General features: G+C 42.5%; 1 protein-coding gene across 3 annotated transcripts; it reads right to left on the bottom strand.

Annotated features, from left to right (window-relative positions):
• Positions 1-22,775: 22,775 nt before the first annotated feature.
• Positions 22,776-41,899, bottom strand: LOC147894056 (protein-tyrosine sulfotransferase-like). Of its 3 annotated transcripts, none has more exons than XM_087384718.1 (11): positions 41,740-41,899; positions 41,475-41,649; positions 41,330-41,401; positions 40,945-41,215; positions 40,548-40,691; positions 39,975-40,079; positions 37,656-37,818; positions 24,049-24,110; positions 23,847-23,954; positions 23,566-23,748; positions 22,776-23,377 (listed from the first exon to the last, which is right to left on the bottom strand). In XM_087384718.1, the coding sequence occupies exons 1-11, from the start codon at positions 41,789-41,791 to the stop codon at positions 23,168-23,170; spliced, it is 1,545 nt and encodes a 514-aa protein (XP_087240844.1). In that variant the 5' UTR covers positions 41,792-41,899; the 3' UTR covers positions 22,776-23,167. The 3 variants fall into 3 exon arrangements, with proteins under 3 accessions (XP_087240844.1, XP_087240845.1, XP_087240846.1); XM_087384719.1 differs by having other exon boundaries at positions 22,776-23,292; XM_087384720.1 differs by having other exon boundaries at positions 23,235-23,386.
• Between the last annotated feature and the right edge of the window lie 30,190 nt (positions 41,900-72,089).

Below are 72,089 nucleotides of genomic sequence, written 5' to 3'. Positions count from 1 at the left end.
AATATGAAGCAATAGTACATTTGTTACAAAAGTTATATACAATTTAGCAAGTGAAATAAGTGTTAATAGCCAATTATGGTGATAGATTCTAAACTCTTGCAAATCAAAATACAAAGGATTCTTGCTTGTGAGTTGGTTTGTTCTTGGGTTGATCGATGATCTATAGGGCAGGCAATCCCCTCCTCTTTGATAGGGCCCACAAGCTTTCTTACTAGAAATAGTGATCAAGGAGGAGCCATTGGTGGAGCTCCCCCAAATAGAAGAGCGATAGTAGGAATTCCCTTGATTATTATCCAAGAGCACCAAATATTGAGAGACCACGCTCAACATCACGCATAGCACTAACACATATAGAGTGCTATAAAGAAAAGGGTTAGATGCCCTGACCCTAACCCTAACCCTAACCCTAAATGGGTTTGTATATATTCTACATTTTCAAACTAAATCTATTGTATAGCTAGTCATTTGTGGTGTGCTCTCTAGCTGTGCCCTCTCTTCTCATCCCCACTCTTCTCCTCTCCCCTCTTTATATTTTATCATGGTATAAGAGCTCCCTTGCCTTCCGTTGAGGCATTGCGATTCGAGAGCACATGTTGATGCCTTTACATTGGTCAAGAGTTTGATTAAACTCCATGTTTTCTTTTCAAGGTTGTAGATGTTATATTTGTTATGTGTCTTTGTTGTTTTGTAGGTCTATGGTTGTACTTTCTTGTATATTATTGATTTTCTCTACCTTTCACTTGGGGATGGCACTTGATGTTTGTACCAATTCATTAGGTGTTTATTCTTAATACATTATATTTGCTTTGTTGTACCCTTGCGCTTGCACTTATCTTAATTCTTTTTGCAGTCTTCATGCAATTTTAGCCTTCCACAAGTCACGTCACTCTTGGAGATCTATTGCTTTTGGGTCAGCATTATTTGCTCCTTCCTGTTTCAAGCTATCACTTAAGGACGGTCTTTTATAGTTTTTACAAGCTTATTACTTGCAAGTTTTCTTGCAATGCAATTCATAAATATTAGATTTAGGCCCTTGGAATGTCCTTGTAAGCCTAGTGTGACTAGTTCTAGTTTACTTGGGACAGTTAGGTGATTTCATCAATGTATGACCCTTAGGAGTTCTAGTTGTACCCTAGACCTATCCTACCCTAGTCCTATTCTAGGGTTAGCCATTATGACTTTTTAGTTTGTTGTATTCTATAATAGATGTTTGGGTTGGAAGAGTTGATCACAAATCTTACTAGGAGGCACCCCTTAATGATTAGAATTCGTCTAATACAACACTTTCATGATGTCACAGTCAACGTTATAGCTCTCATAAGCCATTCAACATCTTATTCCTTAAATAAAGCCTAACACTACTCAACACAATGAATGCACACTACTCAACAAAGAATGCAATACTTGGCCACCTTAGGGGGATTCAATATGGAATTCATTGAAGAATGATGGCTTGGAGCATTTCTGAGAATATGAAGCAATAGTACATTTGTTACAAAAGTTATATACAATTTAGCAGGTGAAATAAATGTCAATAGCCAATTATGGTGATAGATTCTAAACTCTTGCAAATCAAACTACAAAGGATTCTTGCTTGTGAGTTGGTTTGTTCTTGGGTTGATCGATGATCTATAGGGCCGGCAGTTCCCTCCTCTTTGATAGGGCCCACAAGCTTTCTTGCTAGAAATAGTGATCAAGGAGGAGCCATTGGAGCTCCCCCAAATAGAAGAGCGATAGTAGGAAGTTCCTTGATTGTTATCCAAGAGCACCAACTGTTGAGAGACCACGCTCAACATCATGCATAGCACTAATACATATAGAGTGCTATAAAAGGGTTAGATGCCCTAACCCTGAATGGGTTTGTATATATTCTACATTTTCAAACTAAATCTATTGTACAGCTAGTCATTTGTGGTGTGCTCTCTAGCTGTGCCCTCTCTCCTCATCTCCACTCTTCTCCTCTCCCCTCTTCATATTTTGTCATGGTATCAGAGCTCCCTTGCCTTCCGTTGAGGCATTGCGATTTGAGAGCGTGAGAGAGTGTGAGAGATCGATTAAGAGTTCTCAAGTGATTGTGAGTGCTTTTTCATTCTCTTTCCTTGAGAGCAAATTCCATCCATTTGAGAGAAATTTCAGTCCATCTTCCTTAAGAGATTTCTCTTCCATCCATTTGAGAGAAATTTCCGTCCATCATCTCTTTGTGAGAGAGAGTTCTTTGATTGAAAGAGAGAGAGAGTGATCTTGTTCAAGAGTTTGTGAAAAAGATAGGGAGAGATCTTCATTGAAAGAGATGCATTCAGTGAGAGAGAGAGAGTGTTCATTTCGAGAGAAAGGTGAGAGAATTTCACGAGTTCTCTGTAAGGTTTAGTTCTCAATTTCTGAGGTTCAGTTGATGAGTGTGAGTGAGCATTTTCGTTCCTTTCGGGTTATGATAGTTTCTGTTTTGTAAAAGAGATGAAGAGATGTTGACAACAAGCAGTTCGACAATAGCAGCACAAAGCCACTCCACCACCTTAGCCGTTGCTGCTTCGACAGCAGCTCCGCCATTGCCATAGCTGCCTCTATAGCACCCAAATCTCCTTCACGAGCTCATGCTGCAGCAACCGACTCCAACCCCTGGCAGCCCGTATGCTCCATCTAACCGAGCTCCTGAACAGTGGCCGCCATCGCAGCTCTAAACGAGTCTCCACAGGCCATCAACACAATTGGCCACCAAGCCATCTCCGATTGCACAACGACCAGCAGCTTCTAAACGGTCTCTCAACACCCGCACTAGCACCAAGCTTCAGCAGCACCAGCGCCAACTAGACGACTCCTACGAGCAACGCCATCCATAGCCAGACGAAGGACGCTTAGCCGCCACGCTTGCAAACACAAGAGACCTTTCCAACAAAGCGGCCTCTTCAACGCCAAAACCTCAGCGAAATCCATCAACGGGTGACCTCCACCGTCTCTGCTCTAGCACTCCAGCGCTCCAGCGACCTCAACACCCGCGACGCCCATCAATGCCTCCTTCAACCAAGGCGGCGTCGACAGTCGCTTGTGATAAGTGCAACCACGTCCCCATGTGCACAACACTAAGGAACACCGATCACCGATTAGATCACCGATTAGCAGTGAATACACTCCACTAGTGAACCTGATTGGTTCCTAGATTGTAGCCACTGATTGTGGGCAGATGAAGCTCCATAAGAGCAGTGTACTCGTTCTCTGTTTATGCAATATACTCCAGTCTTGCATTGCTTTCAAGTTCAGCATTCTGCATTGTGCCCTTTGCATCAACATTGGTATCAGAGCAGCCCCGCATCCTGCTCTTACGCTGCTAGCATGCCAACTGCCACGCCGTCTTCAACATTACGCTTGGTCCCAATTTTTGATGGAACGGGATTTGAAGCGTGGAAGTGGATGATGACTCTCCACCTCAAAGGAGAAGGTTACTATATGATTGTCAGTGGGACTGAAAAGAAAAAATGCTCAGTTTTACTATGCTGCAGAATGCCCTTGGTTCCAGGCTCAAGCACGTACACACATTGAGGATGGACCTGATCCCGTCACGTATGAAGCAGCCATCAATGGTTCCGATGCTGCTCACTGGAAACATGCCATGGCAGAGGAATATGACTCTTTAATCCACAATACTACATGGACTCTCACGACTCTCCCAGCTGGACGTACGGCTATCCCTTGCAAGTGGACCTTTAAGCAAAAATATCATGCCGATGGCTCCCTGTCTAAGTACAAAGCGCACCTTGTTGCTAAAGGCTTCTCTCAGGTGGCTGGCTTGGATTATTTTGAGACATTATCTCCTGTCATCAAACTCACTACCATTCATGTTTTACTGGCTTATGCTGCTTAGGAAGATCTTGACATCCATCAAATGGATGTCAAAACTGCTTTTCTCCATGGTGATATATCTGAAGAAATTTATATGCTCCAACCCCCCGGGCTATATTGATTCACAACACCCTTCTTATGTTTGTCGACTTCATAAGTCCCTTTATGGACTTAAACAAGCTTCTTGCTCATGGTTTGAAAAGATCAATTCACTTCTCCTTCAGCTTCATTTCCTTCCCTCTACTACCGATTCCAACCTCTACACTCTTCAGAATTCTCATGCCTTGGCCCTACTGGCTCTTTATGTTGATGACATACTCTTATTTACTGATACTCCATTTGCTATGGCTCACACCAAAGAACAAATGCACTCTCATTTCGACATGGTTGACCTTGGCGAAGTAGGCTACTGTTTGGGTATGGAGATCTCACGCAATTGTGCTGCTGGTACTATTCAACTATTTCAAAGGAAATACATTCGCAACCTCCTTTCCCGTTTCACCATGCAAAATTGTCATTCTGTAGCTACTCCAATGGATCCTGGTGCTATCTCTCTCCTCAATGATTTCTCCACTGGTTCTCCTAATCCCTCTTTTCCTTATCGCAGCCTCATTGGCAGTCTCCTTTATACTATGGTTTGCTGTAGGCCTGATATTTCCTTTCCAGTTATCCTTCTCTCTCAGTGTAGTTCTTGCCCCACTCCAACCCATTGGAAACTTCTCAAGCGGATTCTTCGGTATCTCCAAGGTACCTCTGATTTTGATCTTTGTTTTCAGCGCAATTCTACATCCGGATTACATCTACAGTCATATTCTGATGCCACTTGGGGATCCGATCGTTGCATTGATCGGTCTGTCACTGGCTGCTGTTTTCTGCTCAATGGAACCGCCATAAGTTGGGTCAGCAAGCCTCAAAAGGTTGCTGCTTTATCCTCCACTGAGGGTGAGTACATTGCTGCCTCTACTGCTTCTCGAGAAATTGTCTGGCTCCGTCAGACTTCTACACAATCTTGGACAATTGCCTTCCACTCCCACTCAACTCTGGTGTGACAATCAAAGCACCATTGCCTTGACCAAAAATCCCGTTCTCCATGCTCGAACTAAACATTTTTCTCTTTATTATCATTACATTTGGGAGCTTGTCCAAGGGGGTATCCTTCATGTTTAGTACCTCTCAACTGACGACATGATTGCAGATCTCCTGACCAAGCCTCTCCCTCGACCCCAATTTCAAACCCTACGCTCTCAGCTCGGTGTACACTCTTGTTCAGAACAAGGTGTCACATAAACGAATCACTGGATAACGTGTTTGAGGGAGGGATGATAACTGCAACCACATCCCCATGTGCACAGCACTAAGGAACACACCGATTAGATTACCGATTAGCAGTGAATACACTCCACTAGTGAACCTGATCGGTTCCTAGATTGTAGGCACTGATTGTGGGCAGATGAAGCTCTATAAGAGCAGTGTACTCGTTCTCTGTTTATGCATTACACTCTAGTCTTGCATTGCTTTCAAGTTCAGCATTCTGCATTGTGTCCTTTGCATCAACAGCTTGCATGGCGTAGAGTGGCGGTTGCATGCGGGCAATCAGCATGCTAGAATCCTCTCTCAAGCGTACTGCCTCTGATGTATCTCGCCATCGCACTCTTGAATTGCGAGACTAGTTATGTACTGAATGCCCCTCCACTTGACTACTACTACATCATCAAGAGCAAGAACATGGAACTCCGCGCTCTTATTCTTGACATGGACGATGTGTTGGTTCATCCACACAATCATAAAAAAGAGTTGTTTTGGTCACGATGGCATGTTTAGATGTGGCAGGTATGAGAATTCAGCACAAGACCTAATCTCGATATCACATTTCTTGTTCCAGAGGATGCAGAGCATTTTTTGCATTGGGCAACTCGATGGTTTGATGTGTATATATGGATCTCATAGCGTATGCATAACCTAAGAAGGCGTTTTGAACTATGCTTTCCTAGCTTAGAGTCTCTTATCTGAGCGTCGATGGATCATGCATATTGTGACTTGGTGCATTTGACCCTTTTGGATGGGAAGCCTATGTTTTTCAAGAACCTATGGTATTTTTGGGAGAAATATCCTTTCTATGATGAGTCATGTACCGTACTTATTAATGAGATCTTTTACAAGTGTATAAGAAATCTGTCTGGGACATTCAACATACTTCCAAAGATGACAATAGTCCCTGCATACATGCACAACAAGTTTTTGATTAGACACTTGGCACCATGGTTATGGCAGTGGTTACTGTCACATGATCGGCTGCACTTTGCTTTTGGAGACCATTTTGGGACTTGGTCAAAGCAAGAAAGCTTGCAAGTCATAGAAAGTTTTGTTATATATCTAGGATGGGTGCCAGTCGAGATGGCTGATCTTGAGAGGCCTCGGACATATGTCAGACCCCAAAACCTCAGCATGAAATAGTACCTTGGCACTAAATGTATTGTCATGTATGAATTATAACCAACTAATGTTATCTATGTAGTTTATGAATCAAGCTAGGTTTATTTTAGTTTTTGGAAGGCCTGCAAAATGTATTGTAACCACATTAAGTAATATTATCATCGACCTTAGACCTTCATGCATTAATGATTGTCCTTTGACCAAAGATTTGAATGTCATGATCACGTTTGCATGAATTCACTAGAGCATAATGTTTGTAATACAATAGGATGAATATAGCCTAAAATGTGAATGTCAAAAGAAGACTAATGGCTGAATTTTATAGTGGGGTTGTTCAACCTTCATAGATTTCAATTTTGTTTACATAGGTTGAGCATAGATTCCACCCCTTGATTCCAAATTTTTTCATTTATGAAATATAGTAGTGTGCATAGGGTGTTCTTGAAAAGAATGCTATCAAGATCTCATAATAAAACACCACTCAGATCTCATAATCAAAGTGTTATCAACCTTAACAAAGATCATGTTCAACATAATAGAATAGGACATCTTGATATCCATTATGACTATGTTTGACATGAAGTCCAAGTAGTCACAAAGCACTTCCAAGAGTCTCCTAACAGTTAGAAATCACAACCAAGCATGGTCGTAATAGTCACAAAGCACTAATTAAGCACTCAGAGTAGTCACAAAGCACTCACATAGCTTTCACTATTATGAGACTACTTGGTATTCACAAAGCATTACCAAGCGTAGTCATAAAGCAATCACATAATGGTCACAAAAGCTCTACCAATAACAATCACAAAACACTCACATAACTGTCACAAAGCACTTCCAAGAAGTCTCATAAAGTTCACAAAGCACTACCAAGAAATGTCATAACATTCACAAAGCACTGATCAAGCACTCATAGAGTAGTCACAAGGTGGCACTCACAGGGCACTCGCATGCTTTCAATATTATGAGACTACTTGGTTTTCACAAAGCACTACCAAGCAGTCACAAAGCACTCACATAATTGTCACAAAGCTCTACCAAAAGTAGTCATATAACATGGAGTATTGCAACTTTAAAGGTCATCTTAGAAAACTTGGAAGTATAGCATATTGGTTGATTATAATTAGAAGTTAAGTCTTTGAGTTTTTCCTCTACATGTTTATTAGCACTACCTCCTTAGGGAATTGATGTAGTGGAGTTGGATTCTCCTTTTGTGAATTTCCATGTATACTTTTTTTTAAATAAGGTTACTTGGATAAAAGGTTATGTCATGCTAAATTCAATCACACTCTATGAGGTACTCTGGATCTATAATCTATGTGTGCTTCCCAATATACCAAGAGGCAATGCCCACCGTAATTGTGCATTCTTGTTTGACATCATCCTCACTATCGGGTTGGCCATTGACTTGATTTGAGGCATCCACATGCTATTGTTCATGTTGCATTTGTTGATTATTTCATGGCTATTCTGAACTGTGATCCACTGTCGATGGGAGCAACATATCAAACACATCATGTGAATTGTTTTTCAAACTCAATCATGGACTAAATCCACAGCCCTGCCAACCACTTCTCTCTCTAACTCTTGGTGAAGTAACAAGTGCTGGGGTTGCTGACATGCCCGATCGTGGAGTCTGTGCACGTTCCAACTCACCATGGTCCAACTCATGGGGAGGATGGGGGGGTGGAAAACAAGGCTCTCCTATGCGAAGGAGCCTACACTACAACCATTGACTTCTGTGACTTCACCGGTGGTTTGGAGGGGGAGTCCAAATCCACTTGGCACCGAACTAGTGGCATAACTGGCTCAATGCCTACCTTGATGGCCCACTGCATCAAGAAGGAGAACTCGAATCCATGCACTGCTGTAATGTCCAGTATGATGCCTGCTTAAGCTGAACCTCAGGACCTACGCGAAGCACACAAATAGCTGCTCCCAAGTCCCATCTATCTGTAGAAAAACCCAACTGAAAAGTCACAGTCTTCCCATGGGAGACCCACAGCTCCCTCCCTTCCAAGCCTAGCCACTCCTCCATCATGCTGAACATCTGCTGCCCCATCATCAGATCAGATAGTGTGGGGGTCCATTGCTCCTCCCCACTAGCTGAGAAGTGAAATCCCTAGAAGGGACGAGTGCAAGAGCCATACACTCCTATGGAACCCGCTTTTCGAGGCTGTAAAATCAGGACTGACACCTACAGAGCAAGTGGGTATCTGTTCAAAATCTCTAGGTAGTTCCACGGTCCTATCCTCCAAAACTCTCTACGTAGAGGATGACCAGGGTGGCACTTAGGACATGGAAGATGAGAAAAGGGCCCCGATGACCCTGATTGTGAGGAAGCAAGCTAGGGCTGGGCTGTGTCAAAGAGTACTCAAGCACCCCCTTGCTCATAGGCCAATACGAGGAAGGGTGGGAGGCAGGAGGGGGGCAGGAGGCTGCTGTAAGGGGGCAGGGGGCGAGAAGGAGAGTTGACGGGTGGGAGGTGATAGTAATAGCAGTTGGGGGGAGGGGGGTGGGATCAAGGGGGGGTGACCTCGAGAGGAGGGGCCGGGGAGTTGGAGGGACCTCCGTAATCGACTTTGCTGGGGCTCTAGACTCCTGTTGAACGAGAACCTGGGTACTTTGCTCTGTTGTCACCGGCGGGTCCAAGGGGAGATTGAAAAAGGTCCCCTCCTCCATCTGTGTCCGGTTTGGGGACTTTGTTGGCACCTTCCCCTTCCCCTTCCTTGTGTCTTGGGAAGAAGAAGTTTGCACCACCTTGTGCTCTTTGAGTCTGACTCTCCTTCTTTTGTTTTTTCGAGCTGATTTGGAGGGCTTCTTTTTCTCCACCTTGGTCCAAGTCCCTTGGGAGGGCTCGATCCAAGGTGTTTTTTTTTTTTTGGGCCGAAAAAACAGTGCTGATTATATTACTTTGAAAAAACAAGATACATGAGGTCAGTTTTGCAACTGACGGGCTACATTCACAAATCGGATGCAACCCTAAATGGAAACAAAAAGCTCTCTCTCACGGAGGGATCAGGCGGGTGTGAATAAACAGCCAGAGAGGTGGTGAATAGCGCCACTGAAGGCCCTGAGAAGTATGCTCGAAGAAGAGGCCTTGCGTATCCCAATCTCGGAGGAAACGTCTCCGCTTCTCCCGGCCAGCCCGGGAGTCTCCGTGAATCTGGTCCCACTGGCCTCTGAGTGTGTGGATGATCTCACTCCAGATGTCGGCCATGATCTGGGCAGTCGAAAGAGAGGTACCACCGAGGATCTGCGCGCAGTGCGAGGTCCAAATGTGCCAGCCAGTGATGCTGCTAATAATCTCCCAGACTGGCTACCTCTCCTGAGATCCTGTGTCCGCCTCTGCCAGGTGCGGCGGGATGCCCTCCACAGCGGCCCCCAAGTCCCCTATGTGATAAGGAATATGGGGTCTTGCCGGCCTGCCTCGAACAACTGATGAAAGCCAGGTGTGGTGCTGCACCAGCAGAACGCGCCCCAGGTGATCAAATCTAGCTCTGGTGCTGTGCATGTAAGGATCCCGAAGGTCCACCTCCACACTTCCTGGGCACGAGTGCAGCTCCACAGGCAGTGTTTTGGTGACTCCTCGTCCTCATGACAAATCTGACAAAGTCCATCCTGACCAATCTGCCACAACTAGCTCCCCACTGGAAGACCCTTGTGGGCGAGTAGCCAAAGGAAGTAGGAAATCTTCCGTGGCCGCCAACTCTCCCACAAGGCCTTCCAGAAGGCCTGCAAAAATAGCCTGGAGATACCCTGAGCATACCAACTGGGCCGCTGGGTGGGCGGGTGGCTCTGCATCCTCCCGAGAACTCTCCTGCCCAATGTCGTGCTGTAAGCGAAGAAAGGGATCGGCCCCTGGCCTGCCATAACCTCTGGCCATCTCCACTCACCTGGGTCCCAATCAAGCTCTGATAGGGCCCGCCCCTCCCAAAGCCAAAGTCGCCATAACTGCAGCTGATCCTGCTCTATACTAGGATCGATCCGCCAAACCTTCCCCACGAGGCCTACGACCCGAACCCTCTGCCACAAGAGAAGGGGGTCGATGAGCACACCCTCTCTCCTGAGTCGGCCGTCCCTCAAAATCGCGAAGAAGGAAACAGAGGTGTCGTCCATCCGGCCTGCAACCACCAGTGGGATGCCACGGGGGGTGAACTGTCCAAGCCAACGGTCATCACCAGGCATGAGGATCTGAATCTCGGGTGGAACCAACCAACCGGCAAGAATCGCTCCGTCTATCTCTGTGCATCTCGCCTGAGCTCCACGGACACCTCCTGCTGCGGTTGCTAGAGCAATGGTCTCCAAGTGTCTATAAGTGTCCCTCCAAACTCGAAGGGACCGGGCTGGCCCCCGCATCCAACCGTCCCACAGGATATGTGATCTCTCCCCCAGCTGAAGGCCCAAGGTATCTCTGACCTGATCGTTCTAGATGAGCGGCTGGCGGTCTCCTCTTGACTGCTAGAAGGGGACTGGAGGAGACTAAGACTGAGACTGAGTCGCCTCCAAACCGTGAGAAGGCTAGGAATGAGCGGGGAGCGGGGGTGAGTAAGCGGTGCAGAGGTGAAGATCCACCAAAGGGAGGGTAGCCACTCCACCTCGGTGTGGGACGCAAGAACTGATCCCCTGCTGAAGTAACATCTTCCACGTTTGCCCCCCCGGGGTCAAATCGCGGATGACTAACTTGCCCAGCAGGGCCTGACTCTAAAGCTCAGGATCAATGACCCCCAAGCCACCCTCAGCCTGCGGAAGAATGACTGTCTGCTAGGCTACCCTGGCTCTGGTATCTCTGAGACCATCCCCCCCAGACCATAAGAAATTCCGAACCATCCTCCTGAGCTATGCCACGCTGGATCTCGAGAAGCACCAACAAGAGGCCACATACTAGGCCGTGGCCAGGAGAACCTGGTTGACTACAAGAGCACGACCTGCAAGAGAAAGCTTAGCAGTGCTCTAGAAAGCTAGCTTTCGTCGAATGGAATCTAGCACCGGGAGAAACTGCTGAGCTGGCGTGATGTCCAGGCTGACCTGAAAGCCGAGATATCTGGCTGTCTGCCCCCGCGGGATCCATCTGAAACCCAAAAACCTCCCCCACTGTGAGCGTGCCCCAGGGTTTGTGAGAAAACCAACTGATTTGTTCCAGTTCATTTTCGCACCGGCTGTCGAGCAGAAGACCTCTAAGGCTAGCCTCACCCTCTCCAGCATCATCTCATCATCCTGAACGTACAACACTGTGTCATCTGCATACTCCGAGTCCAGGAGCTCCGTGTCCTCCCTGATGGGAAGGCGAACACCCCGGATCCCGGTCGACCTCGCCCGAAGGTAGTATGTCATCACCTCGGCGAAGAAGAGAAACAGGTAAGGAGCGAGGGGGCAACCCTGACGCATTGATCTCTCCAATCGAAATCGCTCTCCCATCCTGCCACCGATGATGACCCTGCTGGAAGCTGTCCTGTATAACGTTGAGATACCCTGAATCCATCCTACTGGGAATCCCAGTCTCTCCAAAGTACCCTCCAGGAAGGACCAGTCCACTCGATCATAGGCCTTCTCAAAGTCGAGAAGTAGAATGGCTAAGTGCGACCCACTGTGCTAAGCCCACTCCGTCGCCTCTGAGAAGGTAAAGACATTATCCAAGATACTGCGATCCTGGACAAAGCCTGTCTGAGTGTCATGAATGAGGTCAGGAAGTAGTGGCCGAACTGTGGCGCTGATCATCTTGGCAAGGATTTTGTAGGCAGTGGTGAGAAGAGTGATCGGGCACCACTGACGGATCTCCTGTCGGTCTCCTCCCTTCGAGATGAGGCAAATCAATCCAGAAGAGAGGCTCTCTGGCATATGTCCGCTGCTGAAAATCCTCTAGAGGGCTGCTAGGAGGGGCTGATGGATCTGATCCCAGAAAGAGGTGAAGAAAGCACGAGAGAGCCCATCCTCGCTAGGACATTTCTGCCCATCGATGGCCATCAAGGCCTCCTGCATCTCGACAGTGGTGAACGGTGGCATCAGCGTCGTCTGCATGCTGGGCTGAACAAGGGCTGGAATGTGCCTCCACACCTCCTCGCGGGAGCATCTAGTACGGGGGGCAAGCTACTCCTGCTGGAAAAGAGTCCTGTAGAAGTCGGTAGCCAACCCCAAGACCTCTTCAGTATCAGTAACGATGTGCCCCTCCACTGTCCTAAGACTCCGGAGCTGATCACCTACTGCCCTCTGGCCATGCGACCTAAAGAACTCTTTGCTCATCCGATCGCCCTTCCGAGCCCAGTAGGAGAGGGAGGCGTGATAAGAAAACTCTGAGCGACGCTGGAGAGTCTCCTCAAGAAGGGCTCTAGCTCGAAGGGCCTGGATCTGAAGCTCCTCCGAACCCGGAGCTGCCTGCTGGAGTCGCTGGAATGGAGGTGAGGTCCCTACGAAGAGCTCTCTCTGCCCCACCACTCCTGGCGAACCTGAAGGGCTACAAGCTGGCAAATTTGGCTGGACTCCTGCAAAACCTATGCCACCGACTCTACCAGATCCACGCACTCGCCCCAATCTCTATCCCAAAGGCTACCGATACTGCTGCGCACCTCCTCCCTAGAGAAGATGGAATCAGGAATCCTGCACGAACGGGGAGGAAGGGACTGAGCTGCCGAGTCTAGTGATAAGAGCACTGGCGCGTGGTCGGAGAGTGTCGTCCCTGGCACTATACCCACCTGACCACCTCTGCTGATGGCCCAATCACTGACATAAAATCTGTCTAGTCTCTCCAGGAGTCTGCCTCCTTCCCTACGAAAGCCCCACGAGAAGTCCAAGCTCCCATGCCATCGGCGGAAGGACGGGTCTCTCCAGCTATCCCTACCTCCTGTCGTGAAGATAAAGGAGTCCCAAGTGGACTGCTCTGCCTGAGCTATACCTGTAAACTCTGGTCCTCGGCCCTGCTGGTCCTCCAAAGCCTCCAGATTGTTGAAGTCCCTCCAACAATCCAAGAATCCATGTCTGGGAGAATCTCTGTGAGTGTCCTCCAGAAAGTGGCTCTCCATCGGAGGTCTGTGGGTGCATAGATGTTGAGGATAAACTCCTTGGGCAAACGGCTCGCAAACGGAAGTACAGACACCGCCACTCCTCCCCTGTGCTCCGATCGAAGGCTCCCAATAAGTGTGAGAGTGTCCAGGGAGGATCTTCCCGCAGCTACGGGAGTGAGCCACTGAAAGCTTATGCTCCTGGAGCAGGAGTATATCCAAGCGACCAATCACTGCTGGCTGAAGTTCCTGTCTCTGGATGAGCTTCCTAGGACCACGGGTGCCAGAAGAATGAAACCCGTTCACGTTCCAGGAGACAAGGTGTAAGCTCATGATGAGGACTGCTGCCTACTGTTGCCTCGCCTGCTGCTGCTGGGGCTTGGTTGACGGACGGCATTAAGCCTCCGTATGCTCCTATCTCTAGTGAGGGGTGCTACCCACTAAATAGTCCTGTGCCAGGTGACCCATCTGTTTGCACTGAAGACACTGCCCGGGCAAGCCAGAGATCTCCAAACGTTGTCTGAATTGGCCTCCATCTAATGTCTCTAGGGGGATCTCCTCTGGGAGGGACTCTGGATGCTCTACGACGATAACCTAAAGGCAGGGGACCCTGTCGTCTACCACTACTGAAGCCGCTGTCTATGGCAGAGATGCTAGAACTATGCCAAAACAATTCCCTATGGAAGGAAGAATAGATTTGTACTCCTTCGGAAGCCCTAGTAAGCAGAGTGTCACTGGGAATTGTGGCACGTGATGAGTTGAATCCATGTCCTGGAATGTGAAGCCATGGTACTAAGGAAGGAGGTAGATGACATGAGGGCCTAGTAGGATAGGGCTCTGCTCGACAAGGGAGGCCATGGTGTCAAGGGAGTTTAGCTACATGAGGAAGACTCCTCTCCCATAGATTGTGACCTCTTGGATGTGGTTAGCCCCTAGGGCTAAGATCGCCTAAAGCCAATCCCTGGCCTGTTTCATTGACGGGGTGAGCCCAAAAATGCGACCCACTAGGGCCCTGTCCTGCAAAGCCTCTACTTCACACTTGACCAGCTGCTTGTCTTCTGGAGAGAGCATAATCTTAACCACAGTGGGGTCCAAAGATGCTGCCATGTGAGCCCTTCTTGCCAGACCAAGGGTCACTGTCAAGGTCAGTTCTCTGGAGAAACAAACACAAAGAGCTGTGCTTCCTAAAAAGGAAGAAATGCTCAAATCTCCAAGTAGTGTGGGAGCTGTGAAGCACAATCTGCACCAAGGTCTCCGTTGGGTTCCTCTTAAAAAGAACAACAATAAAATCACCACCGAATATCGAGTCACCAAAGAAGTGCCTGTTGATTAGAGATGGAAGAGCTCTGAAAAAGGTGAATTCAAGTGACCCTTGGCGATACTTCACTGACAAACCAAGCCTCGAAAGCTCTAGACTAGCTGCCATAGTAAGATAACTTCTTTGAGATGTTTTTTATAAAAGAGAGAGGGGTTCAATTTTGAGTTCTAAGAGGTTTTGTAAGCTCTCCTTGTGTGATTGGGATTTGAGAGAGGATTTAGTCTCTGTGGATCCGGTTCTGGTTGAAACTTTTGCCTACAACTACACCAAGAACAAGCTTGAGAAGTTGTCTCCAGCAGATAGTGCAGCCCTGACTACTACTAGCCAAGACTACCAGCTGATCCGTCAATAAACGAGCAAGCTTTCGGGCCTTCAATGATGGCCTCTACAGCTACTAATTCGACAACAAACTCTCCTCCTTTGGCCTCTCTTGCAACTCTCTAGATGACTACCCTTGATTTCTCAATGGTTCAGGCAAGCTAGAGACCAAAGACTTCTCCATTGATCAATGCTCCAGACTCACCTACATTCAGCTACAATGAGGCACAACACCGGCTCACGATTCCATGCGAAAGGATGACCTACAAATTTCCCAAGTTTGGCTCCAATGCAGGCTACACTAACCTCTACACAGCGCCTCACGTCTCCTTTCAATGGCCAACAAACTATGGATCAAAGTTGCTTGCTCTTCTAGGCCACCGGACTATCATGTGACTCCACCAACACTTCAAACAACCGCCAAAGCTAGAGCCTCCAGCACCGCCAATGCCATAGGTTGCAGCTCCTTCACACAGCTTGCCGCAAGATGCTCAATATAGCAGAGGCAATGGAAAATTGACCATCTACATGATTTCCAATGACTAGCTCCGTAAGCCTTCAGCTAGCCTCAATGAGCAACTCCACGCCCATCACAGACACGCTTGCTCATCGCGACCTCGGAGGTGGTAGCCATAGCTGGTGGTGATGTTGCTTCTACAAATGGCCTTCTTTAGAGAAACCCCCATGAAGAGGAGTGCCCGATGCTGGTGGCTCTCATCAGCTATGTCTGTGGTGGCTAAAATCCATCGGGCTAGCAGTTAACTACCAGCCACCGTAGTGTAGAGTGCAAAATTACCACAATTTGATTAATTAAGGTGGTAGTCATGATTATTTGTATGGAACATCGGGCCTCCTGCCACCGTGGTGGCTCGAACTTTACTTTATATAAGATCCGTGGCATTTGGCATTTTGCTACGTTTGTCTCATCTTGCCCTTGCTCTACTACTTTGCTCCATGCACCCTCCTCCAGCTCTCTTCCTCCCCTACTCTACTTTGCTCCTCACTCCCTCCTCCAACTCTCATCACTCATCTACTCCCCTGCTCATCTCCACCGCTCACCCACTCATCTTCACCATGCCTAGTGTAACTACTACTACTCCTTGATGCAACGTGATCCCAATGTTATCTACCTTCTCGTATAAGGTGATTGTGTTGCACTCACTAGGATTGGAAATGATCGCTCTTTTGGTCACCCTTCAAACCCTCAGTCCATTCCCCCTACATGTGCATGTGACCACCTTGGATAGCATGACCATCTCTGGCCTCTTTATGGCTGTGTTGTATGGATCCCCCCTGGATGTTGATGATGCACTCAAGGTTTTCACAACATACTCATCTTATTGGGGGGCCTATAATCTAAGTCCTGGTAATGTGCATGGCCTTTGGTCTCACCATCATCTCCTCCATTGGCTCCCTAAAAATTTGAATGCAGCAAGCTAGGCTGGCAGCAATACTGAGTTGTACAAATACCCTCTTGCTCAACGAGGTTCATAACCACTCAGCAATGGCTGGATGTAATCTTTGGCCTCTAAGGCTCTCAACGATCCTTTGGCTCGCTAGATGTAATATTTTGGTCTTTAAGGCTCTCAGCAACAATTGTTGAGTTTTTACAAATGTAATCTCTTTTGTTCAATTTGAGGCTCTCAGTATGCACCGTTGTTAATTTTTATGCACTAAGTGGTTATGGTCGCTATTTGTAATCTTTTGGCCTCTAAGGCTCTCAGCAATTGCTAAGTTTTTATAAATGTAAGATCTTCTGTTCAATTTTTCCTCAGTATAAGTTGTTAATTTTTATATAACTTGCTATTTGATGTAGTTGATTATCTGGAAGTCACTGCCGGGCCTCCAGTCACCACAGTGGCTTAGAATACTTTGCCCTCATTTGGATTTATTGCAACAAGGACTAAAATACCAGTAAAGTAGGACTACAATTTCCTTGGTTTAGAATAAAAATAGCGCTAAAATAGCTCCAACAACCCACCGCGATGGTTACATGGGGATACATATAGAAAAATAAATACAATTAAATTTTTAGAAAATGCAACTGACGATATGGCCCTTGAGGGGTCCCCTCTAGGGGCAAGGGCCACATCGACATGCATTATACAATATCCAGGATGCCACTGGATAGATATGGCATGTCAATATGGCCCTTGCCCCTAAAGGGGACCCCTCAAGGGCCATATCGTCAATGGCATGTTCCTTGATTGAACAAGAATATATAGCTCTCCAAGAACCAGCATGGTGGTTGTCATAGATCTCCTTCTATTTTCCAGTGTGGTCGTCATCATAGATCTTCTTTTGTAATAAGTAAAAATAGGTAACGGATCCATAACTCCAAGAACCAGCGTGGTGGTCTCTCCAAGCCAATCTTCAATTTTCCTTATCTACATGGGACGCATTGCTCAGTGATAGGTGGCAAATTTGTTGCAAAATGCTGGACAATGAGGTGGTCAAGCCAAAGACTGCACTATGGGGGTTTTTAGAATGATAGATTGCATCTCATTATTATGCCAAGGACCAACGTGGTGATCTCTCCAAGCTAACCTTGAATTTTCATGAATCTGATTTCATATGTAGTGCAGAGCTACCATGTGTTGAGCTCTGCGGTGTTCAAAATAAATAGATTGTGTCTTGTTATTACGCCAGTGCAGCATCATGATGTCAGGAAAATTTTCAACGAGAGCGCAGGTCCGCAACAAAATTCAAAATCTCACCTAGGAGTGCATCGCGTCGCGCCCCCAAAATGTGAAAATAATTCTGTGATTGGCTACACCCAAGAAAATGTTAACCCACACACTAAACATGAGGCATCTCTTTGGTGATTTGGAGAAGATATCCTAAACTTAAGATATTATGATGAACATGAGGACATCTAAGACTTGAAGACATACTCGATTCCATGTGAAGACATCTCAGATTCCTAATAAAGACATATAGACATCCCAAAACTAGACACTCTGAAGACAAGAACATTCTAGACTTAAAGACATCTTGAAGGCATATAAGGGCATCTCATACTTAATCACGTCCAAGGACAGACATGTCATTAGAAGAAAGAAGGAATATAGTGCTCTTGATTGTCTTTCAAATGGCTATCCCCACCAGAAGGAAGTAGAAAGACATTGATGTTGACAAACACATAGGAAATTAGAAAGACATTTCTGGAGTCTCTATAAATACATCAATGTTTATGTTGGCTCTATGGCTTTGGGATAGCTCATTGCTGTCAGATGATGGCATGTCCCCATAAGGAGAAAGAAACATTTCCATCATGGTTGTCTTTGAAACTTCATGTCATTGAGAATAAGGATGCAAATAGGAAAGGGAACATAGGAAAGCCAACTACATGGACAAGGATGTAGGTAGGAAAGGGAACATAGGAAAGCAAAGTACATGGACAAGGAAGGGGAGATAGGGAAGTAAATAGATTTTGTTGTCATGCCTATCTTTCAAATGGCATGTCCCCAAAAGAAAGTAGGAAGATATTTTTCTAATTATCTTTCAAACGACATGTCCATGAAAGGAAGTAGGAAGACATTTTTGTCTTTGAAATGGCATGTACTAGAAGGAAGCAAGAAGACCATGCTCTTATTGTCTTTCAAAGGACTTCTCCCAAGAAGGAAGCAGGAAGATAGCATTCTTGTTTGTCTTACTTGAGGATGTCAACTATCAAGATAGTCCAATTTGAAATCTTTCATGCCAAACTTTTCTAATAGGTCTTGTTTCATCTTGCGAATGAATCTATCATTTCTTCTTGCCACAATCAGACCATCTACATACAAAAGTGTAATGGTAGTGTCTTCCCCTTGAACTTTGTCATAGAGAGTGTGATCTGAATTGGACTTGATGTATCCTAGATCAAAAAAATACTTGTCAATTTTGTTGTACCAACTTCTAGGAGCTTGCTTTAATCCATAAAGACTTCTCTTAAGATGGCAAACTTAATTCTCTGTTGTTGGTTCAATATACCCACTGGTCTAGTCCAATCTATTTCATTTCAAACTCAGTAAAATAGGTCTTGTTTCATATTGTTGATGAATCTATCATTTCTTCCTATCACAATCAAACCATCTACATACAAAAGTGCAAAGGTAGTGTCTTCCCCTTGAACTTTGTCATAGAGTGTGTGATCTGCATCGGACTTGATGTATCCTAGATTAGCAAAATGCTTGTTAATTTTGTTGTATCAACTTCTAGAGGCTTGCTTTAAGCCATAAGGACTTTTCTTAATATGGCAAACATGATTCTCTTTTGTTGGTTCAACATACCCTAATGGTTGTTGCATATAGACTTTCTCATCTAAGTAGCCGTTGAAAATTCCATTTTTGACATTTGGTTAGTACATTCCATCTATTAAGCATGGCTAGGGATATGAAAAATCCTATGGAATCCATCTGTGCTCTACTAGTGCATAAGTCTCATCATAATCTTGCCCATATGATTGTGCAAAATATTTTGCAACTAATTTGGCTTTGTGTGTTTCAATGCTACCATCTGGATTATACTTGACTTTGTAAATTCACTTGTTTGCAATTTCTTTCTTTCCTAGTAGTAAGTCACATAAATTCCAAGTGTTGTTTGTGCACAAAGAATCCATTTCTTCATTCAACGATAGCAGTTTACCATTCTAGCTTATCAACTGCATCCTCAAAGTACATTGGCAATTATGTAGCTACGATGGTAGTCATAAGATCATAATTTATGCTTTCGACTTTAATTTCTTTGCCCTTCTAAGCCTATGTTAACCTGGGTGGTGGTCTCTATTCTCTTGTTAGCTGTCTGAGTTGTTTCTCTTATTAGGAACCTTTTGGCATTTTGATTCTATATCTCTGGAGATAATGACCTTTAACTGGCTGATGGGATCATATAACTTGTATGCTTCACTCTCATCATATAGCCAACTATGACACATTTATGTGACTTAAATCAAACCTTCTATGATGATTATCATGTATGTAGGCATATATTATGCATAGAAATATGCAGAGATGCCCAATGCATGGCTTAGATCTAATGAATGCCTCATAAGGTGTCATATCTTATATTGATTTGATTGGAAGCTAATTACATAAGTAGTTTGCAGTGTGGATTGCTTGTGTCAATACTAATTTGGAAGATGCTTCTAAGCATTTCTCTAACACTATTTACTAAAGTTCTATTTAGCCTTTTGGCTACTACATTCTATTGAGTATCTGTACCTGTGAATTGTCTTTGAATTCCGTTCCTCTTGCAAAAGTTCATGAATGTAGAAGAATGTATTCACCTTCTCTATGTAATCTAGCATTTTTGCTTCTCTAGCATGACTTCAAACTCCTGAAAAATAAAAAAGACCTCAAATTTTTGCTTGAGAAAATAGACCCAATAATATCTCCTATAGTCATCAATAAAAGTCGTGCACTCAACCATTTATGTTGTATGTTTGTGCCATTAGGAAAATTTGAGACTCATTTTGGGACTCTGTAGAATTTCAATTGAGGTGATCATAGTAAATTTTTACAAATTAGCTCAAAATGATTCTTTAGCTCTTACTTGGATGTGGAGATAGATACTTGGATAAGGACCTTGTGGCCCAATATTCTTGAATCCTTGTTTCTTAAGCACTACATTCATTACTTGGTAAAATCTTTATATATTTCATTATGGATGATGATCTCTCAACAAAGGATTACTTTTGGAGCAAGTCTTTATCCTATAAAGAGTCTTTGTAGCTTTAAACATGGCACCTATATGCATTAGGTTTGTGACTAGGGACATGCTAACATTTCTTCAACAATGCACAATGTATTTTATCAAGAAAGTACTTGTATCCACTCAATGATATAGTTTGTATTTCATTGACATAGAAATACTTGTATCCACTCAATGATATAGTTTGTATTTCATTGACATAGAAAGTACTTGTATCCACTCAATGATATAGTTTGTATTTCATTAACATAGAAGGAGATATTGGATGCACCAATAAGTATCGACTCAAATTCTTCTATGCTTAACCAACTTGATGGAGAGTAAATCCTTCCATGTCACAAGAGACAGCCTAAAAGATCTAGTGCGAGAATTTGATCTCTCTTAACTTTTCAATGAAATCTGTTTTATGTGACAGAATTAATCAAGCGGTGACTTGGTGATTGTCACTTTATTTCCATTTTATAAGATATTTTAAGAGGGAGTGGATTATTGTAAATACCACGTGTTGAATTATAAATACCTTGGTATAGGAGATAAAAATTAAGAATATGATACTATGGGGATTATAAAAAATAGAAAAAATGAGTCATATAGAGCAGTGGGCCTCATATCAATGTGTGCTCAAGTGTGTAAGAAAGGCTACATGCAAATTGTCTGAAAGACACTGAAGCATGTGAAGGCCATATGCCAACTGTGGAAGGCACATGAAGTGTGTGGAATGCACACAAAGAAATGTGAAGAACAAGTGTGGAGGAGCATAGACTTCAAAGGATATGATCTCACCATCCTGAAATTAGTAATCTTAACTTAGCTTGGATCTTGTCCTTTGCATAGTAAAGGATACCATTGGGATAATTTGACAGGAACATGTGTCAAGAGTAGACAAAGAGGACATGGATGGTGACGAGAAAAGGAGTCTACCAGCAACAATTGTAATTGGGTAAAGGAGGGTGAGAAAGTATTTATAAAAGAGGCTCTACCCTCCCTTATTTAATGAGCCTTTTACCACTCTATGAGCCATTCTCTTTTTCCATGTACTCTTTTGCTTCCATCAATAGTCTTGGAGCTCTCTCTCTCTCTCTCTCTCTCTCTCTCTCTCTCTCTCTCTCTCTCATAATTACACCTATTGAAGTGGATTGGAGGGAATCCATTTCTCTTATGGCAATGGAGTTATGATGGCATTCCCTTTTATAAGTATCATCTCATTCCAAAGTGACTTGCACTTAGACACTCATTAGACTCATATGGCAGACTTGTTTCACAAAGCCTATGAGGACTAATTCCTCCCTCCAGGCATTCGTTCTAGGCTTTGGATTGTTGCTAGTAAAATGCTCATAACTTTGTACTCACTATTTGGATTTCAATGAAAACCATATCATCCCAAAGGTCTCCTCAAGCACATCTACTAAAGTCCTCAATTTGTAGTTTGAGGATGTTAATAAAACGCCACAAGTCTTTGTTTATGACAATGCATTATGAGTTCATGCAACAAAATCCTTGTATCTTCGTGTTGTTGCTCCATTCCCAACAAAGCTTATATGGTCAAAAAGCTCTTTTTAGGGCTTTAGATTGCTATTTTGAGCTTTTTAGAAAATGTTATATGCCTCAATATTTGTAGAAGCTTGTGGAATAGTTTTAAGTTTCTTCATGTGTCATCTATAAAGAGCTTGCCAATGGTTCACCTAAATTTACCCATGCCATGCGATTGTGGAAATGTGAGACTTTTTCAATTTAATCAAAATAGCTTTGTATCAAAGTTGCATTATCCCCAACTTCCTCTCACAACAAGCATGAAACTTTATTTTGCATTTTTGTGGTACTACCTATGAGGGTTTTGTGACGTGTACAAAGACGTAAATTAGTTTTGTACCGGTTTGTAATGAGTATAGGTCACGATTATTATTAACAATTATATTTTACAAATTCTCTTTACAATCAATGTGTTACATTCACCTTGCTCAAGTTACTTAAATCTTTACATATATGGAAAACAAACACGTAACTTTTTCATGTTTCTAAATGAACGCTAAACTTTCCTTTCTTGTAAAGATAATAATAGTAAAGATACGAAGTATTCTTTAAGTTTCCTAGTAAAAGAAATGCCCATACAAAGCTTCCTTGCATGAGCACATCAATGGTTTGCATTTACAAAGAGATTAGAAACTAGAGCTATAAAATTTAAAAAGCTAGATGTGATGAAAATAGACCCAAATGTGGGCTTATGCTCATTTTCTTTGTAGACAGTAAACTTATGCAATGTTCCAGTTCAAATGGTATGGCCAGAATGTGCACTCATTTTGACGATTGAAGTGTGATCTCTACTCCTAGCATATATTCCAGGTCAAATGGTATGGCCAGAATGTGCACTAATTTTGACAATTGAAGTGTGATCTCTACTCCTAGCATATATTTTTGTGCTTCGGTGGGACCTGTATAAAAATTGAGTGCAGCAGGACCCTGAAGAAATCCTCTGATTGAAGAGCTCGATTGTAGCTGCAAACTTGGCATGTATCCTGATGCTCACAAAAATTGTCCTGAGTCTTAAAAATTGATCAGGGCGATGATATGGATACATCATCTATTCTTGCAACAATCTCCTCTGGTATAATCTTTGCCGCTGCAGTCTTGATTCCGTCCTGGGCCTTCTTATTCTATGGTAAAAGCACGTCATCAGTAGCATACCAATCATGAGAACCGCCATGCCTGTCACAATCATGACCCCTTCAGAAATTCTACTGAGATGCTGCTCTGCAAACCCATCGCCCATTGTCTTTAATTCCTGTGTCCCCTATAGTCACTTTCAGCAAGTTTCATTAGAGGTAAAGAGATTCTAATAGGCTTCCGCTCTGCATATTTCAGCCAGTCTTTCAAACAACAAATAATACGACAACAAATACATTGAATGTGCACACCAAGCAGCTACAACTGGATTTTCCCCTGTAAGATATGAAGACATATACTGAAGCCACTTCTTACTTGCATAGATGAATTGAATTTGAATGTGCTACACAGAGGACAGCCATCGAAAAGTCTAGGAGGAACCATTAGGGATGCTTGTTGGTCCTGAAAAATATTTACAGCATACTCATACAGTTTGACATCAAGACTGTTCAGATGAAGAATTTCCTCCACAAGTGAGTTTCCAACCTTAGTCCGCATCTGTTACCAACAATAAAAATATTAGGCCTGAATCAGTTGTCTCACTTTATTCATGTAAACAAGCAAAAGAAATAAAATAAATCACTAGGCAGTCAAACCTCTGGTGAGTATTTGATAGGAGTGATATTTTTCAGAGAGACTCTTTTGCGAGATAATTGACCACGCCGCAGAGTTCTGACACATGAATGATATGTGCCCAACAAGCCCTGCAAAATTGTTGCAAGTTCCAAAAAATGATATTATAGTCCAGATTTTCTAAGTAAGGTCCTTTTGCTAAGACAGGTCAGAGTTTTTTCTCACCTGCTCTTGCCTTGATAAAGCTATGAAACGGCTCTCTGATGAAATTGAGGGAACCTGATAGCCTGTAAATAGAAGGGAACCAATCTTTAATAGCAGAAAATCTCATTCAAAAGCGCATTCCAAGCTGAAGTACATTTTATCAATGTCTGCCTGGGATGCTGGGACCTGGACACCAAAAAATTAATGACTGCATATATGTATAGATACCAACCAAAAGCTTGGCATTTGATCCAAAATTAGAATAGCGAGCAGAACAACCCTACATGCACTCTAGAGTTCACCAACAAAGCCTGAGACCATAGCGCTGTACTAATCAGCATTAATACATGCACGTGCAGGTTCATTGCTACAAACTAAATTAACTTCATTGTGATAGATCTGTATCGCTGAGCCTTCAATCTTGATGTTTGATTAGTCATTTGTAATTGGTACATGACTCACTAGAGACCCATGAGTGATTGTAAATCTTAGTACAAACAGTTTTATGGACATATGGAGGAGTTTATTTCCATACACCAACAATAAGAACACAAACATTCCCCTTTTCTGAAAGAGGTGGTGCCTACCCATATGTGACTGGGTGGACAACTATGTCCATATCTATGGCATTGGAAGCTACACAAACCACTGGATGGCACCGAGAAGGGATGAAATGAATGGAATTCTGGGGTATAAAAGCTGCTGATATACCAGAAGATACATGTGAGATCAGAAAACTTGTAAGAAAGAAGATGCTTCAGAAAATATAGCAAGACCTAGGTGCAAAATTACAATTCTATAACCAGGAAATTAATCCAATGGATAGCTATGGGATGCAAAAATACCTAGTCTTCCCATGTTCAAAAGGCATCTAATATGCAAAATGAGAACCATATCACATGATCTGGAAGTGGAGAAGGGAGGTGGACAAGACGGAGGATCCCAAGAAAAAATATATAGAATCTGCCCCATAGGAGATGTGCAAAATGAGCAGCACGTACTCTTAAGATGCCAGGCCTACCCACACATCAGAGAAAGATATGATGACAGCAGAGGCAGCTGAGAAATCTATTGGAATAGCCAGCTACAAAGCTAGGAAGCTATCTGAAAGAAGTTTTGGAACTTCAAACAAAGTACTTGAGCTAGCACAAAAACCAGCCTGACAAGTACTAACTAAATAGCAGTCTATAGTATTCTATTCACCGGATGTAAAAGGTCAGTGTTTGTTGATAGTGATCATCAGTCCCATAGATCCTGAAGGGTCTCAAAAGGACTTTAATAAAATTATATCATATCAACTCTCTCTCTCTCTCTCTCTCTCTCTCTCTCTCTCTCTCCCTCTGAGCCAGCGACTTGACAGACTCGGCAGAGGACGGGCACACACATCATGCTTGGGGACATCCCATCCATGTTCCGGACTGCAGCACAGCCAACAGGGGTTACAGTGGCCCTTGTCAGACGCAGAGCCATTGCCAGGAGGCCAAGATGGGCCACATCCGTAGATAGCCGTCAATGTTCTACCTCTGACCTCATGCCAGCCCTAGCCGACACTGGGCCTATCATGAGCTCCCCCTTTTTTGGGGCCTTCCAGTATCTGATGTATCTGACCAAACTTGGATAGTGATGATGATGATGATGTTATGACTATGTAGTACTTAGTATTTAGCATGGGTGGTGATGCTTGTTTAGTAGCTCCACCCTTTCAGCTTATTGTATCAAGTTTCTCACAGTCTCATAGACCCATCGGTCTTCCGAAGACTTTAATAATCTCTCTCTCTCTCTCTCTCTCTCTCTCTCTCTCTCTCTCTAGCCGTCACTTAGTCGCTCAGCCTCTGTTAGCAGCTCATCGCTCAACCCTTCGCTTAGCTCCATTGCTCAGCTCTCTCTTTGGCCCCGTCAGCAAGTCGCCATTAAGGCTCTATCACAAGTCGTCGTCATTTAGCAGGTCGTCGTCAAAAGGGGGTTGCGCCACCAAAGAAAGCAAAAGTAGGTCGCAGGTTCCAAAAGGGTCGACCGCTAGTAAACCCTAACTCCACCGCCAGTCAACAGGTTTGAAGTAGCTCCAAACAACATTTCTGGTTCAGCTCACTCCGAGGTACAAGCATAAGTCTTTCTTTTCCCTTCCCTAACTCCAAAGCTGGGCTTAAACTCCTAGCCCAGCCCGGGGGTTAGCCCAGTCAAGAGTTTGTCACACATGGCCAACATAGAGTGGCCTAACCTCTCCTTGAATGCCCCTTTACCCCAATGACTTCAACCAGTACAATTCGATACTTCACAATTGGAGCTAAGAAACCCTCTCCATATGCGCATACATTCTACCAAGGAGGCACGAATCATCCCACCATTGGTACAATGAGCAGATTCTTTCCTACAGCAGGAGGTGAGAGAGTTAAAGATGCAATTGGCAGCTCTGGCAGCTAGACTCCTGGTTCTTGAAGGACCAGGCAAGCAGGCAGTAATAGATGAGGTAGTGAAAGCTTGCAAGGCTTCTTCTCCTACCCCTCAACTATCTCTACAATCAAAGATCTTGTGCACACTGAAGTACAAACAGTTAAGGAAGAAGTGACTATGGAGGTTGATACAAAGGCAAACAAAAGTGACATAAGAGACCAAGGAACATGAAGCCATATGTGTCAATGCATTGAAGATTAGAGTGAGAGGACTCCCTGAAGGTTGGTATAAAGAGGACAACTCTTTTAATGAGAATTTAGTACATGTCAAAGTAGCCATGCCCAACATTGAATGCAGGCTTGATGATGATGGTGGTGGTGGAGCAACTAATATTCAACATGGTATTATCACGCTCGAATCGCAAGTTTTTGTGTCAAGCTTTTCCACCAATCTTACAAGTTGAAAGGGACCAAGGTATGGGTAGTATACCATGAAGGCATAGCAATCAAAAGACTCTCAGTCTTAAACTGATGTATGGCTGATTATGTGTTTGTTTTCCTAGTCTACTATGTAGGTGCTCTAAATAACTGGAGCTCCTCTTTTTGCACTCCTTGGGAGCTGCCATGTCCCCTACTAGATGGGTCTTTTTGCAGTCCCATAGACCTTTTGGTCTCCCATGGACATTAATAGACTCTCTCTCTCTCTCTCTCTCTCTCTCTCTCTCTCTCTCTGGATACATGATCTCATTATCTATAATGGTCTTGATAGATGTTCCGCTTCAAGTGGTTTCACGTGCTTTTCACATGGGGGAGGCTCCAGCGTTGTTGATTACATCATGGGATCCCCTGCCTTCACATCTCACATCACTGACTTCACTGTAGCACCTCTCCCTCCAGGAGCTGATCATACCTATTTTTTCTTTAGCATCTCCACCCCCCTTCGCATAGCACCTTCCACCCCACTGAGTGCTTACTCCACCTACCACGATATACACTTTGACTGGGATCACTCACCTACTTACTCTGGCCGTCTGTACATACTTCTCGCTTATATTGACTTCATACCTCTTTTAGAGGATCGTGTTGCCCTTGTCACCCACTCACTACATGAGGCTGCCATTCACGCTTTCTCTGTTTCGTCAACCATAATCCCAAAAGCATGTATTGTGATTGTGGTTAGGCGGGAAACCAGAGGGCTTGACGATGCTTGCATACTATGAGGCCTAGAGGCTTTGGGTCTAGGGTCACGCCCAGGCCTAGACATTGGAGGTTTCCAGAGAGTGATCTTCAGTATGATGAAAAAAGAAAGGGGGATCACTGCTGCAAAAGCGTGGCTGGGAGGAAATGAGCAGAAGCCCTCAGATTGAGGGGATGTCACATTGGTATCAGAACTAGAGTTTGATGATTTGGAAGCGCAAGTACAAAGGTGGAGGTGAAGAGTCGACTGTCGTGCGACCTACAGCATTAGTTCCGTGATGCAGCCTAGAACGATGAGCTCTGGAGAACCATGCGCACTTGAATGTAATACTGGACTTAGGCTACTAGTACTTGAGTGCAGCAAAGTCACGATAGTCGAAGCTTGATTGAGTGCAATGAAGTCACCTGCATATAGGAGCAAGGGTCCGCGAATCGGCGAGACAGAAAGTAGACAGTCTAACTAGCAGCATATGATGGATTGTATAGCCGTAGAATCTCTCAATCCCTGTCTGCTCACTGACCTGCTTTGAATTGTCTATCGGAATCCGAGCCGCCCCTGGAGTCTAGACCTATGAGATCCGCAACACTGATGCTTTGGTCTCGATCGTGCAGTAATGATGACGACTGCACGCAGCCTTGGAAATTGAAAAGCTTCGAAGTTCAGACCCATAGGCCGTAGCCTTCTCAAGCTTGCAGCGCTCCGGAGTCCCCGCTGCACAACTGTATTTAGCAGTAGTACTTATGAGAGATTTGAGTAATGTGAGGGAATTGGCTCTATATACCATGCACAGCAACTGTAGCTTGTATGAGGCTGTCGCCGCGTCATGAAAGGTTTGAAAAACCTTTATTTAAAAAAAAAAGGTAACCACGTCATCCAAAGGTTGAAAAACCTTTGGAAAAAAGCCACCTCATCAGAGCGTTTCTACCCCCTCTTAAGTCATAAGCCCCCCCCTCTCTTTTCAAAGTCTTTTCATCCCATTCTTCTTTCCGAACTCCTTCACCTCGCCAAATTGAAAGAAGAAGGTGTCGAGGAGTTCGAAGTTCTTCATCAAGGGAAATGGAAGAAGCGGGATCGAAGGATTGTGAATTGAAAGAAGTGAGCAGGCCCGAATCAAACAAAGCGAGACGAATTTCAAGAAGAATCCAATGCCTCGAACAAATACTAGGGAAGTGGGCATCACATTTTTCTCTCTGACATAAAGCGCTTTGCTTTATAATTTTTGAAAAATATACGTCTTTATAATGACCACTCCAAAAAGGGATGGTATGATTAGGGAGGCTGAGAAAAGGGCTAGAAAGGGAAAAGCAATAGTTGGAGAGGAAACACATGAGGAGGTGCAAATTGAAAATCAAGAGGATAATGTGGAAATGGAGGATATTGATTACGATGATTATAGAATTCTGTAAACGAAATTCACTAAACTTGAAACTCGAACGCAAAATATAGAAACACAGCTAGGAGATATCATTGAAACACTAAAAACCCTAGCTGAAGCTATAACTAAGATATCTGATTCTCAATCGGTATCTATTACTGAAAAATCACCGGTTCCTCCTAATCAAGTTGAGAGGTCCACCTCTCGACTTAGAGAAACCTCGAACATCCTTAAGGACTTAAAACCGCCAATTTTCAATGGGGAAGAAAAGGAGTGTAATAAAGATGCAATTAATGCGTTCTTGCAAAAGTGGCAAGACTTCCACCGATTCAGGAATATACTTCCTAAAAATCAAGTCGTGGAAGCAAGTCTTTCCCTTCGAAATAAAGCCTATAAATGGTGGATGAGCCTCAAGGAGAGTGATAGAATTTCTAGGTATTGGACTGAGTTTGAACAAGCCTTCCTAAAAGAGTTTTTAACGAAAAATGAATTAGAAAGAGCGTGGGAGGCTTGGGACAATTGCATTATGGGTGAAAACACTCTAGTCCAATACATAGTGAACTATAGGGAGGCAGTCCTTAAGTTGAAGGGAATTGATGAATTCCAAAAGATAAGGGGTTTCGTGAGAGGTCTCAAAGACACTTATAAGGTTGAGGTGAAAAGAAATTCTCCAAAAACCTTTGAGGAAGCCATTAAGTATGCCCAAATATACAATGATACGACGAGGAAATTCAGAGTTGGAACTTCAGAGTGAATAGGTTTTGTTCCAAAGTTCAATAAATTTTCCAATTTGAAAAGGAAGGGGCAATTTAAGAAGGAGGTTCCTCAGGCACCACCTAAGAAACCTCAACACAAAATTATCCTCTCTTGAAGAAAGAGGATTATGAAAGAGCCAGGCAAGAAAATATTTGCTTCAAATGTTTGGGCAAAGACCATGCTGCTTGGAACTGCCCTAAAAATAAACCAGCGAGAGCTAAAGCCCCAAATAGACCTCCACAAAGACAAGTGCATGCAGTGCAAGTGTTGCCGCTTAATGGTACTGAAAGGTACACTGAGGTAGAGGTCTATCATGAGGATAGCACCCACATGTGCTGTCTATCATCGGCAATGTGGCAGCCCACCTTTGGTCCTCGTGATTTAATGAGGATGCATGGAAAAATTAAGGGGCAAAGAGTAAGAGGGATGGTCGATGATAGTGCATATCTTTAGAGGGTCTTAATTTATTCTTGATTTATGAATAGTGTCTTAAGGCCATATCTAGGGAAATTTGCTATAGTATTTCTATTTCTAGACGATATCCTTATTTATAGTAAAACCAGAAAAAAACATTTTAAACATTTGCGGAAAGTGTTCCAGCTGCTTAGGGATAATTCACTCTTTGCTAAAGAATCCAAATGTGAATTCTTTGCAAAAGAAGTGAAATACCTGGGACATATAATATCCCAAGAAGGGGTACGTATGGACCTTGACAAAGTAAGGGCCATATTGGAATGGCCACATCCTACAAATTTAGAAGAATTACAAATATTCTTAGGTTTGTCAGGATTCTATAGGAGATTCATCCAAGATAACGCTAGAATTGCTATTCCGATGACGGACCAGCTTAAGGGAAGGGAAGCACCGTCATATGGGATGAACCTCAAAAGAGAAGTTTTGAAAAATGAAAGGTAGCTATAGCAGCAGCTTTTGTCTTAAAAGTAGTGGATCCCAATGAACCATTCGTGGTTGAGACAAATGCCAGTGATTTTGCTGTTGGGACGGTACTTATACAAAAAGGTCGACTAGTGGCTTTTGAAAGCAAAAAGTTAGATCATGCCCAACGGAATTACTCAACATATAAGAAGGAACTATATGCTATAGTCTATGCTTTAAAAAAGTGGAGGCACTATTTATATGGTGCAAAATTTGAGATCATCTTTGATCAGGAGAGCATTAAGTGGATTTGTAATCAACTAGAGCTTAAAGGTAGAAAAGCTAGATGGGCTGAGTTAATGCAAGAGTTTGATATACAATTGACATATAGGAAAGGGAAGTTCAAGGTGGTAGCAGACTCTCTTAGCCGAATGCCAATTGTTAATTAATTGAGTTTTACTCAATTTCAGAATGATTTCCTAGAGTCCTTAAAGGGGAAATGTTTGATCCTCACTTCTCTGAAATATGAAAAGCAATTAAAAATAGGGATCCAACTAATCGAGAGGCTTTCACTGACGAGTCACATGAAAATGGCGACACACCACAAGTTGGTGATAAAGGACTAATGTGGAAAAAATATACTATTGAAGATGGCTACCTGCTCTACAAGGGTAGAGTATGTGTCCCGGATGATAATGACATTAGGCACCAAATCCTTTCCAGAATTATCCAGGCTATTTGTGGAGCATATCTATAGACTGTATGGGCTACCAGCCGGTATTGTTAGTGACCGGGATAGCAAATTTAACAGCCATTTTTGGAGGGCTGTGTTTAAGAGGTTGGAAACCTCATTGAATATGAGCACCACGGATCATCCACAGAGTGATGGTCAAACTGAAAGGGTCAATCAGATCATTGAGGATATGCTTCGAGCATATGTAAGTAAATGGCAAACTAATTGGGAACAGTATTTGCCCATATTAGAATTTGCATATAACAGTGCCAAACATTCAGCTACAAGTTTTAGTCCATTCATGATGATGTATGGATTTCAACCAAGAGCCCCAATGACAGTGGGACTCGAAAAAGAGAAGGTTTAAGCGGCCAAAGACTTTCTTGAGGATATGAATCAAACGCTTAAGTTAGCTAAAGATAGCATAAGAAGAGCTCAAGATAGAGCACGAAGTTATGCAAACCCCCACCATAGAAAGTTGAAGTTTGAAGTAAATGAGAAAGTCTACCTTAAGGTACCTGAATCTTCAGAATCTCTAAAGACAGGTAAATGTCTGAAGTTGTCTCCACGTATTGTGGATCGTTCACAATACTTAAGAGGATTGGAGAACTTGCTTACAAATTAGCCTTACCTGAGGGATGTAGAGTACATCCAGTTTTTCATGTTAGTAGGCTAAAAAGAAAATTAGGAGATGATGATAATCTCATTGGAAATGAAGTCCTAGTTGAACTCATTGAACCCGCATCTTTACCACATGAACCAGAAAGAATTTTAGATAGATAAGAAAAAAGAACGCGACATACTATATGGCAAGAATGTCTGGTTAAGTGGAAAGATAGATTTGAAGAGAGTTCAACATGGGAAAGGGTAAGCAGTCTCCAAAGGAGGTTTCCCAATTTTGTTTTCGAGGACGTAAACCATTCATAAAGGGAAGGGAATGTTATGTTAGCCATAATCCCGGAACCATATATTGTGATTGTGGTTAGGTGGGAAACCAGAGGGCTTGACGATGCTTGCATACTATGAGGCCTAAAGGGTTTGGGTCTAGGGTCACGCCTAGGCCTAGACATTAATTAAGAAGTGCAAAGGAAAGCCATGAGGGGGTTAGAAGGGTAAAGTCCCTTGCGGGACACGTGGCACCAAAAGAGGAGGCCACTTTGCAACCATTGGGCTTGGGGGAGGTTTCCAGAGAGCGATCTTCAGCATGATGAAAAAAGAAAGGGGGATCATTGCGAAAGCGCGGCTAGGAGGAAATGAGCAAAAGCCCTCAGATTCAGGGGATGTCACATTCTCCAATACGACCCGCTCCGCCCGTCCTCCACCCCCTGGGACCATACCCTGTAATAGCTGGTACGATGATGAGTGTAAGGCTTCACGCCGTCAGCTCAGATTCGAAACCAAAAACAGTCTTTCAAGCGCACCAAATACACTACGCGAGTACGGTAGATTGGTACGACATTCTCCCACACCACCCACTCCACCTGTCTACCACCCCCTAGGACCGTGCCCTATAATAGCTGGTACGATGATGAGTGTAAGGCTTTACGCCATTAGCTCTAACAAAAAACAGCCTTCCAAAAGCACCAGATACGCTATGCGAGTACCGTAGACTGGTACGGAGAAAGAAACTAGACTTCGTTTGTCGGAACGAGAAGGAGCTACTGAACATTTTGTTTAGTAACAACTCTAAGGACTTCTGGCAGAGATTTCTAGAAGGACGGTCCCCCTCACCACTCATTGACACTCAGATTTGGTTAAATTATGCACGCACACTTTATGACATCCCAAATCAGCCAGTCCCTAACCTCACACATGCCCTATCCCACATCCTGCACCCTCTTCACTAGAGAAGGGGTAAAGGATGCCGTAATGGAACTTCATAATGACTGAGCGAAGGATCATGAGGGGCTATGCACTGAGTTCATTGCATATGGGATTAACCTCCTAGCTCCGATCTTAGCAAAGCTCTTTAATGAAGCTATTTGTTTGGGGTTTCCACACAGTTGGACCATTAACACTATCTCACCCATTCACAAGGCAGGGGATCCCATGAGCCCGGAGAACTACACGACCATTATGATCGGACATGTCATGTCCAAGGTTTATGCATCAGTACTTGACTTCGAGGTTAGCAGATTTGCAGAGTGTCGAGGACTTAGAGCAGCAGGACAAGCCGGATTCCGGCATGATCATGGAACCATGGACCACATTTTCACGCTCAGATGTATCATCGAGGAGGCGAGAGCATGGAAGCAGAGGGTTTATTGTTGCTTTGTGGATTTCTGCAAGGCATTTGACACGGTTCCAAGTGCCCGCCTCATACGGTGCCTACAGGACTTGAGTTATGATCAGGAGATCATTTGGACTGTCATGGCACTTTACGAGAGAGTTTCAGGTAGAGTTTGGGCAGGATCCGAGTGGACAGACAAGATCATGAGCACTATCGGGGTCAAACAAGAGTGTCCTTTATCGCCTACCTTGTTTGGCCCCTACATTAACGAGCTTGAGACAATGATGCAAACACAAGGGGGGTAGGTTGCTCTCTTGCGAGAACGCTGATCCAGATATTGCTCTATGCAAATGACGTGGCTCTCTTGTCTCCCTCAACAGAGAGGCTCCAAAGACACCTAGATGCACTACAGTCCTTTTGTGAGTCTCACGATTTGAAGGTCAACCTAGGTAAAACCAAGGTCATGATCTTCAATACATCTCGAGCCATCATGCGCCAGGAGCAGTTCACATTTGAGGGGTCACCTGTTGATATAGTTTCATCATACACTTATCTTGGGGTTATCTTTTCCAGACACAGCTTCACTATGAGACCCACGATGCAGACACGCTTGAGTAGAGGGTATGCTTCATTGGCCAGACTAGAGAGGCAGTGCTTCCGCTCACACTTTCAAGATCCGCGCACCAAGGGGTTGCTTTTTGACTCCTTGGTTCACCCAGTGGGGATGTACGGCAGCCCAATTTGGGGGCCAGACTGGTCGGATACAGAGTGGGCCTGTGTGGAGCGGCTACAGGTTCTCATGTTATCACAGATGATTCATGGTAAGCCATCCGTTCCTCACCAGATCATTCACGCTGAGTTTGGGTCACCCCCTTTACAGCTAGATGCTACATTTCATAATAGATATACAGAGGGTGCAATGATGAGGATCAGTTAAGGATGTCTGCCATGGGGCACTCCAGAACAGAAATGCCAAAAGGGTGGGGACTGCGTCTCTTGTGGCGAGAGCCTGATCCAGTGGTGGTGGGAGGCTCGACAACGAGATCCTGATGGTCGTGGCCATCGCGCGGGGCAAAGTGATGCCATCAGCGGATAGTGATCTATGCGCGGAAGTAGTGGGAGTAAGGATAGGGGTCATCATGTATCTGTACCAAGTCAAGGAATATATGGATTACACCTCTGGGCGTAGTAGGCTACCATGGATAGCTCTATCCTCTTCTATGGCACTTGCAGCAAGAGGGGACCGGAGGTGTTGGTATGCACGTATAGAGAGATGGTTTGAGCGACTGGGGCTCCACATGGATAGACTACATCCCTTCCAATACAGCATGGATGCTCCGTTCTCTCCCCTCCTATCACACGAGGTCAACCAGGTTATCTGTGAGGATCTATTACAGCTACACACATTTCTAACTTGGTTGGGACCAAGTGAACTCCCAGTGAAGCTTCGCTTCTACAGAGATCACTTCTTACATATCACAACAGAGGGTTTCATTGACCCACCAGGATACACGCAGATTCACCTACCCCTCGCTAAAGATCTCTCTTGGGCAGTTCCGAGTCTCTTCATATAGACTTTGCATCGAGAGAGGCAAAGCAGAGCGACTACCCAAGGAGAGGAGCATATGCACACTGTGTGACATGCAGGAGGTTGAGACAGAGGAGCATTTCATCTTCAGGTGTCCTGTTTACTATGAGATCCGAGGGCGTTTCTACTGCCTCTTCAGAGATAGCTGTGGGATTTTGGCCCGTTTCCTCTCCTACCCAGACCAGCGGTGTTTGGCAAGTTTCATTCATGAGGTACTTAGACACCGCGAGAGGATACTCCGAGCACGGAGACAGGAGCAGACTTCTTCCTCAACTAATCCCTCTCAAAGCTCTATCACGGAGTTCTTTCAGCCAGATCACATGGACCCCCACAAGACGGGGCCTCAAAATGACTGTGACCCGGAGCCTGTGGCCCGACAACTCAGACAGAGGGTTGACCAACATTGCACACTTGGGGACATCCCCTCCTTGTTTAGAGTCGGAGCCCAACTAACGGGGGTCACAGTAGCCCTGGTTAGACGTAGAGCTACGACCAGGAGACGTGCCAGGACTGCACCTTTGAGTGGTCGACAACACTCTATTGCCGACTTCATGCCTCCACTGCCTCATCCATCCTGATGTCCTACTGCTGCTGCTGATGATGATGATGATGATGCTGAGATTGATATATAGTCGACCATCGACATGACTATGTTGTACTTAGGACTTAGTACTGCCATTCTGCATTTTTTGCATTTTGCATTGGTATGCATGCTCGTTTAGTAGCTCCACTACCACAGCTCGGATGCTTGTTTAGTAGCTCCACTACCACAGCTCGTTGTATCAGGATTTTCACAGTCTCATAGACCCATCGGTCTTCCGAAGACTTTAATAAACTTTCTTTCTTTCTTTCTTTCTTTCTTTCTCATTCGAAGCACCAGTGCTATGCTTTGGCTTTTGAGTCCCAACTCTTAGTTTGCTTCAGCTTGTATTTGATTTTGCTTGAGCTCTTTAGCAGCATAGCATAGCTTAGTACTCAGCAAGGGCCCTAGCGCACCTTCTTGGTGTACTTCTGTCCCATAGGCCCGTGAGGCCTCCCATGGACATTAATATATTTTTCTTTCTCAACATATAAAAGGCATCTAATTTGCAAAATCACATGATCTCAAGGTAAAGAGGGGTAGATGGGCAAGACCTAGGATCCCTAGAGAGAAAAGAACCTGCAAAATCTGCCCCACAGGGAAGGTAGAAAATAAACAGCATGTACTCCTGAGATGTAGAGCCTACACACCCATTATCGAAGGCTATGGGGGCAGCAGAGATCTAAAAAGTCTACTGGAGCAGAAAGTACTGGGACTAGTACACAAGCTAGCCCAAGAGTACTCAATACATGATAAGTTTATAATATTTTCTCTCACTGGATGTAAGGGATCACTACTAGTTGATAGTGATCGCCAGTCCCATCGATCCTGAAGGGTTTCACGTGGACTATAATACAATCATCTCTCTCTCTCTCTCTCTCTCTCTCTCTCTCTCTCTCTCTCTCTCAAAGCACTTGATGAATTCAAAGCAGAGAATGCAAAATTCAATAAAAGATATAGCTGCCTTACAAGCCAACATGTGAGGGAAACATACAGAAATTTCTCAGCAAATAAATGAGGGTAAGGCAAAAATGGAGTGGACCGACGTACTCAAGAAGGGCACATCATCCCCAAAAAAGGATTTTTTATCTGATAGACTGCACTTGCACTCATTGCCAAGTCAATTCAGCACTGCTTATGGGACTGCAGACAAGCGAGGATCATTTGGAAAGGGATCGCTAGATTATTGTGCACATTTAAGTGTTCTCCTTTCTTCATGACCTGGGGATCTGTAGCTTGGCTCTCTCTCTCCGGACGTCAGGTGATCTACGAGAGAGATGACTCCTCTTGGGCTATTTCACTTCCTTGTCATCCGTATAGACCACACATGCCTCTGTAGACACTTCTTGGGAGATTCTAGTGAGAATAACAGCGTGGCATATTTGAAGATCCACGTGCACAGAGGTCTTAAGTGGCTCCCAGTCCATCCCGCACATATCATTGGCTAGTATTTAAGTAGGCATGGTGCACACTTTGATGGCCATCTGGGGGAATATGCAGGGATCCTCACGAGCTGTGCCTGCTAGGACTGTCTTCTTCAAAGAATGGAGTGGCTCGCCATTTTTCTTGGAGTTGCCCAAAGGGGTGAGGTGGCATTTTCAACCTCAACCTAGATTTTCTCTACCCCTCTTATGGGAGTTTGATGTTACCCTTTGGGGTTATGTTTTTCATCTCTTCATGATGTATTTCCCCTAGAGCTTTGCTCAGGGAGTTTCTTTCATACTTAATAGAAGTCTATTTTTGGGGGAAAAAATCTCATTGTTCAATCTGCTTGACCAGTCACAAGTTTAGAAAGTGTAGCCTCAAAAGACTAAAGTGCCAACTAACCACATAGGGAATCTGGAAATTTCCATGCACAAAATATTTGAAAAGTTTACCGACAATTGAAGTCGCAAGATGTACCTTTTTCCTGCTTGAACCTTTGATTTTCTAGATAATTCTCAAATGACTCATTAGCAGTTGCCCACTGTGACAATGCTTGTGCACCAACTAGACTTGCAAATGCTGCAGCAGATTCCTCATGCTTCTCAGTAAGCCCCACATACAGCATCTTGCTCAACCGATTCTACATCCCACAAAATTACATCCAAAATCAGAATATACACGAGACATATTTTCCATTCAAGTTATATAATGTTTCAACTACAAAGGCCTTTTCATACAATAAAGCCTAAAACATCTTCAAACAAAAACCTATGGCTGATTGGGCAGACTAAACATCCATCAGAATGGAAATAATATGAAATAGTATTCATTTAAGCCCTAACGATGTTGTCCAAACATACTAGTTCATACTTGAAACCCTAAGGGCTACACAAGAAATGGGGTAAATTAAGGGTCTCCTATGCTGCGAGGACTAAAACTTTAGTGTAGAATTTTGAGCTGGGAGCCTAAGATAGGGTTGTCATCTAAACTCACTTCCTTCTCTTTTCACCCTTCTTCTACTTCCAACACATTTCTTTGTAGTTCATGCCCTCTTCAACTTCCTTACAATTCTTTGTACTGATCATAATCCAATTGCTGAGCTCCTCCTTACCATCCCTTCTCCCAACTCATCCTCTATTTTTGCAAGGTTGATATGTCTAGTTAAATTCTTATATTAGGAAATTTATGCAGGCTTTATCCAGTAAATCTGAGCACTGCAAGCAACAATGAAGATGTGTTTAGACAAAGGCTTCTACATTGCAGTAGCACTGATTTTTGTATAAAACTTCAAAGTACTTATGCCCTTTGGAATCTGCACAAACAGCGAAAGTAAGCAAAGGCACCCATTGTACTGCTAAAGAGAAGCAGAACTTTTCTTCAATTGCAAAAACCAGGTCTATTGCAACCCACAAAAAATTTCCGCAAGGTGAGCAATGGTCTCCTAGAAAAGTAGCCGTCAAGAGAAGGTATGCTCCTTTTGGGGCATGAAATTTGCAGGCTTAAGAATAACAATGCGAGCCTATCAACAATATGGGTTTCTCTAAATGAGAAGGTGCTAACATGTGAGGATCACATTCAGGTCTGCATATGGAAATGTGTCTGTACATCATGTGCATGTTACAAAACAATGGCCTTATAATGAAGGCACGAGGCCTTTAAAACCAGATGTACACATATAATGTAATATAAGAGATGCATGATTCAATCACTTTGACACCACCCTCAAATTCCTAAACTCCTTGATATTATGTCAACTGTGCAAAGCTTAGAGCCCTAATTCCTCTGCAACAAACCTAAGTGTTGATCGAATGGTGGGATATATTTCTCATATTTGTTGAATACATCTGGAACCCAAATATGGTAAATAGGAGAGCTTGCAAATGCCTTGCTGTCACCAAAGATTGTTCAGACCAGAAATATATACCACAGAAAGTTTTCACAATTGCCCTCTTGCCATTGATGTGTACCTCCTTTCACTATGGAATTGCTTCTTAACAGGAACATGCCCAAACTCATCCTCTAAAAACAATACAAACACTGCAGTTTTCGCAGAAACACATAGGATACATTCAATCTGTAATGAGTTTGAGAGTAGAGTTTCTGAAGCCATACAACTGGAAGAACTTTCTATATTTTGGCATTAGGCAGGCATGCAGTTAATGCAAAAAATAGTCTGCAGAAAGCATCATATCCTACTGTGCTAAGAGTAGATTCACGACCCTGTGATATGTGGAAAGCCCATGTCAAATCATCTAAGCCCATTGTTCGAGAAGGACTGTGAGGTGCACCTGGGTCTGAAATCCAAAAAAGGTTGAATATGAAAGCAGCAGACATCAGAAAACCAAGGTGACAGCTTAATCGAGGACAGACAGCTACTCTGCGAAAAATCCCAAAAGAGTTCCTCCACAGGTTCAGATAACACCATCCCTACTTTCCAACAGCAGGCTTACAACAACCGTGTGTAAACCCTGCTTCTGTATCCTTTTGATAGGTGCAAGTTTAGTAATCATTAACACTAAAATCAGCATCATTCTTCATCGAAAAAAAAAATAGCATCATTCACTATCACCCACAGACAGCTCACAAAAAGAAATGTCCCACTCTCGGATCAGGATACAATTATGTGGAGCACAGTAATTAGCATCCTAGAGGTCACTGTAAGTGTGATCTTCATTCTGTTGATGGTGAGCTTAGAGTACAATGTGAGATGAGAAGATGGAGAGAATTAAGTTGCTAAGAGTACTGATGCGAGATGTGGAGATGGGGCTTGAATGAATGAATCAAAAGAATAAGGACCTTTGCCACCCCTAGTGCATGGATGCCAAGCTCAGGGTATTGCTGTATACAGAGGCGTATTCTCTTTGCTGCTTTGAAAAAGGAATTATTGGTTAACCCTGCAACCTGCCATTTAAGCCATGAAAACAAAGCACTCGATGAGTACATGGACACAAAAGAGAACAGTACAAACAACTTCGAATTTTGCTATCATATATTGCAATCTATAATCTTCGTTTTAAATGAATGAGGATGCGTCTCCTGTCTAAAGGAAATGATGCAAAAGAATATGAACGCTTTGCAGACAGCGTTCCTTTTATGCAGAAACTCAAGAGCAGGGCAGGCCCAGCCTAACACCTCTCCAAAAATTTGAAAATCAAATCTGATTTCATTCCTGCAGCGGACCAAGGGATGCAATGGTCACTTGGGTATGTGCCGGTGCAGGCTCACGATTGCAGGGTAGGGACTGCCAGTCCTCTGTTTCAGCAGTATATACGCTTCAAATTTTCACTTATATTAGACCTTATAAATTGGGTGCTGGAATTTTAAGCCCTGTGATGGAGCACACATTTGAGAAAAGGAAAACAGTGTAACCTGAAATGTCGCTCCATTATGCACGAGCTCAAAAACTTCTGGATGCTGAATGAATTCATGCAGAGGCATTGCGATGGAAGACACGTTATAAAAATTTTGAATCTCTGTTGGGATATCCATCAATTTGGCATTCCTTGCATCACGCTGCCAAAACAAAGGTTGCAATCAGAAACCCACGATATGGGATGCCTAGTTTATTGCGTGAGACTTCTCTTTGATAGGCTCAGAAACGTGTAGATGTGTAATTGTACTCTTGCCATGGGTAATTCTTGTAAACGATGTCAAAAGTGTCTTGTATGGAGTCTTAGACCACGTAGCAAGGAAAAAAATGATGATTGAGGCTTGTGCATGGGCGTCCACAGCCTTTCAGGCAAGATTTGAGCAGCAGTTCAAATACCCGTTTAAAAAGGTCCTCCCGCATAAATGGTACCAGGTGTTTCCATGGCCATATGTCTAACGTGCTCGTCGGTGATGAGCTTGATCGCTCGGCGATGGTTTGATTTCTCCCAATTCCCAAAAATCTTGCGGCAACTTCGATCGAGAATTCATATGCGCTGAACACTCGATCCAAAGGATGGCGTAAGTTTGTCACGACAGATGTCTCTTTGGAAAGCAATGTCAAAATGCTATAGTCGTCATGGGTTGTCAGCAGTTTGCAATCCGGATATCTGAAGGATGTCAGAGACGAAATGAAGAAGATGAGCGACATGGACTTCATCACGCGCAGCCGATAAACTTCTAAAAATCATTAGGAGGAAAATCCATTAGAAAGATAAGCTTACCTTGGGTTGAATCTGAGCTTGTCATACGATCGCGGGCATCTTTGCTCTTTGGGATAGAGGTTTTGTAAGAAGCTGCACAAATTGGGATCTAGGTGAGAATCTCATAGAGAATTGAACCGATCGATTTAGGCTATGGAAGGCGTACCACTGATAAAAGGTGCGGCCCCCTGTTCGGGGCACATGCAGGAAATAGAGCAGCTCCGTCAGTTGCTTACTCTCTGAAGCAAAGGATTGGGTGAATTCATCTTGCTGGCGAAATTCCTGAGCTGCCCATTCTGCCACAGTCTGCTCGCAATCCGTGGGGGAACTGAGAGCCGTTCCTGCAAGATACAAGAGAGGAGGATGAAGATGAGGGCAGGAAAAGGATGCGAGATCGAAAGAGCAGAATGGAGGGGGTGAGAAGCAGATACCGGAGGAAACAAGGAAGACGATGCAGAGCGTTTGTAGAATGAGCAGCATCATGTTGATGAGGACGACGATCAGTAAACTACGTTGACTACATCACTCGTATGCAAAGTGTCCACTTGGCATAAATCATCAGAGTTCTCACATTCAAAAATGTCGACGGCCTAGAAGTAGACTAGCTAGCAATCTTAGAGTGCATTCCCACGATATGCTACACGGGCAAAAATGCTGGCATTTGTCAATGCTCAGATGCAGCAGAAAAATGCCCTCTTGGAGACGAAAATCTGAGCTCTCCACCCTAGCATTTCGGGTTTGAAAGCTGCTGGACAAATCCACAACCTGCATTTCGGGCTGAAAGCTGCAAAGACCTATAAAAACGGGCCCCTTGCCTACAACAACTTGCACACAAAGAGAGACCAACCAGCTAAACGCAGGAACGTTCGCCATCCTTTGCTACACAATCGAGCATATTTGCCAGTGTAGCCTGACGCGGGAAAGGCCTCTTACCCTCAGTGCACAGCTTTCCTAGAACCTAAGAAGTCGGCATATTTGCCACCGAATGCCACGACATGCCAAGAGAGCTTGGTCAACCCGCGATTTTAGGTACCAATCTGTGGGGCAAATATACACCCCGATGTGGAGAAGGATTTTGGGCCTCTCTACCCACGCATTATGGGGCTATCCCATATTGTCTATTTAGGGCTTCCGCACCCCGTCCCCATCCTACAAAAACCTCCAAGCATAGCATTCTGGCATTTGTTTGGAATTGTGGCTGCTGACCACCAGGGGAAGATTGCAAATTTGCTAGTTGTGCCTTACTCACTCTTAACCTTCATAATCTTGGCCATCAAAGCCAATATGAGTATGTGTTTGGATGCTCTCATTTCCTCCTCTATCATCTTTGGCCTTCGAAGTCCCTCTACAAATGACTGCTTGGTCACCAAGTCTCTTCAGAGCACCTCCCCACATTCACTAGTAGCGCCAATAGGACATTACTAGTGATAAGAGTGATTGTTTTTGCATGGTTGCCTTGAGCATCGCTCCACAAAAGTTGAGGCATTGTAGCTCCAAGCCAACGTTCAGAAAAGAAGTGATTATGTTTGTTGCTGAAGGAGATGCGTTCACACATCTGAGAAAGCCACCACTCAAGAGCATGTAGGTCTTCAGACTTATGGGCAAGCTGGACGCTAGTGACCTCACAAGGGGTCATGCTCCATACTATGCTAGTGTTACCAGCTTCTGCTCCATACCATGTTGGCGATGCCAGCTTTAGTAGTTGCTAGCTTCAGCAACTCACCTACTAGCCCTCTAGCCGTAACAGTCATCGCAAGGAAGCCCTCCTATCGCAGCATCCCATGGTGGTGCAAGGGTCGAGTCAAGACCTACCTATCTCATCACATGTTGTCGATCATGGATGCATGGAGTTCAAGCTGTGGTGAAGGCACCCATTTTGAGGAAGGTGGAGGGGCGATAGAAGCTTGATATGGCGAAGATCTTGCTGTCTTGTGTTTTCCCACCAGTTTTCCCTAGTATTGTATGAACTTGCATGTAAGGTTTTAAAGCTACATACCTTCCATTGGAGTAAAGGGGGGGGGAGGAGAGAGGGAAGGATGAGGAGTAAGGGAGGGAGTAGGGGGGTGAGATAGGAAAGGGATGGGAAGAGAAGAGGGAGGCAGAGAGAGGAGGGATGAGGAAGAGAGGAGGGAAGGGATGAGGAATAGAGGAGGAAGGGGAATGAGGAGAGAGGAGAGAGAGAAGGGGTGTAGCCTGCACCTTCCACTCTCTTCCCTCCCCTCACCTCTCCCCCTCCCTCCCTTTCCCCTCCCTCCCTCTCCTTCTCTACTCCCCTCTCTTTCCATTCCCCCTCCACTACCCTCCACTACCCTCCCTCCCCTCTCCCTCTGCACTCCCCTCCCTCCCCTCTCCCCCTCCACTCCCCTCCATTTCAACCACAAATCCCCTCCGCCCCCACCTTGCCCCCCCCCCCCCCCCCCCGCGATCCTTCTCCTACCTTTTCTCCACTGCCCTCCCCTCTTCTGCTCTATACCATCACCCATTTACTTTCCTCTCTACCTTCCCTCCACTCCCCTCCCCTCTTCTGCTCTATACCGTCACCCATTTACTTCCCTCTCTTAGGGTCGCGGTCATGCATATTTTTATTATTTAAAAAATAATAATGAAAGGAGAAAACAACAAAAAATGCAATGATTCCTTTTAAAAGTTTCTTCCTTGCCCCATTTTCATCCCTCTTAGCCTCCCTTTGCATTTCTCTCTCTTCTCCAGTCTATGTCTTCTCTTTTTTAACTGCTCCTCCAAAATTGTTAAGAAATCATGGATTGGCATGCTTGTATCACATAGGTATGTACAAGATGCTCGTGAAACTTTTCAAATACCTTAGAAAAGTTTCACGAGGTTTCTCGTGAAACTTTTCAAATACCTTTGAATGACTAATACTCATGCTCACAAAGTTTCATAGGCTGAAACATAATTTGTATGGTAGTACTTGCGCATTTTCTCATTTTTCAAGTACCTTAGAATGACTAATACCCTTATGCTCACAAAGTTTCATTGGATGAAACATAATTGGTATGGTGGTACATGCACATTTTTGCACTTTTGTGCATGCATGGTGTGTAAGTACTAAGAAATTCTGTAGTGGGATGCTTATACCATATGTCTATGTCTCCGACTGTCATAAAATTTTGCAAAGACCTTTGAATGGGGTAAGGAATTTATACTTGCAAAGTCCATGTAAGGCTCAAACATCATTTGTATGGTGAACATGCATATTTTCTCATTTTTTACCATGGATGGTGCACTACTACTACTATAAAAAATATGTGCATCTCTATGCTTATACCATACTTGTATGTGTCTGATGGTCAACAAGATTATTGTGGGGGTTAAAGGCCACTGTGCCTTAACCCTGATTATGTACAATACTCAAACACATATATAAATGAATGACAAAGAAGATTAGGGCGTGCTGCACCCACAAAAATCTTGTGTGGCTCTCCCTCTCTCTCCCCCTCTTTCATTTTGCTTCCATTGAGAGCACTCTCAACTAGTATCAAAACATCATGCATGACCATAGTAGGAGGAGATGAAGGAGAACATCCACAGCCTTAGGATGAGGGAGGAAGGAATCAAGAAGCAACTTCATCATGTACAGAGCAAGACTATGATATTGACAGCAGCAATAGTTAAATCGGATGCCTATCCTGCTATGCAGCAGGGTCTGAAATGCATGGTCTACCATACCCCCATCATAGATGGCTATTGTATCCGAAGTCTTGCGTGCTACCACTTGTGCATGCCTTTTGCTTTGGGCTGTTTGTGCATACAAAATCGCTATGTAGAGAATGCCATTTGCCATTGCCCAAGTCATTGACAGATCAAATGTGCCTACCTGCTATGCTATCTACGATGAGAAAGTAGATGTTGTAGGCTCAATTTACCATTTGGGCAAAAGATACGAAAGACAAGGAGCTCAAATTGAAGAAGGCCAAAGACTAAGCCTGATTGCGCGAAAAAGGATCTTGAAGGGAGGAACTAGCACCCTTCAGGAAAGGAGCAAGAAGGGCCGAGCCTGCAACCAGGAAGCTCAAATCAAGGAAAGAGGAAGCGGCATGAAGGGAGGGGGTGGGCCCCTGCAAGAAGGAACCAGCCCCATTCTGGAAAGGAGCAAGGAGGGTCCAGCCCATAATTAGGGAGCTCAACAAGGAGTCCTTGAGATGTAATCTAAAGGAAAGGAGTCTTTGAGATGTAATCTATGTAATCTGTGTGTAATCTAATCTTCTCCAAAGTTTACTTGGGCAATGTTTTCTCAACTATGTGACTAGATAGTGTCCTTTGATCCATGCCAAGGACCATAATGTGAGACAAAAGATTTCATTTTGACAAGTAATGTGAGATGAAATATTTTGATTAGATCACTAATGTGAGACTGAATGATTTCGATTAGTCAACCGTATGTGAGACAAAAGATTTTGATTAGACAACTAATGCGAGATGAAAGATTTCGATTAGACAAGTAACATGAGACTGAAGAATGAGAAGGTCAGGCTCAATGAACTCAAAGATTTCAATTAGACAACTAACATGAGACTAAAGATTGATAAGGCCGTCGGGCTCAATGAACTCTCTCCCTATTTAAGTATAGTACACACACAACTAAGAGCCCATTATGAAATCTAGCCCCAAAACTCTGTCACCGATCCAAACTCTGTACACCAATCCACCTACTATGAATATATGGCATACCCAAAAAAATTTGGAATGCTTTTGTTCTATCTGAAAATGATGTTGGATGACAAATATGTTCTCGCAGAAACAGACCTGGAGAAGGAGGAAAATAGCTGCAAGGAGGACATGCTTTGGTGGTGGGTGTATTACTTGGAGTCGACAGAGATGGTGAATATTAATTTCCCTGGCTATTGTTTTTACTGATCCTTTAAGATACTTGTCGATCTTATGATGTAGGTTTCTTTTAGCAAGACATGATAGAGGTATAGAGTGCAAAGACTAGGATGAAGATGACCCCCAACGAAAGGAGGAGTTATTATGGGCGTACAAGTCGGTAGAGTCAAGCAAGTAGTGTGTAATCCGAGTGTGAAGAGGTATTCCTTCCATTATGCATTAGACTGGCCTAAAGAGCAGGAAATTCTTGCTATAGCGAGGCTGATAAGATATTTGGGAGTCTGTAATTTTATTGAGCCACAAAATGTCGTCGTATTTTGAAAACATAAAAATCGTGCAGACATTTCTTGGACTTGTGGAATTTCTCATGATGCTCGTAATACCGGATTTTGTATCGACCTGCTTCCATGTTAGTACATAAATATTTTAAGTAGCCCAATGGTTGAAATCTGACAGTTAACAATAACCAGTCTAAAGGGAAATATTTTAGTATAGCACAGGATAGCACGGCAGTAGTGTAGGGATAGCATGGTAGTAGTGCAGGATAAGTTATCACCAGTGCGGTGGTTGGTTGCACTAGGAAATTAACAGTCACACCAGCTTAGTGGTTTGCTTTTATTATACAAGATGAATAGATTTGTAGGATATGTGGATTCATTATGGGAAACCATCTCATGGTGGTTGTTGGGATATACTTAAAACAATCATGGGATGAAATCTGACAGTTAACGAAACAATAAACAAGCATGGGATGAAATTTGATGGTTAATGAAATGATAAACAGTCTAAAGCAAACTGTTTTAGTATAGCATTGTGCAATAAATTTTAGGATAGCATGGCAGTAGTGTAAGGATAGCATAGCAGTAGTGCATGATAAGTTATCGCTAGTGCGGTGGTTGGTTGCACTAGGATATTAACAGCCACCAGCATGGTAGTTTGCTTCTATTATTACAAGATGAATGGATTTGTAGGATATGTGGATTCGTTATGGGAAACCAGCGTGGTGGTTGTTGAGATATACTAAAAACAAGCATGGGATTTACCATTTGGGATTTATAATTTTTTTAAAATAAAACCAGCTCGGTGGTTGTTTGGGATATACTAAAAAAAAGCATAGTCTCAAATACAAATTCCATTTTCTAGGACAAGTGGACATATTATTTCCTTGCAATGAGACTACATACATTTTCTTAGTACCATCTCAGTTGTCCTCGTCCAATGCTCCAAGACACCCCAAGATGTATTCATGCATGTCTAAATCCAATTTGAAGACACTCTTGCCCTTCTTTCATTGTGACACAAGTTGCATCTGGAGCTTAATAGCTGCCTCTCTTGGATGTTGTTTGGTACCAAAAAGCTCCGACTACTACATCCCACTTCCCATAGGTTGTTCCCTTTTCATCCTCAAATGTTTTCTTAACCTTGTGCTTAGGTTTTGTGCACTACAATACAAAGTATGGGTCATCTTCCTCGTTCTCCCCAGATGCTGTGACAACTACAAAGTTATCCCCCTCTTCCAGACAATTAGTGAGGTCATTGAAACTCTCCTCAAACTGTGGCAAGTCATTTGTCTCTCCATTGTTTGTCACTCCATCTGAACGTAGAGGGAAAGCTTGAACTCACTCCCATGTCTTCACAATTATAATGTTCTCACAATCGTCATGATTCCCTATGATGCACACACTATAGAAACAAGAAAGTTTTCTTGTTTTAATCAGTTGGTTGTTTGAAAATCCTTATATGCTGTGCAGATCACAAACTCCTTTAATTTTCTCACAATCGTACCGGCTTCTCTTTTCCACTTCATCCACTTTCACTTCATGGAACACTCTGCATACTACATTATTCTTAAGGCTTTGTTTACTATATGTTGAATGCATGCTTGTGGAGAGGTTGGCTATAAGCCATGTTACATCATCATGGGCATCATTGAGTTTTTATTGAGGGCATGCTAACTGGTGTTTAAACAGAGCTTGCTTAATAACAGCACCACATCCATCATGTTCACCCCTACCATGGCTAGACCCAAAGAAATTCTACATCATGTCTAGACCGATCAAGGATTTGAACCTTGAGACGAAGTAGAATCCACGAACTAATTTAAATTGAGAGGCAGCACCATCTGACCACACCCAATGTTGTTTTATATTTTCTGCATGGGGATTTTTTTTTCAGCCATTCCCAATGTAGTAGAAAAGCATGCTGCACAAATAAGGTGCCATGTTCCCTATCATCTGAAATGTAGAAATCACTACTACACACGGATCCTATTACGATGTTTATGTATCGACGTTTAGCGCACACAGGGTGCTAATCGTCGATATGAAAAGCGCATCCCGTAAAGAGTCGCTATATAGCAACGTTAAGGAAACGTTGCTATATAGTGACGATTATAAAGGTCGCTATATAGCGACTTTTAAGTGTCGCTATATAGTGACAGACGTTTTCCAGAGATGTTTTTTACTCATATAGGCCTTAAAAGTTAGTTTTTTCCAATGATAAATTTTTTTAAATTTTCATACATGTTTGATCTCATAGAGAATAAAAATATGAGAGCATGTACATGTTTGATCCTTTGAAAGAATAAAAGTACAAGAGCATGTACATTAAGTTCGAAGCTCATATATTCATGTCTACGTTTGAGACTTGCTGAGCCAAGTCTAGTGTGCCAAACAAGTCTATCTCCAACTCTATACTGAGTTGATCTCCTATATCATCATCGTATGTTCACCATAGACTTGATCATCTTCTTCAATAAAGTCAGGTGATTCTTGATGATCGTCATCTTCTTCCTTAATATCGTGATCTCCATCTTCCTCCCATATGATTTCATTATGCACATCTTCCTCTTGGCTCATATTGTGATCTTCATCTTCTTCTCTAAATCCATCTGAATCAATTGGATCTGGCATTGGTAGTGGCATCTCCATATCCACATGATCTCTATCTTCATATACACATTGGTAGTGTGAAGGTATACACACACCACCCTCCTCATCCTGTCTCAAGATTTTGTGTTGTGTACGCATGCAATATTAATCACGAACTCAAATAGCAATGACTTTTCGATGATACATCACCATGTGCACCACCAACGGTGGGTATTGGTTTGGGCTCCTCCCCATACATCCTCAAGTGGCGCATGACAATACGGCGTTGATGTCATACTTCTCGCTTGTAATGAGTGCAATGACAATACAACCTCTCCGTAAGCCACTCTGCACTCCCGAGCATTGGCGCATCATCTGACAAGCTTTCACTCATCCCTTCCATCTGCACACCTCTAAAGTCACAACACAAAATGCAAGGAAATCCATTAAGATCCAAAAAATAGCCACCCATGAGCTCCTTCCCTCTCTTCTTAGATCAAGTGCCTTGAATTGACACTTTTAAGGTATAAGTGTTGCTATATAGCGACACTTAGGGTTAAAGGTCGCTATATAGCAACTTTTAGGATTAAGTGTCGCTATATAGCGACTTTCAGGGTTAAAGGTCGCTATATAGCGACTTTTAGGGTTTAGGGTTAAAGGTCGCTATATAGTGACTCTTTAGTGTCGCTATATAGCGACGGAAAAGCGTCGCTATATAGCGATGCTATGGGTTAAAACTGAAACCCGTCGCGACACGCGGCGCTTTCTTTAGCACTCTCTAATCTCTATTGTAAGCAAAGTAATCTCTCCTCCCACCTATTTCCGATGACCTCCCACTCTATTCTCCACTCCTCACCACTACTCACCCCTCTCCTAGCTCTTGTGCTCCCCCTCCACCCTTCTCCCTCTTTGGTTTCTTGAAAGAAAGTTTTTGAAGAGGTGAGTCTCTTTGAAGAATGTAGGTAGGTTTTTTGTGAGATTTCGTTTTGTGAGTGCTTCTCCTTGTATTGCTAAAGCTGCTTACTAGTTTTCATGCTTGATTACTAGTTTTCATGCTTGATTTCAAAGGATTAAAACAAAAAATGAGATTTAAAGAAAGAAAGAAGACTTCTCTCTTTTGTAGGGCCAGTCCATAAAACACCGAGCAGGACGTACTATTCCAGGTAAGTGCTTCCTCTTTTTTCCATTTGTTATTTTTTAAATTTGCATTGGCCTACAGCTAGCGCCTTAAGCATTAGCTGTAGTGATGGGCATAGGAACCCTCTCTTCCCCTCTCTTCCCTCTTCTTTTTCTCTTCTATCCTCTTCTTTCCCTCCTCTCCTTATCCTTCTCCTTCAATCTTTCAATCTCTTTCCTCCTCTTTTTTCCTCTTTCGTTTCCCTCTTCTTCTCCTCTTTCCCCTGGTCTTTTCCCTCTTTCATGCTCATGCATAAGCATAAGCATAAGCATGAGCATAAAAGAAGGAGACATATGCTCATGCATGCATAAGCATGAACATATGTCTCTTTTTCCCTCTTTCCTTTCCCTCTTCTTCTCTCTTTGTTTCCCTCTTTCCCCTATTCCAATCTCTCTTTCCTTTCCCTCTTTTTCTCTCTTCTCCTCTTTCCCCTCCTCTTTTCCCTCTTTCATGCTCATGCTCTTATGCTCATGCATAAGGATGAGCATATGCTTATGCTTATGCATAAGACTCCTCTTATGCATAAGCATAAGCATAAGCATAAGCATAAGAGAAGGAGACATATGCTCATGCTTATGCTTATGCATGAGCATAAGAGAAGGAGACATATGCTCATGCATAAGCATGAACATATGTCTCTTTTTCCCTCTTTCCTTTCCCTCTTCTTCTCTCTTCTCCTCTTTCCCCTCCTCTTTTCCCTCTTTCATGCTCATGCTCTTATGCTCATGCATAAGTATGAGCATATCCTTATGCTTATGCATAAGGCTCCTCTTATGCATAAGCATAAGCATAAGAGAAGGAGACATATGCTCATGCTTATGCTTATGCATGAGCATAAGAGAAGGAGACATGAGCATATGTCTCTTTTTCCCTCTTTCCTTTCCCTCTTCTTCTCTCTTTCTTTCCCTCTTTCCCCTTTTCCAATCTCTCTTTCCTTTCCCCCTTCTTCTCTCATCTCCTCTATCCCCTCCTCTTTTCCCTCTTTCATGCTCATGCTCTTATGCTCATGCATAAGCATGAGCATATGCTTATGCTTATGCATAAGACTACTCTTATGCATAAGCATAAGCATAAGCATAAGAGAAGGAGACATATGCTCATGCTTATGCTTATGCATGAGCATAAGAGAAGGAGACATATGCTCATGCTTTCCCTCTTCTTCTCTCTTCTTCTCTCTTTCTTTCCCTCTTTCCCTCTTCTTCTCTCTTTCTTTCCCTCTTTCCCCTTTTCCAATCTCTCTTTCCTTTCCCTCTTCTTCTCTCTTCTCCTCTTTCCCCTCCTCTTTTCCCTCTTTCATGCTCATGCATAAGCATGAGCATATGCTTATGCTTATGCATAAGAGTCCTCTTATGCATAAGCATAAGCATAAGAGAAGGAGACATATGCTCATGCATAAGCATGAGCATATGTCTCCTTCTCTTATGCTTATGCTTATGCATAAGAGGACTCTTATGCATAAGCATAAGCATATGCTCATGCTTATGCATGAGCATGAAAGAGGGAAAAGAGGAGGGGAAAGAGGAGAAGAGAAGCATGAGCATATGTCTCTTTTTCCCTCTTTCCTTTCCCTCTTCTTCTCTCTTTCTTTCCCTCTTTCCCCTTTTCCAATCTCTCTTTCCTTTCCCTCTTCTTCTCTCTTCTCCTCTTTCCCCTCCTCTTTTCCCTCTTTCATGCTCATGCTCTTATGCTCATGCATAAGCATAAGCATATATGCTCATGCATAACATGAGCGTATGTCTCTTTTTCTCTCTTTCCTTTCCCTCTTCTTCTCTCTTTATTTCCCTCTTTTCCCCTTTCCAATCTCTCTTTCCTTTCCCTCTTCTTCTCTCCTCCTCTTTCCCCCCCTCTTTTCCCTCTTTCATGCTCATGCTCTTATGCTCATGCATAAGCATAAGCATGAGCATATGCTTATGCTTATGCATAAGACTCCTCTTATGCATAAGCATAAGAGAAGGAGACATATGAGACATATGCTCATGCTTATGCTTATGCATGAGCATAAGAGAAGGAGACATATGCATAAGCATGAGCATATGTCTCTTTTTCCCTCTTTACTTTCCCTCTTCTTCTCTCTTCCTCTCTTTTTCCCCCTCTTTTCCCTCTTTCATGCTCATTCTCTTATGCTCATGCTCAGGTTCTTATGCTCATGCATACGCATAAGCGTGAGCATATGTCTCCTACTCTTATGCTCATGCATAAGCATAAGCATGAGCATATGTCTCCTTCTCTTATGCTTATGCTTAAGCATTATGCTCATAGGGTGGAAAAGAGGAGAAGAGAGAAGAAGAGGGAACGGAAAGAGAGATTGGAAAGGGGGAAAGAGGGAAAGAAAAGGAGAAGAAGAGGGAAAAAGAGACATATGCTCATGTTCTTATGCTCATGCATAAGCATAAGCATAAGCATGAGCATATGTCTCATTCTCTTATGCTTATGCTTATGCATAAGACTCCTCTTATGCATATGCATAAGCATAAGCATACGCATAAGAGAAGGAGACATATGCTCATGCTTATGCTTATGCATAAGCATAAGAGAAGTAGACATATGCTCATGCATAAGCATGAGCATATGTCTCTTTTTCCCTCTTTACTTTCCCTCTTCTTCTCTCTTTCTTTCCCTCTATCCCCCTTTCCAATCTCTCTTTCCGTTCCCTCTTCTTCTCTCCTCTTATGCATAAGCATAAGCGACACCTACGGGGACTACCCCTGGTCCGACTCCTCTCAGATGTAGCACTGCGACTACCCCTCAGGGAACTCCTTTGCTAGCCGCACATGGCTTTGCGATGGGTCATCCTCCTACAGATGCAGAGACGCAACACACATTTCGCATAGGAACAAAACCGTGGTTTATTGAGTAAGAGGCAATGGGAGTGATGGTCGATTGGGCTGAGGTGGCTGCTTGCACGGTATAAGTCTACTCCTACTTGTAATCTCACTTTTTAAATTGTTTTATTCTTTAAGTTCCAATCTAATTTTCAATTTATATGGTTCACTCTTAGGGTGCAAGCTCCAGCGTCCCATCACCGGAGGAGTGATCAGCAGGGCCAGGGATCAGGCCAACAAGACAAGGATCAGGGAGAAGGCGTAGCTCAAGAGGACCAAGGATCAGGCCAACAAGATGAGGAGGAGGACGAGGACGATTCGAATGACTAGTAGTAGTAGCAGTTTACATATACTTCGCCATGTATGTCATTTTGTATATCCGCTCATTTGAGCAATTTTGTATCACCCTTTTTGAAAGGGTAATTTTGTAACAAATAATATTGTATATGTTCTCGAGACATGTATATCCTTTTATTACTCGATCATTTCATTTGAGCGATTTTGTATCACCCTTTTCACAAGGGAAATTTTGTAATAAATTTTTTTTTGGGTAATTTTAAAAAAAAAAGCATTAGTGGGCAAAACAGGGCTTGCTATGGCCCTGTTTAGCCCCACTAATGCTTTTTTTTAAACTTCTGTTAATCGTTGCTATATAGAGACATTTACCAATGTCGCTATATAGCGACGATTATCAGTGTCACTATATAGCGACATTTAATAACATCGCTATATAGCGATGGTTCTTTTTCAACGCTTTTAGCGACTTTTATAACGACGTTTGTGCCCGTGAAATTTTTAAAAAAAAAAATGTAAAAAGCGTTGGTATTTTCGTCGGAAAAGGGCCTATGCTTTGTAGTGAATGGTACATGCATTGCATTGACCTGGACTCCTATGAGTCAGTAAGCAGATTAGCATCACGCATGGAAGAATAAAGCAAATGACTATATGTGATATGCATAAGAATTGTTATCTACTTGTTGTAGACCAGTGAACACTTTGTATCTAATCTTGTTCTTGAAATGAATAATTTTCAACAAAATCTATGATAGATACAATAGTGTCATGGGAAAAATTGGCGAGGCACATCTTGAACTGCTTATCCTGCTAGTTGGCTGTGAAATTGTGAAGCATATATTTTGGGATGGATTAGCATCTAGATTGGTTTTGATTCACTATAGCCTCGTGGAACATCTTTGTTCCTTGATCTCACGTGCGACAACTAATGTCATGTTTGAGCATTGGACATAAGGGAAAGAGCTTTATGGCTTATGACATGTGAGGATAGCTTAGAGAAAGATTTGATTAAGTTTACTATGAATTAAGCGATTGCTTCCTCTACTAGTTGTTCACATATGTGCAACAGTTGTAGGGTACTTTGTGTTAGATTATACTATGCAAAATTCTCAATGACAGACTGACATAGATGTAGCTAAGGACATTTGATGAAATTGTCCTACTAGATATACTAGGTAGCAATGATGCCCTCACATAATGTGTAGAGTTCTTGAAACTTTTGCTCATCATACCAATTATGGTATGTATAAACATTTTCAAAATGATCTATCCAAGTCAGGATATCTTATGTCGAAAAACCTAAGAATGAGCTGGACAAATTTAAGGATAAATGGACAATCTCGTCGATGTTGATTGCACTCGTCGTTCATTGTAGCAAGATTCTGATTCATGTGGGAAACTTGGTGCATAAGCATAACCATGGCTATGAGCATATGTTACATATGAGGGTTGATTTCAGTAGAAGCTTATGTACACATGTTTTCATGAACAAAGAAGGGAGAGGTCAGCTCATGGGGAGAGATCGGCTGATTCATTTCTCCAAGAGAAATGGCATCTACCACCAATGTGACAAACCCAAGAAATAAAAACTAAGTGAATATGCTGGAAACTGATTACTGTCTCTCTTGCCATTCAGAGTTTCCTTATTATGTTCAGTCAGTTACATTGATTTCGTTAGCTTGTGTATGCATTTACATCGGTGCTCATTGTTGGTGACACCTTCCCTCATGACATGTTAAGAGTCTTCCTTGGTAAGAGAGATTGCCTTAACATTTTTCCTTTTGTAGCATCTTAATAAAGTTTCATTTTTATTGGGGGAAAAAACTTCATGGAAATAGGTAATGGAGCATAGCTATGATAACGAGACATTAAGGCAAACCACTTGGAATATGGAGTAGGAGGGGAAGGCTCCCCACAGTTTTAGTGCAAATCCATAAGCCAGATGATCAATAGGTCTCGCATCAGGGAGAACTTTAATGGGATGATTTAGGACAAAGAGTTATACACTGGCAAATATTTTTGAGGGTGAAGTCGAGGCCTGGCAATGCAAATGATGCGCTCCCCATAGCCATCCGCTCAAAGGTTTTACAGAATATTTTCAAATGTGGTTGGGTTTGAATGATCGACTTGCACATTTTGAATGTAGGTGTGTTGAGTAGTTTCCTTATTGTGTTTTTAAAACATTGGCAAATTGTGCATTTCTCTAGTCGAGTTGAAACATGCATCTCATTTGAGGCCAATAGTAGGGGGTTTAGAGGAACTCTAGAGGAACTCATGTCAAGCCAAGATAGCAGAATAGAAGATGAGTGTGATAATAATATATATACACCTGTTGTAACTATTGGGGAACATATAGTCTCAAGGATTTTCATTCAGTTGTACAAAGTAGATTAAATACTTTGTATGGTGAAATGCCATTAGTGTTGTTGAGGTTGAGCTGACGTTGAGACATTTTAAGGCCTACTTGCCAATCATCTGTACTATTTGAGAATCATGGGACTGTAGTGCAAGCATCTAACTTGGATCAATTGGAACTTGGCCATGAATTGGAGGTCTATGTATATGTGCTTGTTGTATTTGAGGTGGACTTCAAGAAAGAGCATCAACAACAACATTGTGTGCTCATTGTGTATCCCTTTGCAATATCTAAGTGTGAAGTCATATTCTCGTAGGGCTAAAATCCCATCTAAGTAATCAGCGAGGTGGATGTACCTTTTTTAGCAAAGTAAGGAGAGGACTCTGATCAACTTCAACTAGCACAAAAGGTCCATGAAGGTAAGGGTGCAATTTGGCAAATGCATAGACCATAGCAAGTAATAATTTCTTCTTTGTTGTTGAATAGTTCTCTTCCTCCTTTGTGAGATACATGCTGATGAAACACATCGATTTCCATTTTTTTTGTGTATCCTCTTGTAACAGGACTACATCTAAACTAGAATCGGAGGCTTTTGTTCTCTATAAAATTGGGTTTTTGGAAGTCTAGATTCTACAATTGAGCAAAGTTGGTGATGAGTCTTTGAGATGGGCTTGACAAGTTGTTGACCAAATATAATTTTCTCCTTTCTTGAGGAGTTTTTGCAAGGGATATGTGATAGAAGGCATTTGAGGAATGAACTTGGTGGTTCAAGTGAGTAACCCCAGAAAGCGTTGGAGTTGGCGGATTGTTTTTGGTGCTGGAAACTCTTTGGCAGCCAACACTTAAGGAGGATCGATCTGAATACCTACGTTGGAAACAATGTAACCCAAGAGCTTCAACGCTTAAGGCGGATCAGTTTTGAATACACGATCAGTTTTGAATACCTACACTGGAAATATTGTAACCCAAAAACTTGAGGCTATTGTGGCCCCATTTTGTGTAGAGTATATTGTTGTAGTTGTTTTGAGAATAGTTTAGAGGACTGTCCATAGCGCAGAAACTCAGATATTTTATTTGCGGAATTCAGTTACAAATAATGGACTACGAAATTTTATCGATATGATTCTCAATTTGAGATCGTATGCAATGGAGGGGTTTCGGGACATTGAATTACGGAGAAGAAAGAAAACTCAATGGGGAAACGAGGGCAATAATCGCACAACAAAAGCACATGCTCGTGGAGCACAGCAAGAAATCGAATCTTTCTATGCCCTTGCCTAGCGGAGCCAACGGAGCCAATTGTACAGAAATTTCAAGAGTATAGTGCTTGGAGTGTCACTCTTAATACTTATATCAAGAACTGCATCGGTGTGTCGACCCTTCAAAGATATGGCGCTTCTCCAACACGGAATGCTACATACCCGGTGATGTCCAGAATGTACTGCACAAACCCAGACTCTTGCTTATCCCTAACGCAGGACAAACTGAAGTACTTCACGAGCTTGGTCGCCACTGAAGATCAAGCTTCTATCGCTCCCGTTGAGCACGAAGGTAAGGCAAGTTCCGAATAGCTGGGAAATGTTCGAACCGGTATCGAGCGTAAAGACAACGTCAGGTGATGGGATTAAAGCAATGCTGGCGGCGTTGCAATCAGCATAGCTGGAGGCGGGTGCTTCCACCTCGCAGGTGAGCTCCCCAAGCTCCTGTGCATGGGAGGGATGACGAGCCATGCAAAAGACGAAGGTGATCATCACAAGGATGCAAATCCAAGCACTCGTCATGGTGGAAAGAGTGAGGACACGCGCTGCTGCTCATGTATTAGTTTATATCATATAAAGTTTATGTTAGGGGTCCTATGGACACTCCCTCCCTTTTGGTGCTTTCCCAAACTCACTCATCTCTTGCATTCGAAACTCCCACGCCTGGGTATTGTCAAGAGTTTAATTTCTTCTCCTTGTACTCATGCTCGCCTCTGTATTGTCCCCCCCACCTATTTCAACAATTTAATTTCTTCTCCTTGTCCTCACCATTGAAGCTGGCTCGTCCCTTCCTCGCCTCTACATTATCCCCCACTTGATAAACCTTCAACAAGTGTGTCAACTTAGTTTCTTCTCTTTTCCTCCACCAAGTACATGGGCTTGTATCAAATTAGTTTCCCTCACAACTAAGTAGTTTCTCTTTTCCTTTACTAGGCGTGGGCTAATGTTTGCCTCACAATTAAGCATGTATCATCTCGATTCACCCCATAATTAAGTTGATTTTATTTTCCTCCACTAGTTTCTCTTGTTGCTTTCTTGATCTCACGCATCTCCTATCTACCAACAAGTATCATATTCTCAATCTAGTGCACATGTCCTTTGGCCTCTTTACCATCCCCCTTTCACATTAACCACCACAAGTGTGTGCTATGAGTTTACTTTTCTTTATGATAAGCTACTTTAGTCTTGTTCATATATATGGACACAAACAAGCCCATTTATATGAAGAAGGATGAGCCCCTGTATATGCACAATGATGATGCAATTATAATATTTCATGGAACAAAATCTAGTCCTTCTTTCTTAGCCTTTAATGTCACCTATGCCTATTTCAATTGAAACATGCATGGGTATTTTATGTCTACAAACACTCCTTCACAACTAATCACAGCATTTCTCAAGTCAAGCTACCCCACACGGTCTTTCTTTTGCACAATAAGTGGAGTCACACTGGATAATTGGTTTTTGTATTATATGCACCATTAAATATTTTGCATGGAGTCTAATTAAATACTAGGATCATTGGTTTTTGTAGTAAATAAATCACTAAACAAGTTGAACCACATAGCTATTGAATGTTGATTGAGGGAATTATTGCAAAGTTGGGAGGTGCAACATCTAGACTTTTCACAATTCTCTTTATGGAATTTTTTGCTTTGGATATGATAACCATGAGTCATATTCTAAGTTCTCAAGTAGCAATGCTACTTTCTATTCATTCATATATGTGTAGATCACCTAATCACAATTATCTTCTCATAATAATCCAAATTTCAAAGCTTAGTATTTTAACTTCCTGAGGGGCCACTATGTAAAAACCCCATATAGCATGTGCAATCAAGGGGTATTAAAAAAACCCCCTACCTTTGGATTTTAATAACCTATATACACCCCTTTTGTAAGTTTTGAGATGATTAAATTATCCCTTATGTATGAAAATTTTCACTTTTTGAATTGAAAAACCCATTATGTATGTATATTTTCTGTTAACTGCATAAAAATATAAAACCCCTTTCATTGATCGCATGTGCTATCTGACATATTCCTTAGTGCCTCCCCCGGGTTTAACTTCTTACAATGCAGTACACCTTTCATCTATCTATCTAATGTAATCTAAGTACTATTCAAAATTCAACTTTATGGTTTAAGCATGCATTCCTTTTTCTTTTTTTTTGGGCAAAGAAAATTTTGTTTATATTCTGATCATTTGTACAATGTTGTCAAACCTTTGACACAAAATTTCAGCTCTAATGAGGGCTGCCAGCATATAGAAAAACTTCTTTCTATAAATAGGAGGAAACAAAACTAGTATCTTAACTTGAACAAGTTGCTAAGTCTCAAAATATGGACCCTAGTTGAGTCCTTGATAGCCCAAGGAGGAGACAACGTTCCATGGTAAACAGAAGAAAATAGTAGGGATTTGTTGATATGCCATCTTTCAATGCTGGATCCTTCAACAATAACCTGTGCATAGAGCATAAACAAGTGAATGCCAGTATCCAGTTGGAGTAGACTATTCAACTGGTTCTTCTTTGACTGGGCAGAGTGGAGAGAGGAGCTAAGCCTGCATGTCCAGCCTTGCACTTGAACATCTTCTTGCCTCTTGAGTGTGTTCAGCCAATTTTGTTTGCAGTTGAGTAATCTGATCATTGTAGTTATGAAATTCCTGATCCAAGAGAAACTTTGCCTAGGGCACAACAGAGAATGTTCAGTTAGTGAGCATAAAGCAATCATACCAATTACTAAAGAGCTAGTCAACATGCATGATCTCATCATTGAATTGTAAAGCATTCTTGGAAATCCAAATAAACCTTAAAGCATAGGCTCTGATAAGTGACCATTTGGCATAAGGTGTTTTGAGAGCATCCCCCAAAAGTATGACCTTCCAATCTATAGGCTCCCCAATTCTGATTTGCACATGTTTCCATACCTTTCTTGCTCTAGGGAAAGCAATGAAGAGGTGAAATATATCTTCTCTTCTTATCACATAGCATTTGCATGTACCATCCCCCTTGCCAATTCTGAGACTTCTACTATTGGTCCAGATTGCCTTATGCAAAGTTAGCCATAGAAGAGTAGACATTTTCTCAGGGATTTCTTTGTTCCATATCAACTCAAATCTGAGTGCCCATTTTTTAGCATTATCAGAATAGTTCCATCTTTTGTTTAACTTGACTACAACCTCCTCTATACCTTTAGAGGGTGTGGGTATAGGTAAGAGAGATGAGCTGCCAACCCACCCAAACTCTCTGGTGTAATCAAGTACTCTACCTCCCTTCCAAGAGATGTCCCCCTCCCACAGCTGCAATCTTTCCAGGATTAGATCTTGGTCTACATTTTGAAGTCTAAATTCTCTTCTTATCTCAAGCCAATTTTTCCATCTAATATTATTCCTGTCCCAAAGATCACCCCAGCAAGAGATTCCCTTCTTTACCTTATCACTCAGTTGCTGGCTTGGAAAAAAGGTAGATACCCATATAGAATCCAAAGTCATGTAACTTTCCTTTCCAGTGAGTGTGATGTAGCATTTGATTTGTTGATAGGCACCCCATAGGGATTTCCACAGTTGGCTCCCTTCGATAGAGCAAGGTTTTGGGTTTCCAATAGCTGCCAAAACAGGGTAGTCCTTCCATCTAGGGGCTCTAAGTGGTCTGACATGCTTAAAATTCCTGAGTAGAAGGTTAGCCCAGTCCCTATCAGGGTTGGTAATTGCTTTAATTATCCAAGTGATAGCTACCTTGTAGGCTGTCAATTGGATATTTGTGACACCCAGCCCTCCTTCTTTTCTTGGCCTAGTATAAAAATCCCATTTAACTTTAGCAATCCTTCTTCTGGTGTCATTCCCACCCCATAGGAAGGATCTGCATATCCTTATAAAATTTTCTACCCCTATTTTGGATGGGCACCAACAGGAGAGATAAAAAATAGATATTGGGTAAATACAGTGGTTTAGGACTACCCTCCTCCTTGCCAAGTTTGCCTGCAGGCCCCTGATATTGTTTAGTTTCTTTTTGAAGTTCTCAAGGAACCAATCCCATTTGTCCTTCATCTTGACATTGAAACCCATAGGGATACCTAGCAGCCTAAATATCTGTCCATGTGGTCTCTTTTTGCATCCCAACTGATCTAACAGTTTTAAGTTGTCTCCTGTTAATACAACATATTGTGACAACAAAAAATGATATTTTCTTTTGAAACTTGTGGGAGGATTTGTGGGACCTGCAAGGTGACAAAATCCAACCGCGGAAACATAACAACCAAGAAGCATGATGGAGAAGTTGGTAGCAGGAGATAACTTTTGACGGCCACTCTTGTTGGCGGCTTGTCAATCTTTTGATGTCGACTACGTCATTTCATGTAATAATTAATGTGGGTTGATACTAATCAGTGGGATGTGAGTATGAGTGGAGTGCATCATTGTAAATACCACAGGTATGAATTATAAATACCTTGGTATAGGGATAGAATGGTTCGAGAAATATATTATTTGCTTTGTAATTGGGAAAATAGAAATGAGTCATGTATTTTGAGTGGGCTAGATGACTGCATGGCATCCATAATGTATTAAAATAATATGGAGAGTACATGCCAAGCACATGGAGGGCATGTGGGGGAGTGTGGAAGAGTGTAAAGTGAAGAGGAATCCTTCTAGAATTCCAAGGTGGTATATGGAGGATGTTGACATATGGAAAAGAGAGGGTCCCTATCGGCTCCAAGGGGAAAGACTCTTGACTTTCTCAATTTTTAAAGAGTCACGAGGATCTTGTGATGGGACACTTGTCAAAATGTGCCCAAAAAGACATTTGATGGTAACCCATGTCCTTATGTCACCAGGGGGTTAAGGAATCTATTGGCTGAAAATGTAACAAGGTGAAGGAGGGTGAGAATTGCTCTATAAACGAGACCTCTCTCCTCCCTCTCCAGCATCTGGTTCTTCCCTTCGTAGTTATGCCATCACTTGTATCTAGCTTTGCCTATCTTTTCCCTTCTCCCTAGAGCATTAAGCTCTCACTTTGTACCCCTCTTCTTGCTTTTGATGTTTTGAATAAAGTTCATGCTTCCTTTTCCTCATCCTTCTTCCATCTCCTCTCTCCTCGCTCTAAAGCATAGTGTACCCACATGAGTGAGTCGTTTCTAGATCTGTGTTAAGGGTATTCTCTACTCCCCTGGGCGACCTCAATTTGCCATGTATTTGGCAAGCTACTTCTCTGTTGAAGGAGATCGTTGCCCTTTCCATAACTGCAGTCGGGTATGGATAGTTTTGACAGTCTTCTGTAAAATGGTCATAACTTTCTACTCTGAGCTCCATTTTGAATGAAACTTATATCAGAATCTTTGTCTTTTCAAGATCTATCTACTATTAATGTATTCAGATATTTATTCCATTTAGTAGAATAAAAGTTATTGTTGTCTGAGTGGTCGGGTTTGTTGTTTGGAGTAGTTTTGAGAACCTTTCGTAAAACTGTCATAACTTTCCATTCCAAGCTCCGTTTTGAATGAAACTGATATCAGAATCTTCATCTTTTTGAGGTCTATGTTTCGTTCCAACCATCCCATTCAGCCAAATCAGCCCTATCAATTCACACCTTTCACATCAATTCACATTGTGTTGAGTCAAAAGATGTTCTTCCAACAATGGCTTGCCCTTACTTTTGGGGCTGAGTGAGTGTCTCTTTAAGCTTCATCTAATGCCCAAATCTCTTCTCTCTTCTTCAATTTGTGGGTTGAGACATGACCAAAACCAAACCAAACCCCTTACAATACCCTATTTTGGTGTGATTAATCCTTGACCCAGATGCTCCGCAAAAAATGTCCATGCACTCCATTTCTCTTTGGATGTGCACATCTGTGTTTCTGATTGTGAGGGTAGTGTCATCTGCAAATTGTTGATTAGCCAACTGGTTTCCTAAGGGGAGTTCTATGCCATTGATTTCACCTGCATCCACTTGTTCTTTAATCAGCCACCCCAAGGCATTAGCAACAATTACAAATAGGAGAGGGGCTAGAGGGCATGCTTGTCTGATGGATCTTTTTAACATAAAACTCTGAGACATCTCCCCATTAACACAAACCTTTGTAGAAGCATTGGAAAGTAGCAAGGCTACATAGGAGATGAATTTCTTCCCCAAACCCAAGCTTTTGAGAGACTACAAAAGAAAGTCCAAGTTGAGTCTATCATAGGCCTTATCAAAATCTATTTTGATAAGACATATCTCTTGCTTGGTTTCCTTAGCATGTGTGCAACCTTCCCAGAGATTGATGATTGCCTCCAATAAGTGTCTGTACTTGATGAAACCTTTTTTTTCTTCCAAGATCCACTTGTCCATATTGTGTTTGAGTCTCAAAGCCATTGCTTTGTCATATATCTTATAAGAGCAGTTCAACATAGTAAGGGGTCTCCAATTTTTAAATACTGTTCTGTCCCCTTCCTTTGGAATAAGTTTAATCACACCCCCATTTAAATGCTCATGGAGCAGCCCCATTTGGAGACTCTCATTCTAGACAACCAGTAGGGAAGGGCCAACTGTGTCCCAAAAGACTTTGTAAAATTCAGCTAGAAGCCCATCCTCTCTAGGGGTTTGCCATCAGCAATTGCAAAAATAGCCTCTTTGAGCTCTTTAAGGGATAGATCTACTTCCAATTGGTTTCTATCTAAATTTATATTTTCCCTTCGAACCACAAACCCATATGTGCTTTTCCTTGATTTTGAAGAGCTACTAAATCACTTTCACTTGCTAAGGAGGATTCATTCCTCTTTAAAAATGGTGCATTCTCTACATCTATTTGAAAATGGATATCCACCTTTTTTTAATTCGGAGCGGCTTGCATGATTTCATGCACTTTCCACCTAATATAATATAACATTGACATCAATAAATGATATACAAACATGACATGTTTTAGAAAAGTATCAAACCAAGCAAAAATGAAAACCTCAATTGCATGCAAAATCTAACGGTTGAAATCTACAAATTCAAAAAAACATTTACTTATCTCAAACACTATTAAACTATGTGAATTAACAATACCTCACAGGGATCTTTGAAGAAAAAACGTGATCAAACTTGTCCTCCTCAATGGTCCCTCTTGTAATTCAGGATGCTGAAATTGATGGATTTTTCTCCAATACTAATTATATGCTTCCAAACAACTCCAAATCTATTTCTAACCATCTTCTATAAAAAAACTCAATAGTAAGAGTGTCTCTTTTAAAACAAAAAAATATTTCTTTCTCTTTAAATCATGTATTAAAAGAAAACAACAAAATTACCAAAACAAACTACAAATTAACTACTTCTTCAAAGTTGCATCATAAAATCTCATTATTTTCATTGTCTTGCATTGTTCTAAAGGATTTCTCACTTGAATCTCCATGCAAGTTGCTCTGATAGACCCTAATTTGAGTTGAAAACTAAAAACATTCTAAAACTACATGAATGAACAGTACCTGATTCTTGGAGCAAGATTCTTTGAAAAAAAATGTGATCAAACTTGTCCCTCCCAGTGGTCCCAAATGTGTTCCAGGATTGATGAAGTTGATGGTTCTTGCTTCAAAACAAATTATATGCTCCCAATTATTTCGAAATCTATTTCAAGCAATATTATGTTGAAAACCATTGATAGTAAGAGTGAAAAAGGCTCATTTCTCATGGAATTTCTTACAAAACAAACAAAATTTTCAACGTTTTCAAACCATGAAATAAAACAAAACAACACAACTACACAAATGAATGACGAACTAATTGTCTCTTCAAAATTACACCATTAACAAACAAATCTCATCATAATCACTGTGTTGCATTGTTCCAAAGATTATCTCACGTGAACCTTTATACAAGCTTTTTGGATGGACCCCAAACCTTCACAAATGGTTCAAAATCATGCACCCTTAGAGATTGCAGTAGGGAAAGTAACTAGTATTGAGAGATGGGCAAAAGAAAGATTGATTCTCATGCATCAGCAATTGCAATGCCGAAAGTCAATCTTCTTTGATCCTTTCTCAAAGAATCTCGTCTAGTAGCTCCTTCTAAGCTCCAAACACCTTGCATCATTCATGGCTTGCTCAAAACATTGATTGCCTTGTCTTCCTGAATGAAATGATTTTAGATCGTGGGAGAATCTCACATGAGAGAGGAAGTGGTGAGATTTGAAGGAGAAGCACCCAAAATAGAGAAAGAAGAAGGTAGGTTGAATCTCATTAAAAAATCTTGAATGTTTTGAAATAATGAGAGTGAAATGGGAGGGAAATACAGGTAGAGAAGAGAAGTGATGAGATTTTGGTGTGAGAGTCCATCCCATGAGAGGGAGAATAGAGAAAGAAGCTTCCCGCTCAAGAGCTAGTAGGAAATTTGAAAAGAGGGCTGGAGCAAAGAAAAATTTGAAATGGTGCTCAGAAATGAGGGGGAAGCAAGAGGAATGAGAGAGAATGAAAGGAGTGTGGTAGTTGGATGGGAGGATTTGGTTTCAGGCCAAATGGTTCAAGTTTGGTTGAGAAACTAGGTTTCTCAGTTTGGTTATAGTTAAAAAACGTAATGGGGGAGTTGAGGTAGCAAGTGGGTGCTCCACCTCATTGTTTGGGCCATTGAATAAAGAAATAGAGAAGTCATGCCACTTCCAATATTATATTGTCCTCCACCAGCCAATATTCTATGGGTTTTATTCACCTTATCTTCCATGTCACCAGCCCAAGGGCTCCCTTATAGGGCCCTTTGTGAGTCCAAATGTTTTGTAATGTCATGTAGTATTTACGTGGCACTCATATACATACATACATACATATACATATACATATACATATACATACACATATATATATATATATATATATATATAAAATGAAATTTCAGGTATATTATGGAGGATGGTTAGTCCTAAAAAAGACAAGTACAAAATTTGGCCTAGAGAGGCTCACGCCTTGGCCTACGCTGGAGGAAGCTAGTCTAGACGACCCTATCTTAAGGTTGGCTTCAATGGAGCAGAGTGCGTGGCTAACCACTGGGTCAGAGGTATCCAAGATGCGACCAAAATCCTTGAGGAACACCTTGGTTGCCACAACTAGGGCTGTAGTTCTGAACCCCACTTGTATCTTGTGTTTGAAGACGTTTCCATTATAGACTTCCTAGATTGCCAGCAGAACTTCCACCCTTACGTATGGCTAGCTCATGGCTAGCATGGATGGCATTCTAGAAGAGTCCCCTAGGAGAGGAATCCGCCATTGATTGCCTAGGGTGAACTTGGCCATGAGCCCTAAGCTACGGATGGCAGATTGGATCCCGTGCCACACTTCCCTGGCTATTTGGCATTTCCAGAAGAGGTGCCTCACGTCCTCCATCACCTTGCCATAGAGCCTACATCATGGATCCACGGCTACCCTCTTAGCTAACTTCGCCTTGATTGGTAGCCAATGGTTGAGGATTTTCCATAACAGGACTCTAGCTTTCCCCATCCGGTAACCTTTCCAAATTTCTGTGAGTTTACACCTCCACCAGGTTTGGCCTCATCTCACTGGCCTCGTCTCAGCCCCCATATTTTATTTAGCCCCGATGCAGCGTTTTGCATCTGAAGGAGGTGCCTGTAAATTATTTTCGTCAAGATCTTGCTCAATGGGGTTTTCCCCAACCACCATTGAGAGTCAATCCGATCATTAGCCCTAATCGGATTGCTTGGCTAATCTTCTGGGACTCTCTTGATGACCGCCTTGGTGGTAAGATCGGCTTCCCCATCTAACATATAAAATTGGGCTCTCAAGACTTTGACAGATTTCCAATCTGCCTTGGAGGGGTCCCACATATCCGCCCATGTTGCCAAGCCTTTCTTGCAGTAGTACATGCCCACATGATGTCAAGCCAGGCAAATGCATCACCAGCTCTATTTGGTGCTTTGCTCCACCAGATGGATTTTCCTAGATTGCCATCACTTATCAGACCAGCTCTTCCTTTCCACCCAAGGTGGTGTACACATGCCTTCCAAGCCGCAATGAGCCCTATCAGCAAATCAGAGCCGGCGATCTTTATCGAGAATGCAAAGATTAGTTTGTCATACCATGACAGGCCATGCCATTGACCCACTCCCTTGCCTTTCGACTCCTCGAGCTTCACCTTCACTATTTCACTCTAGGGAGTTGGCCTATAGAAAAGATGAGTCAGGAGTTTGCCAACTAGGGCAAGGTTCCTGGTTTTTGTCTAGGAGACCTATCCCTCCCCTCAGCTTAGGTGCTTTCATCTGCTCCCACGGGGCGTAGTGCGTCTTCTTCTTGCCTTGGTGTTGGGTCCACATATATTTTGCGTTCGAGTTTCAAGTTTAGTGAATTCCGCGTACGGAATTCCATAATCACCATAATCAATATCCTCCATTTCTACATTATCCTCTTGAGTTTCAGTTTGTACCTCCTCATGTATTTCCTCTCTAACTATTGCTTTTCCCTTTCTAGCCCTTTCCTCGGCTTCTCTAATCATATCATCCCCCCTTTCTGGAGTTGTCATTTTAAAGACGTAAATTTTCCAAAATTTATAAAGCAAAACGCTTTATGTCAGAGAGAAAAAAATGTAGTGCCCACTTCCCTGATATTTGTTCGAGGCATTGGATTCGTCTTTGAAGTCGTTCCGCTTTCTTTTAATTCATGAACTCGTCCTTTGACTCTGCTCTTTTGCTTCCTTTGACTTTAAACTCCTCAAGACAACAAGCTTTGATTCCCTTCTTTGATCTCCACCATGTCGCTTTCAAGTCCTTTTCTTTAAGATTAGTGAGGCTAGACCTTAGATATAGATTCTGAGAGGGGTGACAAAGGATCTTAGGACCTTTGAAAAAAAATGATGTGACTTTCTTCAAAGTCTAAGAACTTTGTATGACCTGGCCTGCAAATGCCCTTTCGAAAACTACAATGTAAATTCGTGTCGCATCGCCTAGTTTCCCCTTATCAATTGTACATATGCTCATAACAGCAGAGGCTAGGGACATGGTGCGCCAAACTGTGCAAATGTATGCCGAGCTATTCTTCTTGTACGAATCTAGAACTACGTTGTTGTGCATCGTCATGTTTCAGAAGGTTATCGCTGTGTCCACGCACAACCAAAGTCCTCTTTTTAATAGACTATAGTGTTTCTGTGATGGAGCAGATATAACTGGATGGGCTACGCCAGAACGTGGGGAATCTTACTACACATATAGTCCATGCTTCCGCTACACATCTCTGCAACCCATTCCACTTGTCCATTCGTCTTCATGGCTACCATAGCTTTTCTCGATGCAAATCCGGTGGCCTTCTCTTTTGATTGATCCTTGCCTACCAGGACTACTTACAACAGGTGGCCATAAAGCTGAAGCCTTGCAATTCGCCCATACTCTAGGAGCATATCCATTATACGTAGGCCAGTAGTTCTTGGGTAGCTCCTGCTCGTAGAAGTGTTCCGCTTCACCCAACTAGATAGACACCCACTCAATTCACAACAGCAATTTTCGTCCTCAGGTTCGGAAGGAGGCTCTGATACCAATGATATAAAACCTGAATCCTCGAGGGCTTCTACTCTTTTTCCACCCAACCGCGGACTCCCGTGAGCTCCCTCTTGTTTTTGTGAACCCTCTATCGAGTTCCCTCTTCCTACTTACCATGTGGAGCTCTCTTTCTAGAATCCTCCCCCTTGCTCAATACCTCCCAAGTGGCCAACCCTCATGGTGCCATGTGTCCAAGTGGACCTTACCATGAAACCCCCCTTTAGGTTCAACTAATGCACCCTTCCATTAATTGCCTAGGCCTAGGATTTCCCCCTAGACCCTATTAGCCACATAGGTAAGTATTGTCAAGCCCTCATGGTTTCCCCATTATACCGATGTCATGGTATTATAGTTGACGTAACTCTCTCTCTCTCTCTCTCTCTCTCTCTCTCTCTCTCTCTCTCTCTCTCTCCCCTTAGCTATCTCCCTCTCCCCTCTCTCACTCTCTCACTCTCTCTCTCTCTCTCTCTCTCTCTCTCTCTCTCTCTCTCTCTCTTTGTCTCTCTCTCTCTCGTTGCCATTAGCTCTCTCTCTCTCTCTCTCTCTCTCTCTCATAGACCCACAAGGTCTTCTGAGGATGTTAATATATCTTTCTTTATTTCCCTTCCTTTGTGTCCCTCATTGCTCTCTCTCTCTCTCTCTCTCTCTCTCTCTCTCTCTCTCTCTCTCTCTCTCTTGCTCCCCTCCTCTCTGTTGCTCTCTCTCTGTCTCTCTATCTCTTTCCCTCCCTTTCTGTCTCTATTTGCTCTCTCTCTCTCTCTCTCTCTCTCTCTCTCTCTCTCTCTCTCTCTCTCTCTCTCTCTCTCTGTGTGTGACACGCGATGATCATCTTGTTGCCATGTTTGCCTTAGCTATCTATGTCATGGACATTGATTTTACATATATACTTTTTGTATTTTGTTATAGTAGCTCCACCCTTCTGGGTTTTTTTTCAATCTCATAGTCTCTCAAAGACCTTAATTAACTTTCTTATTTTTCTCTTTCTCAACTTAAAGGTGCAAATGAATAAATGCAATCTTAACTCTCTCTCTCTTCCCATTCTCTACCTCTCTCTCTCTCTCTCTATCCCACTCTCCATCTCCCTCTTTCTGTCCCTGTCTCCATTGTCATGGACATTAGTTTTATGTATACACTTTTTATATTTTGTTAGCGGATCCACACTTTGGATTAGTTGTATCTGGGTTTTTTTTCAATCTCAGACTCTCAAAGACCTTAATTATTTTTCTCTTTCTTAACTTAGAGGTGCAAATGAATAAATGCAGTCTTAACTCTCTCTGTCTCCCTTTGTATCCCTCCCCCTCCCTATGTCTCTTTCCCTCCCTTTGTGTCCCTGACTGCTCTCTCTCTCTCTCGCTCCCCCCCCCCTCTCTCTCTCTCTATTGATACATCTAACTCTGTCTCATGGCCAGGTGCATTATTTGTGTCGCTTATTGTATTCTCAACTTCTCTCTCTCTCTCTCTCTCTCTCTCTCTCTCTTTCAGTCTCTCTTGCATGCTCTAATTGCTATCTATCTCTCTCACACACTCTCTGTCTTGCACAATATACAGATATACAAATACCCACACAAATTTAAAATTACAAATATTTATCGCTTTATCATTCATAGACCATAGAGAGCCATCAATCTAGAGGTGCATACTTAATTTTAAAAATCTTAACAATAAATGAAACAACACTTTGTATTATATATGATTTCTATTCATACATGTAACAATGCCTCATTGCCAAGTGCATTGTTGAAGCACTAAGAATCTAAGAAACTGGATATTATCATGTCTTTACTATCTCTAGAGTATGGGGGGGGCAAAAATTCTTACAAAGGATACTTGTCTCATCCCTATATCTAACTTTGCAATTATCAAGTCTAAAATAATAGTCTTAGGGAGGGCTTGTTGTTGCCAACTGCAATTCTTCCCTGATAAATCGCATGGTGCACTCCTCTTCCAATTCCAACATTAGATTAGGATGTCCTTGCTGATAAATTGATACCTCGACAATAGGACTATGAGTCCCATCACGCAGATCATCATCCATTGCTTCCCATTGAAGGTTCTTCCATCTAAACCTTCTATATGTGAAAGTCATGTAGAGATTTTGCCTTCCAATGAAATACTTGCAAAATTTAGAATCTATTAATACATAGTATCCTGATCACAGGAATTGTAAGATTTGCTCACCAAAATGTCACATCTGAAGTATTCAATTGACATTGTACTAAATCTTTGGCATGAGATGTTCTTGTTGTCCATCCATTGTCAAATAGTTCAGATAGCCAGTCCATTTCTAAGCTCTTGCAAGTGTAAGTAATCTTTGTTTTCCTTAATTGCCTACAACTTGCAAAGAAATCAACAAAGCATGGAAATGGAAGAAACCAGCTCAACCTAGCATTTCTTCCACCAGTATTTGGCTTCATAGCATTTCTCACAGCATTAAACATTCTATTTCTATATGATTCATTTATGTCCATGCTTGGAAGTAGCCATTTTGAATATCAAAAGAGGGCAAGGGAAGAGATTCTAATCTACCATACTATCCTTCTTCATCTGGCACAATGAAAATTGAGTCATAGAAGAAGATCCCGTCCTTTTTTAATTCTGATGGTGTGCGACCTTCATATTGAAGACTCCCAATCTCAACATGGAGGACATGCAACACCCCAGTTATGCATGTTGCAGGCTCCCACTCTTTGTAAGTAGATGGATATAAGTTTGTAAAACAAAAACAAGGCATAAGATAGTAGTGTCAACGTCCCCAAATAAATGCAAATATTCTAAAAAGCAAATGAAGTATTAGTACACTTTGAAAAACTTACAATTGGGCCTACGATATGGAAGTCCTGCATTCGGATGCACATATATGTTTGCATGGGTAAAGGCATGCTGAATATATACCTGTGTCACTGTGTTAATGCTAGGAGAAATTTCAAAATCCAATGTTTGGAGATGTCCATTGCATCCTTCTCACCCACTTTGTAGCACCCATGATTAGTGGGTTGCATTGTGATCCAAGAATATTTCCTGTAGAGCAGAGGAATCCATTCCCCATGCTCATCCTTAACATTCTTCAATACAATAGACTGTAGACTACTTTTGTATCTATCATTTTCTACTTCCATAGTTTTTGACCTTGTACCATATGATTAAAATTAGCTCTTTCTACTTCCAAAGACCCTCTAAATTTATGTCTTCTATTCTCTCTTTTCTATCCCTCTCTTTCTCTTTCTTTGCAAGTCTCTCTCTCTCTCTCTCTCTCTCTCTCTCTCTCTCCCCCTCCTTCCCTCTCTCCTTTAACTAAACCTCTCACAAAAACAAGAAAAAAAACATAGAATACTTCTCTCTCTCAGTCTGTTTTCCAAGGTACCCTCACAAAAACAAACATCAAATTTTTTTGAAATACTTAGTTACGATATGCTCTCTTCCTACTCTATTTCTCCACAAACAAAGAAAACATTATCAAAATTATATCACTCTCTCTCTCTCTCCCAAAACTCTTTGATTAGAATCTCTTTTTCTTCCTTCTTTCTCAAATACTTCTAAAACCTAGTAGTTTGAAATACAATATCTGTCAAGCTATTTCTCACCCAAATGAGTACATGTGCATTATTGTTGATGGTATGGATCAAAATACAACAACATTTCCTCGATTCGTTAACACTCCACCTAAGCTA

Source organism: Dipteris shenzhenensis, chromosome 14 (assembly GCF_047967505.1).
Source record: "Dipteris shenzhenensis isolate YYH24624 ecotype China chromosome 14, Dip_SZ_1.0, whole genome shotgun sequence".
In the NCBI taxonomy this organism is placed as follows: Eukaryota; Viridiplantae; Streptophyta; class Polypodiopsida; order Gleicheniales; family Dipteridaceae; genus Dipteris; species Dipteris shenzhenensis.
This window is presented reverse-complemented; position numbering and strand designations above follow the sequence as displayed.

Excerpts from the sequence above, each read along its gene's own strand:
- LOC147894056 (XM_087384718.1), bottom strand. The coding sequence starts at position 41,791 with ATGATGCTGCTCATTCTACAAACGCTCTGCATCGTCTTCCTTGTTTCC. Across the intron at positions 40,080-40,547 it reads ATAATGGAGCGACATTTCAG|GTTGCAGGGTTAACCAATAA; the intron begins GTTACACTGTTT and ends CTTAAATGGCAG. Across the intron at positions 23,749-23,846 it reads CTATCAAATACTCACCAGAG|ATGCGGACTAAGGTTGGAAA; the intron begins GTTTGACTGCCT and ends TGTTGGTAACAG.